Below are 72,089 nucleotides of genomic sequence, written 5' to 3' on the forward strand. Positions count from 1 at the left end.
TACTCTTGCTATTTAGAACTAGCAAGAAGACTTTTGCCAATCAATGAAATTCAGAATGCATGTAAAAATTCACTTGGATGGTCATTATCACTCCTTTTTTCATAATTTCAACTTATCACTCACTATGTTTAGCACTGGATTATTCAGCTATCCTGTGTGATATGATAACTCCTAGTCAGGTAAAAAAAGCTAAACCAGCCCAACTCAGCAAGCTCATGATGCACCTCTGATCAAAGACAGTTTGGTTCAGAATTAATGCAAAAGAAGACAAAAACATGTCTAGGGTAGAAGTATGTAATGAAATTTCATTCACATTTTTCTCTGATGGAACTATGGAGCAGTTTTTTATCAGAAGCATATATTTGTTGCAAATTTTGTTGTGAAAACTAAGCTCATCTTGTTATTTATTTAGCAGCTACATTTCTTAATCATGTAATAGACAAGCAAGGATAATAGCGTACACATAATCATAGGAATCATGGCAAACATCTTCTCAGAGATGATCCACAAATTGGAAAAGTAAATTGACTCATAGCCAGTAATGTAATTTTTATTTAAGTAGAAAGGAACAATAGAAAGACTAAATTCACAGCAGTCAATAATAAATCACAGTTTTTGAATGAGTACATTGATGAGTTAAGAAAGAAGTTATAATTAATAACCATCCAGTAGGCCTAAACTATTGCTTTATGATCTTATAATTGACAGTATTTTATCAGAGGAAAGAATTGTGTTGGTGAAATCATTTGTAAAAATATTTAGCAGAATTAATGATATTCTTTAAAAATTATATTTTTTCAACAGTGATTTCTTAATGCAGTATTTTCACAGACTGCTTCCTTCGTTTTCTTTTGGTTTTAATTAGTCCTTCTTTTGATATTCTTTTCAGAAAACCTACAGGAGGAATAGAAACAAATTTATGAATGAAATGAAAACATAATAAATATATAGTCTAAAAATTTCCTTAAATTACATTCTACTGTTATTCCTGAAAGATGTGATCATCCTGAAATCCTTTAGTAACAATATAATGGAATGGAAATGAAAGAGGGGTAATATCATGGGTGATCAGCAGCACGAGGGAGAGGGAATGGAAAAGAAAGGCATATGTATGCATATGTGTGCATGTATGTGCGTGTGTATGAATGTGTATATAGGTGTGTGAATATGTGATAGAGACAGTATAATGAAACCCATCAAGCATCAGAAAAGTGAGGTCCAGAGTAATGGGAATAGAATGGGGAACATGAACTATTCTAAAAGCTAGCATCTTACACACCAACTTTTTAAAAGTTAGCATATATTCATGGACATTTGCTTTTTCACCCAGAAATCCATCCTTACTTTATTTAAAATCAACACTTACTTTATATGATTGATGGAATTGCCTTACATTTTCATATTCATTCTACTCAATTGTACATGTTATTTTACTCAGAAGTAATCAATATATTCACATTTCTGAGCATTAAACAAAAGCATTTAGGCATATAAGAAATAAAAATCTTGAAATGTTTTAAATTACTTTTTTTTCTTTAATGGTACAGTAAGAGGAAATACTGTGGGAAAATTTAACAATATTATCCAATTCTAGTTGATAAGAACACATCTATTAACTGAAGCATCATATATACCATAGGCAAATAATTTTGTGATGATGAAAATGTATTCATAATTTCAGTGAATCTTATTCTAAATATTAGTTAAGGAAAATATCAATACCTTTCCTACATGACCTAACACATGCTTTTTTAGTAGTGAAATTGTTTTCATTTCCCCCACATCCGCTGTACTTAAAGAGACGGCATCTCCCAATGTCTGCATTGAAGTAGAACCTGTTTATACTGGCATGACACAATCCTTTGTCTGCTGGCGTGAGGCACCATGATGGACCATGATACTCTGAAAAGAATACCAAGAAAATATCAGAAGTTCTGTCTTATAGTGAGCTTTCAGGTCTCTTATTATATATTGTTTACAGATTAGAATTTCATGATATGTCTCTATAAAGCAATAATATTCATAACTAAAAGTAATATGTATTATTTACAGATTAGAGTTTCATGGTGTGTCTCTATAAAGCAATAATATTCATAAATAAAAGTAATACATTATAAAATTCATGGCAGGTTCCCATAAATCTAAATAGCCACAATAATAAGATCTTTCCTGAAGGCATTAAAAACCAGATTCATTTGCTAAAGGGAAGTGCTATGATTACTCTCTTTATGAACATACTTGGGCATGATCAAAACAACTTTAATCATTTAAATTGTTAGCTACATATTTATCAACATACAGGAACAAAACTATGAACATTCACATAAGGAAAAAGAACACATGCTTGGAAAAGCCAGGTTGGTCTGTCAATGCAACCAATAACTTTCAAGAATAGAACAGAAAGCAGAGCTATGATAATAACATATTGGAGAGTATTTAGTTCCAGTGTGGCAGATTTTTAAGTTCCTCTGGATGTGTCTCTCAGTAATGGGAAGCTGGTACTGCTAGCAGCCTGCTGTATGACTTGAGGCTAATAAACTGAGTCTGCAAGTAAGTTGGGTGATGCCTGACCCATGCAAAGAAACTTTAGGTGCTTTGACAGGTGGTGATATAAAATTATATAATTCCCAAGAATCTAGGAGTAAACAAAGGCAAATAAGTTGTGCAGAATGTAGGCAGTATTTCTGGAAAATGAACCTGGAGTAGTAAATTGTAAAAGACAGAAAATGAGGCAATTTTAATTTGATGCACATGTATAATATGCCCTGATGTCTAGGTAATTAAACACAAACTAGTGTTGTAATATAATAATTCATGTAATACAGAGAAAGTTAAAATTTTGAGAGGGAGTAAATGCTATTGGAAATATAGATGAGAGAAATGATTTAGCAGTTTTTGGTCAAAATTCAAGAACTGTAATCAGATAAAGAACATTGTTTTATTGAGGTCTTTAGATAGATATATAAACACTGCCTTTGAAGGAATCTCACAAAATATTTAAAATTAAAACATGACACAAATAATATTTTTATCCTACACGGATTCTTTTATATATATTTGAACAGAATTGCCTATCATCATATATTTAGAGAAAATATATCCTAAAAGTTTCTACAAAGTGTTGATATATTTTATCACTAAAAATGACTTCTGTGAGAGAATTTTACAGGTGATTCAGGTTATGTTATAAGTGTGCAAATCACTCTAGTGTGTCTCCTATGAGTTGTTATTATGCAGCTTAGATTTGAAATAATTAGTAACTATTACAATTTCATTATACAATTTTCCAATGCCATTGCCCTTGTCTAAGAACCCATTACTAAAGGTAACTGTCCTCATTTGAGAAATTTGGAAAATTTTTCATTTTTTGTTAAATGTTTTCTCAGCAAGTATTGATGGGTACTTAATGACGAATGTATATAAGATAATACATAAACTAGACCTCAATTTCAAGTCATAATTTTGGACACAATCCATTTCAGCCCACAGTAAATTGCAGATGATGCATCTCATCTTGTTACAGTATCTCACTTTGTTACCTGATCTATCGGATATATTTGTATTTGGTTATTTGAAATTGGATAGGGAACAGGGAAAACAAGATGAGGGGTGGGGGTGGGGGGGAGGGAAATGGGGACCAAGACATGTGAAAGGGTATCAATGAATGGGAATTAATGCACTATCTATCTGACAAATATCATGTAACCCTTCTATTAATTACAATAAAAATATAGAGAAAAATGTGTTCTTTACAAATGTGTCTTATTAGATCTTAGTAGCAGTACATTCTCTAACATTCAAGACAGAGGGAATTTTATTTTTATTTTACAGAGAACAAACACTCTCCCTCTATCCTGTAATATACACCCATGGTAAACCTTGCCTCAAAAACAAAACAAAAAAAAAAAAACCCACAAAACAAAAACAAAGAAACAATAGACCAATAGTTGTAAGCTTATGACCATATACAATGCTGCTAAGCAAAATGAACTACATGATATGGAAACAAGAGATTTATGTTTGTGGTTGTTTGATGCTGCTAAGAGAAATGAACTACATGATCTAGAAACCGGAAGTTTATCTTTCTGGTTGTTGTTTTTAATGTACTATATGAAGTTATTTCTTTTCTCCTTTTTTTTCTTATGGTTTATTCCCTGTTGCTACTGTATCTGAGTTTGGTGCCTGGCATATTGCAAATATGTTTGTTTATTTGAATTAGGGAAGGGGAGGGGAAAAACAAATGAGGAGACAAAGGACAAATGGTGAACCAATGTAACAACGATATTCACAAGGCAATGTGTTGGAAATAAACTTTACAACTTGGAAGGGGGTCAGGGGAGAGAATGTGGGAGAAAAACATGGAAGGGGTAACAATGTTTGAGAAGTAATGTACTCACTACCTAAGGAATGTAACTGTCAGCTCTTTATTACCCTGACAATACAACTTTTTTAAAAAGAAAGAAAAAAAAAAAAAAGACCAATGCTATCTGGTGCTGGAGGATCATGCCTGTAATTCTAGCCATTCGGAAAGCTGAGATCTGACGATCTTGATTCAAAGCTGGCCCATGACGGAAAGTCAATGAGATTTGTTATCTCCAATAAACTACCAGTAAAGACAAAAAATCACTTGAGTGAAAAAGCTAAGAAATAGAACTTAGACCCTGAGTTCATGCACCATGATGGGCAAGAATGCACATGTGAAATCATACACATACACACACACACACACACACACACACACACACACACACCCCAGTCCTGTTTCAAAGTGAGGGGATGCTAGCCTGGTACAATTGGGACAATTGACACTGATCTGCAAGTCAGAGAAGAAAAGCGAAAATGCAGGTGAGATCTAGGACCACATAAGGCCTTTCCAGTGGAGACAACTCCATGGGGCCATACCATAGAGGAAATGAATTCATAGTCTATACAATCTGTCTTCCTGTGACTTTCCACCAAGGCAACTATGTCTACTACCAATGTCTACTACTCGAAAGCCAGAGGAAAATGTTCTCTAGAATTCAGCACAGGACAGGGGGCAGGAGAAACACAGGGGTTTGCTTTGGAACCAAACAGAAACATAGCACAGATGCTATTTACACAAAGGCTCACTTCTGATTAAATTACTCATTGTTCTACTTTGATTTGATACTCTGAGACTGATAAATCTCAGAGCATCTGGTTCTTCCTCTCACAACCTGGGACATGTGTGCCCTGGTGTCTGATATGTCTTCCTGCATTATCTCACTTATCAGATCTGATGACTCTTCTTGCCTGCATAGATCAACACACACAGTGTCAACTCAACCAACAGTGATGTTCCCATAACTGGAAAGAATATTTTCATAATGATTTAAACTTTGAGATTATTCACAAAGGATATTGCATTATATCATAAATAATTTTAGAAACTTTTAAAAGTAATATATTAACATGAGTTTGGAGGTTTTATATGATATCACTGCAGAATGTGAATTGTATCTGACAAAGAGAAGTTTAACAATCATTACGTTTGAACAAGAAGATTATTGGATTACTATTGCATTAACCACAGTAGAATTAAAGTAAGGAGATAGTTTCTTGAGGACATTTTAGCCACAGTGTTTTTTTGAGTTCTTGATTATCAACTAGTGAAATATTTAGAGATAAGATGTTTTTCACTTCATGAGGTTATAAAGATAACTTGCAAATTAATTCTTTATTCTAACTAACTAACTAACTAACTATATATATATATATATAGTTTATATATACATATAAAATAACTCATGGGCCGGAAGCATAGCCCGTGGTAGATTGCTCGCCTAGAATGCAGGAAGCCCTAGGTTCCATTCTTCAGTACTATATACACAGAAAACAAAACAAAGCAAAACAAAACAAAACAAAAAAAAAACCAGAAGTGGCGCTGTAGCTCAGGTGGCAAAGTGCTAGCCTTAAGCAAAAAGTGCCTGAGGACAGTGCCCAGGCTTGAGTTCAAGCCCCAGGACTGGCAAAAAAAAAGAAAAAAAAAAAAAGAACTCACCTATTCAAATATCCAGATTTTGTTATCTATAATGAAAAAAATAATAAAGGTATTGAAGTAAATATTTGTAACTTTTCTGATCTAAATTACAGTTATTGAAAGAAATTTAGGATAGAATAAAAGGCACTAACCTGGCTTTTGTTTCTTTTCCCCAGGAAATGTAATAACAGATGAATTCATTTATTAAGAGCAAGTTCAGCAGCTTCTACTTGAAGGGGTTTTGATGGGTTTGACAATTCAGAATCCCTTGCCTTTGTTCTTTTTTTGTTTTGTTTTGTGAGTCATGGGGCTTGGACCTGGCCTGGGCACTGTCCCTGAGCTCTTCAGCTCAAGGCTACCGCCCTACCCCATGAGCCAAGCTCCACTTCCCATTTCCTAGAGGCTAATTGGAGATGAGTTTCAGGTTCTTTTGTGCCTGTGCTGGCTTCGAACCTTGATCCTTAGATTTCAGCATCCTGAGTAGGATTACAGGCATGAACCACCACACCCAGCTGTCTTTATTCTTTTTAAAAATTATTTCTGGCAGAAACCACCATGAATAAGTGTGAATGTTAATATGTGAGGTTGTGGTCCTGAGTCAGTTATGTAAATAAAGTGACTTCTCCAAATTGAGTTGAGTTTAAAATGTCCACAATCATCTTTGAACCTTATAGCCTCAGTTTCTATGGTATATTACCATTCTACTTGCTATTTAGACTTCACTTTGCTGAACACATTATGACTTATGAACCAACTCATAATTTTCTGAGTTATTTGTATTATCTTTTAAGATCGGGAATTGAATAGGGCATAGTCACTCCTTTTAGTTATTTTCTCCTGTAATTTTATAGTAAATGGAAATACCAATATAAAATTGTATTATAAATTTTCTTTGAAAAATAACATAAAAGCATATCGTCAGATAAAGGTTCTCCATAATTTGACTAGTGAACTTAACTACTTGATAATAAGAGCATATATTAATACATTCTTTTATATCTTTACATCTTTTGCTGTATTTCATAACATTTAGTGGATGTCTCTTTATTTTTAATGTCACTATACCTCTTTTATGATATATGCACAGTATTACATCCCTCATTCATTGACTGCAAATAATTGATTTATTACTCATGAATATATATATAATACATCAATCAAGTTTTGTTTTTTAGTTCCAGACAATAGCCTATGAACATTCTTGTATATTAGTATACTCCTAGATGAGTTAGTTTTTAAAATGAGAATTATATCAAAGTTACATTAATTTATAATTTGGTAGGTGTTGCTAAATCTTCCAGTAAAATTTTGTTGGATTTCAAATTTTATAAATAATATCTGAAAGTATTTAAATGGTATCTAACAAATCAAATGCTTCGCTGAATACTTATATTTATAATTCATCACTTTTTTCCCTTCCTCACCAACAAAATCAGAAGGATACTACAGATAAATAATTGCTTAGAGCATCTCAACTTTTCTGCAAAATATCACTTACATAGAACTAAGATTCATTACTTCATGTACTATTTACAAATTATAAAGATACACAATTAGTTATTAGCTCTGTGACAACATTATATACCTTACAACCAATACAATATTTTAACATATGTAAAATATGATAAAATATTTCTTCCAGCAGCTAAGTCTTATCTTTTACCTTATTTGCTTCATAGGGTCTTAAAAAGAAAACAAATTAAAAAATAGTAAAAGGAACATTGCTGATACTGATAATTTCTATGTAATATGAGAACTGGGCACATTTTTATGATTTTACACTTTTTGTGTGTTGTCTGAAATTAGATTATCAAGCCACATAATAAGAATAATTTCTTAGGGTGCATATAGAGTTCCTGAGATTATAAAGAAAATGCTGCAGAGAGAAATCAGCCTCTGGATGGGGAATGGACAGTGACCTGCCCTGGTCCCTGGACCACAGAAAAGCTTGTCTATATTTATTAGATGGGGTGATGGCAGCTGGTGGACAGTAACATGTCTGGCAGTGTGAGAGAAGGGCAAGGCCTGAAGAAACAAACATTTGGGGATATTTTTTCTTTTTCTGTATACTGGGCATTTAGATGAGGGTAAAGGGCAAGAAGGTTGAATTCCTGGGAATTTGAATGGGAAATCTATGGGGAATAAAGCAAAAGAAATCTAGGTAAGACAGCCTCAACAGAATAAGGAGATGCTTGAAGGATTGGAAACTTTTGTCTTGAAACTTCATAATGCATGGTCAGTCATTGAGGCAGAGAGACAGAGACAGAGGCAGAGAGAAAACAATAACAAGTTTGAAACTCTTACAAATAAAAATCTCTAATTACATCTTATAATAAAGTAGAATAAAAACATTTCCTGTTTTCATATGAATTTGAAAACCCTGTAAGATTTTAATAAAAGGTGAAAAAGTGTGCCTATGTTTTCAAAAGAGAACGAGAAGATAGAGTGGATTATGGGTAAAGAAAAGTAAGAATCAAATGTTTCTGATTGGTGTACATTGGAAACATATGATCATCTAAAGAGTAGAATGTACATAACAAATACGGCAAATGAAGAAAGAAGGCATCTTGAACTTGAGACCATCCTAAGACACCTAGTGAAGCCTTATTTTAAAACAAACGCATAAGCAAACAACTAAAAAGTAACAAACACATTTCTTGCATGCTAATACATTGGACTTTATTAAATTAATATTAATCAACCATTGGAAATATTAAAATGAATCAAAAGTTCTGATCATACTTCAGACATGGAACACACTTAAACAGATATGTGGAGGTTGAATCCAGTGAATCTCAAAAAAGAAAAACCATAAAATAAGACCACTAAAACTGTTTCTACAGCATTGAGTAAAATCAAACACCAGAATAAAATGAGACTTAGAATTGGAATGACCATATGTCAGGTGTTTCTATACCTGTGACTTAGAAGATTTTTTAAAAAATATTTTAGGAAATATCACTACTAAATATATTAGACTTAGAAAAAATATAACTTATAGCATTACTATGACTTTCATTGTGATTTCTATTTAGGAAAATCTTTTAATGAAAATGAGATCAAGTGCCAATGGATTAACTAGCAAACTAATGTTAGATGAGATAGAGAAGATAGATCACAGGTTTTGAGAAAACAGAGATTTTTTTGGTTGACATGATTTAGTGAATGTCCTATGTATCTACATGGCTCTTTCTTCCTGTAATATGTATTCAAGTCTCTGTCTTAGCATACACGATTAACATAAAAATCATTTTTGAAATCTAAATCCTTCCCATATTTTAAAGGCATACCTGTAAACACAGAAACATTTGTGTTTGTCATTCTTACACTTCAAGTTCTCATAATGTGAAGATACTCAAGACTTTAAAGAATTCAATTACAATCTGTATATATATGTACATATATGTGTATATATATGGCACATATGTATGTATCTGTCTATATATAGAGATTTAATTACAATCAGTATATATATGTGATTGTAGATGAATTCTAAAATACATATTATATATGTGTACACACACACACACACACACGCCAAAAACTTAGAAAGATGGGTTTGCAGATTCTTTGTTTAAAAATAAAATCCAAAGTATACTCATATTTTGTAATTGTATTTTACATGTGCCATTTCAGATACTTGCAATATATCCTATATTGAATTTGATATATTGAATTCAGTTCTATATATTCTGTATATTCTATATTGAATTGGTACATTCGCAAAGGTATATTTAATCATATGAAAACAGCAAAGGAAATTCACATAAATATGCTTGATTATATCATCTTTTTTCTGGTAAAAGCCTCAGGTGACAGGATTTCATTATCAGTCCTTTTGAAATGTTTTTCTTTTTGTGCTAGTACTTTTTGTGCTTGAACTCAGAGTCTGGGTTCTGTCTGTTATATTTACTTCACTTCCCATTTTTTGTGATTAATTGGAGATAACAGCCTCATAGGCTTTTTTTTTTTCTGGGCTGCCTTTGAATTGTGATCTTTTGATATCAGCCTTCTGAGTAGGTAGGATTAAAGGCATGAGCCAATAGCATTGCCATTTTTAAGTTCTTTTTGTATAATAAACATTGAATTAAGAGTTTGTGTGTTATTAAAATATTTGCAAATGTTTTATGATATCTTAGGCTCCACATATAACAAATGAGAGGACTCAAGGCTAAGAGAAGTCATAAGATTTCTTTTTAAGCCACATAAAGTTGCAAAATAGCAGAAATGAAGATTCTAGAAAATTGAAAGAATAACTGACCAGTAACATTTAATAACTTTTTCAGATAAAAAGCCAATTTTTACAAGATCCTCCAAATTCCCTTGCCAGTAAAGTTCTAATTAAAAAATGGGTAGATGTACATTATTCTCAATAACATACATCCATTTAATTTCATTGAATTTGAATGGGGTAAGACATCTAATTCAATAAGTCACCAGTTACAGAGGCTGAAAGAAAGTCTTAGGGGCTAATACTTCTGAGACAAATAAAATAATCAGATATTTGAAGCAAGAATTACTTTTTTGGTATGTTGAATCAAAATTGATTTTAGCAATGACCAACTGAAGTTCTAGGTTTTATGTACTCTATGATCATATCCACATCAGTCACTATGAACCATTTATAGTATTATACATGATTAAAGCTATTAAAAAGTAGTTACTATTTATCTGATCAACACTGAAGCATATCAATACATTCAAATGTATTGCTGGAAAGACTGTACAATATTAAAACTGAAAAGTAATTCAGAAAACAATGCACAGCAAAGTAGCATCATTTTTCTGGACTATGCCTGTATTGTTCCTAACCTGCATTTTCATTTTCCATATCAAGTTCATTGCAGTAAGGATTTTGCTCTTTTGTTAGAAAAGTCCTTTATCAAACTAGTCATAATAATATATTAATTAAAATGTTGGCTTGTATTCATCTATAAGTAATTTGATTTTATAATTGTATATGGTCATATACTTAATTATATTTTTAAATTATTTTTATTATTTTCATTTGAAAACGCTAAATTTTCATTTTTTATGTGTTAGAAAATTAACATCTTACACATTGAAAGTCGTGATATTTCTCTTTTAATATCTTATATATGTGTGTTGTAAAATATTTTTGGAAGGTTTTTCTGTCTAGGGCAAAACATATTTGAGTAGACTTCATATGATCCAGGAAGAAAGGGATTAGAGTGGCAAGCCATGTTCACCTGAGATCACTGCATTTGGATACTCATGATTTTGGCAAAGATGAGGTGTCATATTTTTGCCTCTCCTAGCTCTTCAGCCAGGAAGTAGAAGCCCCAATGAAGGCTCTCCAAGAGTTACCTATTTTGGGGAGCCAGCTTGTGAGAAAATGGGCACAAAGCAGATTCACTGAGCTGACATGTTTAGATTATGGAACATATTTCTTTGTCCCTTGATTCTGTGGGGGTTGTAGATGAAATGGGGGTTTGGGAATTTTCTAGTGGTCATGACTTACTGGGGTATGTAGCTGAATGGTTAGCTCCTTAATTGAGAAAATAATTTCCTCCAAGAAAGTTTTTAGGGGTGCAATATTCTTCTATGTGTAATTACATCTTCAGCAAAGGGCCAAATAGTTGACAATATATTCCACAATCTATAAATTGACAGTCAGTGATAGTGTTTGTTTTTATCAACATAAAATTTCTTTCTGAAGGCCACCAATAAATATGCTGTTTTATTTACCTATGTGTGCATGTATATGTTTTATTTCCTTTCAGTTTCCCCCATTTGTATTTATATGTGCACATATATATATATATATATATATATTTAGAGAGATGAAGAAAGGGAGACAGTGTGTGTGTGTGTGTGTGTGTGTGTGCACACGCGTGTGTGTTTTCTCAGTGTATTGAACCCAGTCAAGAAACAGAATTCATTGTAGTCAAATGGTCTTCAACATATAACCCTGGAGTGCTGGGGCTGAGCAATGTCATCTGGGTCAGCTACATATGTACTCCATTTCTTAGTCAAAGGGAAACTACCAGAGATTGGATTGGCAGTAGTTCCTTATCTACCCAAAAGGACATATTCTTTATAACAAAAAGTTGATGTAGTTCCAAGGCAGATATTAAAAAATTGATATACACAAGCAAGGTATATGAGAATTAGGAAAAAAATTTCACTTATTTTTATGGACAAATACTCAAAAGTCCTAGACCAATATGAATACTTTGAGAAAAACAGTTTAAAAATCTAAAACTAAGTAAAAGCAATAGTTCAAATCTACCAGTAAGATACAGTAAAAGGACCATATTAACTATGCATGCAAATATTAAAGCTTTATTAAGCTATATCAAATGTAATATATAGATCATCTTAATAGAAAGGAGTACTCAACACACATCTTATAATATGTATAAAATACTCTCAAATCCTAAAATCAACATGGATACATGAATGTAGAAGACGTTCAGAAAGACTTGATAAGGGTAAGTCTGAGCAGCATTCTTCCAACCATCACTTGTTTCTTTTGTAACTGTGGATTACAAAATTAATAAATGAACAATGTAAGTCATCTGTTCTATACACAACACTAAGACAACAGTGGAAGATGGTACGAGCTATAAAATGTATGAGACCATCATTTTCTCCTTCAGAATTTGTATGAGATAGCCAATAAGGCAAAGAAAATAACAACAAAAAGCCATATACACGTCAACAACCAGATGTAAGCAATGACTAATATTAGGTATCCAAATGGAATAGAGAATAAACCACTTTTGTTATGCCAATGAAAGGGCATCTTGGATGAGAATAATATGAGGTGGGAGAAACCACATAAAACACATGTGGAACAAGCATTACATTTAGTAATAATGAATTAAAAGACCAATTTTAATGAAAAGGAACAATTTATGATTAAGGCATAAGAATATCTGACAGGAGAAAATCATGGATTTGTGGTCAGGTTGGACAAAATTGGTGAGATACTATCTCAAAACAAGAATTGTGAACAAAAATTGTTATGAGCAGAGCTCAAGTAGTAAAGCACTTGCAACGCAAGGCCTTTGATTTAATCTTTATCACTCAAAATAAGAACTGGTCAAGGTGAAGTGATAAAAGATAGTATAGACATGTTTAATCTGTGTGGATGAAAGTAAATTAGCACAGAAAAACAAATATCCAGTAAAGTTTACTTGGGAAAGAAAATTTTTGATTAATGATAGAATCCACAAAATTTAATGGATATCTAAACCTAGGACAACAATGTGAACAAAGTCAAATATAATTTATTTTATGTACAGTTTTCTGTCCATGAAAATATTACATATAATATACCACATACAGTTGATACAAATCAATGTCTATAACACATACACGTATAATATATATTGTTTATTATATATTACATGTTAATTTATGTTAGTTATCTGACTGGATTATATGTAAGAAATACTTCTAGTATCTCAATTATAACTAAATATTCTGATTATCTTTGTCAGTCTTAACACTTCCACAGCCTGATTTGTCCAAGTCAGTATTGGCTCATATCCAATGAATCAATGAAATGACAGCTCTAATGTCCTGTCATCTACCTATCTATCACTCCTTTTGAAAAAGTAACCATTTTTAGCATCCACTATTGGGTGATTATCATTATTGTCATGATTTGGTTTAGATGTGTTGTTTCAGTAACCTAAAAAAAAGTTCAAGTTCTAAATAAAGCAGATAGGACTAAAAATGGAAAAGATAAATGGAAATTTTGCTTCAAACTCAATAACATTTAATAATATCTGAAAGAAGAAAAGCAATAAAAAAATTCAAGTGAAATAATTGTGAAAGATAGTAGAACTCTAAATGATTGGAAATTGGAGATACTAAAAAGATGAAAATTTATACAAATATTTTGTCTTTCAAGCTTCAAGATACATTTGCATGCTAATATCAACATGTTTTAATAAACATTTGAACTATTTGAGTATATGTAGATATATGTATTTTTAATATGAATTATTTTTTTAAAGATGACACACATGAATTATTATTTAACAATGACTCATAATGTTGATACTGGTTATTTACTAGTATATTCATTTGAGTAGTTATAAATTTTGTAAGTACCTGTAATATTAATTTCTTTTATAAGCAGGCCATTGAAGAGTTATTGTATAGATTAGCATCAAAGGCCTGTTAAGTCAACATTGCTCTGGGGCGGGCGGGGAAGGCATAGAGATCACTAGATACGTTTCAAAAACAAGGTGTCAGATGGTGTACTGAAGACTGCTATACTACACTGACTTTTAGTTTTCACAAAGCCCATCATTCATTTTAGAATGGAATGATAAAACTCAGAGCGGTTATGACTGTATGACTATTAAATTCAAGAGATGGGGAAGTGGTGCTGTGGCTCCAGTGGTTATAGCACTGAATCTCCTGTCTTTGAGATCAATGACCTTTTGTCCAGTCTGTGGCACTGTTAGTTATAAGGAGAGAGCCAAAAGTTACCAGTTGTGCAGATTTCTATTTTCAAGCTATAGAACATGTACTTATTGTAACTAATGAATATCCTCTTAATTAAATTGAACGAACTTACATGATATTGCTAGTTGTGTTCAGATATATTTTAGAAATCATTTCAAAAATCTCTGAGGGATGAGAAAGAAACAGTCTTCAAAGCTGCCCATAATAGCATGTGAATATTGAAATACAGAACAGAGAAGGAACAATACTTCCAATATGCCTAATAAATATTCAAGGATATTGAATCAAGAGAGATCACTGGAAAAATATAAAATCCATTTACAATTATCTAGTATCATAATATAAAACAATTAAGAAACAAATTTGCCAAACTATCTTCTAATAACTAGTAAACATTAAAAATTCTAAAATTCTTTTCTATGTGAAAATATTCCAAATAACAATATAGTATTAATAGGTTTATTAAAGTTTCAAGTTTTAAATGTTTAAGGATTATTACTAATCAAATAATTTAACAAAGGAGTTTTTGCTCATTTGTTATTTTTCCTGTACATTGAATTGGAACTTTAAGGGATCAATATGCTTTCAACAAAACTAATAAGCACAGAGAGCTTTACACATTTGACAAAACACTTGTAAGGAATTTACCTTAATAAAATTCTGTGACAAGTTTTTTAAGAATCAGGAACTAAATGATCTTAGAATATCAATAAAATTGCAAGCATGTTAGATACCTTTCCCCCCAAACTGGGTAATCTAGAGTTCTTTATATATTGCTGCAAAGCCATAGAAGAATTTCTTCATTTTAGATCTTGTAGAGGGACATCTCATTCCTCCTCTCAGAGGTCAAACTGTCTTAACAAGGGAGTCATTATTTCATTGCCAGACTCTACACTTTAAGCCACCCTTCCCATGTCAAACTTCTCAGAATTGTTATTTTTATTTTTTGACACATAGAATTTATTGCACTATCTTTTATGTTTTAGATGAGAAAGGTAATAAGACAAAACAAAAAAGGATGTGCAATGTTACCACAAAAAGGTTCAAATTGACTAAAAGACTGTATTTTAGGCAAATATATATGATAAAAAATAGAGATATATCTTTTAATTCTATATGGAGTTACTGTGAAAAAAATGATCTTTTAAATGTGTATTATTACTGCCCGGTGCCAGTGGCTCACACAAAATTCCTAGCTACTCAGGAGACTAAGACTTAGTTCAAAGCCAGCCTGGACAGGAAAAGTCCATGACACTCTTTTTTTTTTTTTTTTTGCTTGTCCTGGGCTTGAGCTCAGGGCCTGAGCACTGTCCTTTCTCAAGGCTAGGGCTCTACCACTTGAGCCTCAGCACCACTTCCGGCCTTTTTCTATGTATGTGGTACCGAGGAATCGAACCCGGGTCTTCATGCATGCTAGGCAAGCACTTTAACCACTAGGCCAAACTCCCGGCCCCTCCATGACACTCTTATGTCCAATTGACCACCAGAAAACTAGAAGTGGACCTATAGTTCATAGTGGTAGAGCACTAGCCTTGAGCAAAATGAACTCAGAGACAACACCTAACTCAAGTACCAAAGACTGACAAAAAATAAAATAAATTTAAAATCCACTATTACAAATAAAAATTCCTATTAATACTTTCTTTTAAATTCATTTATCAATATTTCTTGCTTTCCTTAATTAATCATTTTTTATCACCATTTGTCATTTTTTCCCAATACATGACTTCAGAGAAGCCTAGAAAATTCAGAAAGTATCTAAAAGTCACTTCCACGTTTTTCCTCAAAATTCTTTATCTTCCCCTTTTCTTTATAGTATTTCCGTGGGGAAAATATGAATTTTTTACTTTATAGAACCTCAGGATAGAGCTATCACCTAAGCTACTAGTTTTAATAATAAATGACAGAATCTTTGCACTTAAGTTAGTATTGAATTACATTAGTAGCTACTCTGGAGGCTGAGATCTGAGGATCAATGATTCAAAGCCAGCCCTGGCAAGAAAGTCCCTGAGACTCTTATTCCAATTAACCACCAAAAACCAGGAAGTGGTGCTGTGGCTCAAGGGGTAACCATGAGCTGAAGAGCTCAGGGAAAGCACCAGGCCCAGAGTCCCTCCCCCACCAAAAAAAGAGCCATTAGAACACTTAAAGCTAATTTTCTACTTGGAAAATTACATTGCACATGTCATTTGTATCATCATACATACAGATAAACTTTTCACATCTTTAACAAAAATAATATTTAGCATGTTTTTGAATATATGATATTTATGTAAGTATAAAATAAAATTGTATTTGAAATGTAGAGATCTGGAGAAAAGAATGAAACTGTATACTTTTATACACAAATAGGATTTAAACACATCTGAATTTAAATTTACTTCTCTAATTATGGCATCTAAAGACATGAAGGCATTTTGAATGAACTGTATGACCCAAATCCACCTGAAAGTTTTCATTCCCTTATAAAATCTTACAGAAATAGATATTTTAGAGTTCACATATTAACCCTTATTTCAGTTGGGTTGAAGGCTATTCAGAAGGGCAAGGAAGAGAAAGAAATGGAGTGTCAGAAGTAGAAAGGACAGAGGGGGAGGTGGAGACTGAACTTAAATCTCCTTTCACAGGTTATTTCAAGTACAGTGCTACCTCTTAAATTTTTCTTACACTCTCTCCTTCTTCTGTAAGCATCTTTCCAATTATCTGTTGACATTAAGGTGCACAAACAAAGCTATAAGCAAGTTTTGTGGGTGGTTGAGTCAGTTTAAGAATAAATTAAAACCAAATGCCAGTAAAATCATACTTGTAATCCTACCTACTCAAAAGGCTGAGGTCTGAGAATTGGAGTTTGAAGCCAACCCAGGCAGACAAATTGGAGTAACTCTCCAATCGGCAAATAAGTGAAAGAGAAGGTATAACTCCATTTATAGAACACCAGCTTTGAACAGAAACCCAGCTGAGAGTGTGTGATCCTATGTTCAAGCCCCAATACTGATATATGTATATGTATATATGTGTGTGTGTTATATACATATTTAAACATATACACATATATATGATATACATATATATGTATATATTATATAGATATATATGTTCTCAGATTTCATTCTAGATAAGTACTACTCAACCCTTGTACTGTTTGAATCCATCTGCATAAATTTTATTTGTGTCCTGATGTTTTGATTAACTTTTGAGCCCAATACTATGTTTTTCATAATGAGAAAATATTTGTTCTTAATGAGATATAGCTTTAATACCTGCTCTCTGGCTGACATGGGAGGACTTTCCCAGTGTCAAGACTATTTAAAAGCAGATTGAAAGGCCTTTGACATGCTACTTTAAGACTGATAATTCCTCGTGCTATTTTGTAAGGTAAATTTGGCAGAGTTAACCATCATGTGAAAGTTTTTCATATGACACATAAGTAAAAGCCCACTTCAAAGCCTACTTTAAAAGAGATTAGGGAAATCATTATCACTTTAATGACATCAAATGTCTTAAAGACTTAAATCTCAGGGTTTTAACACACCTATTACTAAATAACAACAGATATTTTGAAAGGAATAGTTTGAATATATTATCAGCTGTTACTGTTACCTTGCTTATGTTTTTCCAGAAGCAGTAAAAACAAATGGATTTCTTACCCCACAGCTTGGGAACTTTGGTAGTTTGAAGAGACAAGGAGATATTTTTTACAGATTCAAGCTCGGTTTTGTAAACTTTCACTTGGACATCATTGGCTAAAAAATATATATATACATATATATAAGCAATTAACATATATGACCATCATCATACTTTCCTAATTGTACATGCAAAATAATGTACAATAGCTGTGTTAGCAAAAGCAGAATTATTGCAATTTTCATCACATTAATATGTTAAATTAGCAAATAGTAAATTTTTTGTACATATAAAATATTTAATATTATAGGTCTTGGGCACAAAATGTATCTAACAGATAATGGTTAAGTGACCTGTTTCATAATTGTTACTAGCAAATAACATGAATTGATTTTGAGTATTTGTTTCCATCTAGCGATTTACCCTCAAATTCCTATAAAGTATTGGAATGAAACTTATAGTAATAATTTTATTCTTATCTGCTGGGTTTTTTTAGTAAAAAAAAAATTACCTGGGCAAATGAAAACCTGAGTCAATTAGAAATAGCCCTGAAATGACTATTTTAAAAGGATAACTAAAATGGACTACAGTGAGATGAGAAATGAACTTACGTTTATCTTCACAGGTGCTTTTGCATTCTTCCAATGTTTCAAAGTTGTTTCGATTTCCTAGGCATCCACCATACTTGAAACGTTCACATTGCTCTGATTGATTGTTATAAAAATACCTGGTAATATAGCCTCGGCAGATACCCGGATCTTCTTCCAAAAAGCAGAAAAATGGTTTTCCTAGACAAGAGGAAAAATATATCAAAAGGCAATGCCCGTTTTTTATAAAAAATATAGGTATTTAAATCAAATATATAAATAACTGGTTGCACATAAAACAACAGTTTGCAAAGTTTGCAGAATGAACATGAAGACATTTATTATATTAAAGATAAGTAAAATCATAGCTTCATTAAAAGTTATACCATTTTAAAGTATCTATTAGTTCATGTTCATTATCTGGAATGAGGAAGATTGTGATTATACATTTTTCTTGTTTTTTTAATGTTCTTGTCAGGGTGATGTATAGAAGAGTTAGAGTTATATTCATAAGGTAGTGAGTATATTAGTTCTTGAATATTGTTACTCCTTCCCATGCTTTTCTCCCACCTCCCCTCTCTGCACCCCCTCCCGAGCTGTAAAGTTCATTCCCAACAAATTGTCTTGTGAATATCGCTGTTACATTGGTTCACCTTTTGTCTCATCATCTTGTTGTAGTTGCCATTTTAATTTCTAAACTTCTTGTTCATAAATAAATGAATGAAATGAACTGTGAGAATAAACATATTATGTCATTTTATCACTTGCCATTCTTGTTTAGGAAGTCCAAAATTGCTACAGCAAATTTTGGTTTAATCATTTCCCTTTAATGTGCCACAGTGTTAAGGGAAAGGCTCTGAATAGAGCAGGTTGTTGAAGCTTGGGCATCACTGGGGAGAGACGTGCAGTATGTTCCTTCATTAAAACATGAAAGCTTGAAAGCTTAGGAAGGAAGATTGGTGCAGCTGAAAAAGCTGGTGCGGTTATTCTGGGAACTTCCTGAATTCTTACACTGAAATTAATATCTTTACTAGAGATGATCTCCATGACTGTGTTGACACTTTCTTTTTCTCCTCCTGTTTCCAAGCATTGGAATGAACCAACAATGCAGAGGCAGAAAGGAAATACATTTTCCAGGATTAGCCAGGCTTTTGCAAAAGTTTAATATCTATCCTTTGAAAGTGCTCCAGACCAGGCTAAACACAGCTGTCATCAAAGGTGTAATAGTGTGCGCTGCATGGCAAATTCTGTCTGCATGCATACTCCGGGAGGAAGATTGAGCTGATTTATCAAATGTATTGCAGTTATAAGATCATTTGTTCCATTTTTTTTGGACAAAAGTTACTATCTCCCATATTCCTTGAGGCTGTATTACCATAGTAGCCCAAATAAACTGTGGTATCCTTTTATACTTAAGGCAACTTGATCCTCTGTTTCAGAGAAGGAATGTCCACAAGGGATTTACTATAAAAAGAGCCTGGGCTCACTGTTGATCATATCTGCTACATTTTCAGATCTGCAGAAGTAATCCTTCCTGAAAGAGTGATTTTATTAACTAAAACTTTTTATTTTGATATAGTATATAATATATTTTCTACAAGTTATCAAAGTATTATTTGCTTGGTTTTTTTTTTTTTTTTGTCTACTGACTCATGTGTTTTTGTTTGTTTGGAAAACAATACTGAGATTGAATTTAGGAAGTCCTTGGCTGGCTGGCTGGCAATCTACCACCTTAGCCATGACTCCAGTAAAGTTTTGGGGTTTGTTCCCTGGTTATTTTGATCATGGAGTCTTACAGACACCAGTAAGCCAGCCTGGGCTGGCTTAAGTAGCCAGGTGCCCTGCATGACTCTTACATTTTAAAGTGAATGTTATTTCCCCATGTTGCCTCCTTTTTCAAATATATTTACTACAACTGACATAATTGTATGTATTTATTATGTGCAACTAATGCCTTAGAATACCTTACCTATATATTGTGGAATAGTTAAATCTAGCGAATAATGTAGCCATCCCTTGGTTTACTTTAGTGTTGAGAACACTTCCTATCCACTCCAACAGCACACCTCAAGGATACAATACAGTCACTAATTGCAGTCACCTTGATATAAGCTAAACTATTTGAATATTTCCTCCTATCCAATTATAAATTGGGTAATAATTGATTGGGGACCAATAAAGCTCCAGAATCCTGACTCCAATCAACTCAGTTTCAGACAACCACCATTCTACAATCTAGTTTCGGTTCACTCTGGTCAGATTTCCTATATAAATGAGAATGTGCTGTGTCTATCTAATTTCACTCAATGTAATGTTCAAGTATACCCATATGTGACTAATTACAGGAATTCTTTTATATGGTTGCATATTATTCCATTATGTACAATGTGCCATGTTTTCTTTATCCATATGCCTTTGGGTTCATTCTATGTCTTGGCTATTCTAGAATAATTCTGCAGTAAATATCAGCATTTTTTTTGGTCCATCGTGTGGCTTGAACTGTGGGCCTGGATGCTGTCCCTGAGCTTTTCAGCTCAACGCTATTGCCCTACACCTTGAGCCACAGCGCCACTTCTTATTTTCTGGTGGTTAAATAGAGATAAGAATCTCATGGGCTTTACTCCCCTGGCTGGATTTGAAATGCAATCCCCAGATCTCAGCCTCCTGAGTAGCTAGGATTACAGGCGTGAACCACCACTAACCACAACTAACACTGGCCATTAAAAAAGACAAATTGATTCTGGGGGTGGGCACTCACACTGGCTACATATTGAGTTTAAGGCTAGCTTGAACTATATAGCACAATCCTTTCTTATAAATCAAAATAAATACTAAACCAACACCAAAGGAAATCTTTATTATTATGATGAGACCATTTTTCTTGTTCTAATATATTCACCACAGAGTTATTGCTTCCATTCAAAAAATAATTTGTCCTGAAATTTAAAAAAAAAGTGTGCATACTCACACTAAATAATATTGCCAGAATCAACTGCTGTTAACTATGTTCATGAGCTTTTGCACACAAAAGTTTCAGTAACTCAGAAATGTACATCTGTTTAGAGACATATTAGATGAATTTTCCGAAGCCACACAGATCTGACATTCATGAGGTATTAGAAATCAGAGAAGAAGTAAATGATTTAGCAACATCTAAATCATTATCTGCAAATCATTTAGTAAAATAGCCAGTGTGACCCTAGATTATGAGTGAACTAAACCAAAATTTTGTGCTGCACTAGTCTGATGGCAGAGCTGGTATTTAAGCCCACCATACAACATGGCAGACCCAGCATTTCTCATTCTTTTTTTGTAACAACTGAAATGAATGCAATCTGATTTATGAATTTTTAACAAATAACAGAGAAATGCTACTCACCCATACGTAAGTAAACACTCACCTTCCTGCAAATTCTTTGCAGTGTTCTTTGCATAATCTGCAAATAAGAAAAAACCTTTTTTGTCAGAATTCATAGTATAATATAACCTTGGAATAACAAACTATATAAGACAGTGGATTCATCATCAATAAATCATTCTTTTTTTTTTGCCTATTCAGGTGCAGAACCTGGGGCCAGGGTGTTGTTCCTGAGCCTCTTTTTGCTAAGGCTAGCACTCTACCACTTCCAGCCATATGCCACTCCTAGAGCTTTCAAGTAATTTATTGAAGATAAACGTCTCATGGGGACTTATCTGCCCAGGCTAGCTTCTAACTGTGATCCTCAGATCTCAGCTTCCTGAGTAGCTAGGATAACAGACATGAGCCAATGGTACCATACTCAATAAATTATTCTTATATGACACCTTATAAATCATATTCCTTTTTATTTACCTTAATATTTTTGAATTATTTGATAATTATGCTACATTATATATTTAATTTGTATGTCTACAGGAGTTTGCGGGGACTAAACTTGGAGTCTTTTGCATGTTTAACAAATGATCTTCCACTTATGTTTTAGCAAGAAAGCTAATTATAATGAAAAAAGATATATATGAGAAGACAGAATAAGCTGCACAGTGTTATATGATGCTTGACATATGTGCATATTGTATGATGTTTACATCAAGGGAAACATACCTATTGTTCAAAATGTATTATTCCTGTTGGTAAAACCTACAAAATACTTTTTTTAGCTTTTAAAATTTGTGGCGTATTTTGGTTGCCTATACTCGCCCCACTGTGCAGTCAGAACTGGAGAACCTCTTGTTCTCTGTGATTACAATTTAGTACCACCGATTGGCCTTTACTCTCCCATCCTTCTTCTCTATATCCAGGGCCTCCAGTAATGGCTTTTTAAGCTCCCATTTGAGGAATGAGATCAGATCAGGCAGTTCTCTTTCTGTGCTTAGTTTAATTTCATTTCACTTGATGATCTTCTTTTCACAAGTGACAAAATTACAGCTGTGTGTGTGTGTATGGTGAACTGATACTCTTCATTTTGAGCCACTTGTCTTATTGTCTTATATGTTTACTGATCTTTTTATAGTGTCTAATCTACCTTTATGATGAATTTTCAATTTTATATATTATGTTTCCAGAGTTAGAATTAATATTTAGAGCTCATATTTTTATTTCCTTTCTCTTTTATGTATCCATTTTCTTTAATTTTTTAGTATTTTGATAACTTTTTAAAGCTCTTGTATGCTGTTACCATTATTTACTATTTTGGTTGAGTACTAGTTATGAATCATAATTGTTGTCTTATTTAAGTGGTTAGCATCAGAGAAGAGGAGAGCTTGTGGACATTTTTTTCATATCATATTTGTAAATGATGTACTCAATTTTTAGCCTTGAATCAAAGTTGAAGTTTATTTTGCCAAGTAGTTAATTTTCTTAGGGATCAGCTAGATCATTTAAGATTGGTCTCTAAGCTGTTGTTTTTGTGTTGTTTTGTGCTATGACTAATTTAGCACTATTATGAAATTAAATGCTAAATATCTCTTAGTCATGTGGAACTTCTGGGAATTGCTCCACTTAGAAATCCCTAATAATTTAATTTTGCTAAACTTTTGAGATAGTAATATCTTCCTTGCATATTTGCCAGTATTTGTTATTGGCAATACTGATTGAAATGAGACAGAATGTTAGTATTGTTTTGATTTTTATTTCATCTGTGGTCAGGGATGCTGAGCATTTGTTCATCTGTTGGACACTTGAACTTTTGAGAAATGACTGTTTCATTACTTTCCCATTTCTTGACTGAGTCTTTGGAGCTTTAGTCTTTTAAATTCCTCATATACTCTCACTAGACCTTTCTGAGACATACATCTGGCAAAGATCTCTTACTCTTTAGAATTCCTTTTTAGTTTGGTGACAATGTCCTTACTGTGAAGCAGCTTTTAGCCTAATACAATCTAATTCATACTCTCTCCTATTTGCTGAGCCCCTGGAATTATATTAGTAAATTCTTGCCTATTTCAATAAATTCTAGTGACTTCCCCTACCCTGCAGTAGTTCCAAGGTTTAAAGTCTTCGTTTAATGTCTTTGATCCATTTTGAACTAGAATTAGTACAAGATGCAAGACACAAGACATGATATTGTGATGCTGATAAAGCTAAAACCAAGTCAATGTGATCAACAATGCCTAATGTGCCAGCTCACAGCTACCCAGGGAGGCCAAATTATACTTTCTTTATTGCAATTACAAAACTTCTGAGAATCTGATTTCTCCCTTTCTTTATTACAGAGAAGACAGCAGGACAATAAATAAATCTTAATTTTAAAATAATAAATATTTAACATTAATATTTGTGTTGAATAGTACATTCTTAATTAAATTATAAGGATTTAATATTTAACATTAATATATTCATAATCAGAATTGATTTTGCATAAATATTGCTTTTATAATACAATAGTTGAAGCTGAAATTAGAAAATATGAATAAAAAAGATTTCTTTGGAATTTCAAAGTATTATTACATTCCTTTTTTCACAATTATCAAATCATATTTTCTACAAATGGACCAAATAGCACATGAATCACAGTTTTCAGAAAACCTACCTGCTATACAATTTTCTTTGCACTCTTCCAGACTATCAAATCGATTCTGATTTCCTTCACATCCCCCATATATAAATTCCTCACACTGCTGAGTGAAAATATTGAAGAAAAATTTCCTCATTAAGGCTTTACAGGGCCCGTCATCTACCTTTAATGCACAGAAGGAATTTAGCAGCTTGAGTGGTGGCAAGGCGGTACCTACAGGGAGATGCAGAAAGTGAGATGCAGTCCTTGGTGATCTCTATAATGATATTCTTCTCCATTTTCAACATATTTGATATGTCCTTGTTTTAAGAAAAAGTACAACCCAGTAAAACAGACTCACAGGAAATCATGGAAGTTACTTTTTCTTCCAACAAAAGATGAAGTCAATAAATTTACCAAATGGGATACAGGTTATCCATTAAAGTGCAATACTATTCAATTATCAAGGAAAACTACTAAAATACTTTTCCTAGATTTTTTTTTTGGTTGTGGGACTTGGACTCTTGGGTGTTGTCCTTGAGCTCTTCAGCTCAAGGCTACTACCCTATCCCTTGAGCCACAGTGTCACTTCCATTTTTCTAGTGGTTAATTGGAGATAAGAGTCTCAAGGTGTTTAGTGTCTAGGCTGGCTTTGAACCTCAGTCCTTAGATCTCAGCCTCCTGAGTAGCTAGGATTACAGGTATGAGCCACTGTACCTGGCTTCCTTTTCCTAGATTCTGTTAATAATTGTTACCTAAATGTCTATTAGGCAATTGGGATAGAATTGAATAATAGCTTAATAATAGTTTGGTTCACACACATGTATACACAAATTTGAGGTCTATTACATGATGCATCATTTGACTTACCAGAAATTGTATTTAATTTTGTAAAAATACTTTATTTCAAAAAGAAGAAGGAAATTTATTGGACTTTGAATTAGGAAATGTATAACTAATTCACTGACTTATTTTCACCACAGAACAATTTCCTGGGAAGAATTATTCTAATCATGGAAACACAAGTTATTTACTTAACATATTTAAGTTATTAATACATTTAAATTTTGAAAATGTTAGGAGAGTTCAAGTATGATGGCTACTCATCACAAAACATACACTGTGAATACATCAATGTAAACTTTGGGTTTTGTTTTCAGGATAAATAGCATGTGCAAAATAATGCTCTTAAACATATGTATAATCTTGATGAGAGTATTTAAAAAACATGGTAAAAGAAAATTATGACAGGTAAATCCAAGAAATGAAGACCAAAGAATGACTGATATATGTTATTTCTGATCACTCTGTATTTACCATGTCTGGTAATTTGTTACCCATCCCTTAAAGCATGTTTCCTCTAGAGGACAGTGGTACTCTTATACTAAAGCCCAATTAATATAAACAGCTTAAAACATCACTTTAATGCACTATAAAATAATTTATGAAGAAATATGAATTATGTTACTTTAATATTTTTATGTAAAATATTTTAAAATAAATCAGAATTCATGGATGTATGATCAGCAGGAATGAAACCTTTAAAATATCCTATGATTTTAAAACTAGATTATTATTTTTTTTGCCAGTGCTGGGATTGAGTTCAGGGACTGAGAACTAGCCTAGAACTTTCTCAAGGCTAGAGGTCTACCACTTGCGCCTCAGCACCACTTCTGGATTTTTTTCTATGTATGTGGTACCGAGGAATCAAATCCGGGTCTTCTTGTATGCTAGGCAAGAACTCTACCACTAGGCCAAACTCCCAGCCCCAAAACTAGATATGTTTCATATATGTCATAAAAATTGGATTAAATAGCATTTTTTTATTTTTTACCATTTTAATTATCTTATTAAGTATGAATCAATAAACATATTTCAGTACTAACAATTAACAAATAATTGAAAACTTTTATAGAGTTATAAAATAATCATTAGCATTATAATCTCAGAAGGATTAAAATATAGCTTCTGTAAATACATTGACATTTTGATGCTGTAATTGCTTTTGAACATATGAATTTTATTTCAGCTAAAAAGACAAATTTTAAGTTTTAAGAATTCAAGTTTAATTTACACCATACCATATCAGTGCTTTGGTCTGTTTAATATTAATGTTTAATATTAATATTTTTACCATAGTACATCTATAATAGCTACTTGGGAGTTCAACATGGGTTTGATCTTGTTTGAGGGCAGCCTGGAACCAAAAAACAAAAAATAGGGGGACTCCTCCATGTTTCTCACCAAGTCAGATAAGGTGGAACATATTTATAATCCCACTTACATTCATAGAAGGCATAGACAGAAGGAGTGTGGCGTGAGGCTGTCCTTATGCTAAAAACACAAGACTGCTTTTCAGACTCCCAATGTGATGAGATAGAATTCACCTATGATAAGAATTATTAATGTATGGGGAAGGCTTCAGCACCAAAAAAACAGTTGTCATGAACTGGTAAGTTGGGAAGCTATAAGATTCATAGGCTTCATCTCGGAAACCTTGGGCTCTCCTAGCAGAGATTTACAACAGAACAAAACCTAGATACATGAGGCCATATAGGATGAAGCTAAATGAAAGGACCTCCAGGATATAGAAACAAAAGCCATATAACCAGTGATTATTGTCCTTAATGTACTATGTTATCTCTCATCTCTTTTGCTGTCCCTTGGTTATCTCATGTTGTTACAGTATTTTCCCTAGTTAACTGATATATTCAATCTATGCGTATTGGGTTATTTGAAGTCGGATAGGGAAAGGAGGAAAACAAGATGAGGGGTGGGGGTAGGAGGAGGGAAATGGGGACCAAGACATGAGAAAGAGTATCAATGTATGTGAAGTAATGCACCTTCTATCTGGTGAATATAATGTAACCCTTCTATTAATTACAATTAAAATATATGAAAAAATAAAAAATTCATAGACATATTAGTTGAAGCTGAATTATATACATCTATATATTTGCATATTTTCAACTTTCCCTTGGGTATATTTAGCTGAGGAAAGATGACATTCATGCTTGTGTTACAGCTTTTCATTCTTTTCTTTGTTATTTTTACCAATAGTATAGCTTTACTGAATTCCATCAATATAATATAATATACATGTAATTGATTTTGTCAGTATGTGCTAATTTGTAGTAATATGGACATGTTTAAATGTCATTTCTTTTTTTCTAATTTTTCTAGGCAATAAACACATAAAATAATTGAGTTGGTTTATAAATAGGTAGGTAGGTTTTGAAAACATCTCAAGTGTTTTTGGTGCAAATTAAGCTGTTATCTTAAATATCATCATAAATGCTTTAAGATTTCCTTATAAGTTTTTAATTTTCTTAAATTACATGCAGAAATATTTGAAAGCTTCTCCCAAATGGCATGTTTGCAACCAATTGTAAATGCTCACATTCTTTATATTAAAATTGTAGGAGGGGGTGGGCATTTGGCCTAGTGGTTAAGAGTCCTTGCCTAGCATACACAAATACCTGGGTTTGATTCCATAGTACCACAAACATAGAAAAAAAGCAAAAAGTGGTTCTGTGGCTCAAGTGGTAGAGCACTAGCCTTGAGAAAGTACAAGGACAGTGCTCATGCCCTTAGTTCAAGCCCCATGATAGGCAAAAATAAATAAATAAATAAAATTTTGGAATGCCATAACTAATACCTTGAGCTGTGAGAACACAGAGTTTTGCTGAAAGTACCTAAATGGTATATCTCACTCTGAGGCAGAGACTATAAGAATTTTACACCATGAGTTTCTAAGATCTGGAAAATGGTAACTGTTTGATATATTCACAAAGGTCTGATCTCAGAATTAGGCTGCAGTATTTGCTCAAATAATTTCAAGAAATGTTCCAGTGATTCCAAAGTTGTGACATTTAGATGTTTCCAGCTATAAGCCATTAGCTCAGTGATTCCTGTTACCTTTACAGGACATCATAATAAATAATTTTATATAATATAATTTCAGAGGAAAAAAAGTTCATCAGAGAAGAATAAATTAGGACTTCATTTTAATAAAGAGGGAACTCCTTCAAAAATTGATCTTAATTAGTAAATTAATATCATTAGAGATAGTAAATATTTATCATTTCAATTGGATGCCTTTTTTGGCAAGATCTACATCCATAGATCATAAACTATTCCTGGATTATACAGATTTTAAACAAAGCCACAATTTATTAACCAATGATTTATAAAAGTGTCTTTGCCAGTGATGATTCCTCTATAGTTTTAATTTTGATTTAGTTTTAATAGTCAAACTGTTCAGCTTCCATTTTCTCAGTTGGGCAAGTATAGCCTGTCATTTAACAATTTTGCCACGAGGGGGTGAGAACACACAAGAAAGCAAAAGTAGTTTGTGTAGTTCCAGCATAATAGTAATAATAGATAATTTTATTCAGTAATTATTGTATTTAAGACTGTTTGTAATTATATTGTATAATGATCACAGTGTCTTTGTGATAAAAGTCTCATCTCAACAATTTGTACAGATATTAACTTTCAAATTTGCACACTTAGATAGACTTGATAGCTGTTACCTAAATGATTAAAGAACAAGTTTACTATAAATTGTATAAGAGAGTTTGTCAAAGCCCATGGAATTAAAGACTTTTAAAATGTCATTTTGGTCAAGGCATATAGATTTAATTTATATAATTTTCACTCAAGATATTTTTTGAAAATTAATTCAGAATGCTAAATATAGTTGAAATGATGAAAAGCAAGGAAATTTCATGTCAACATTATTTTGTGTGTGTGGGTCATGGGGCTTGAACTCGACCTGTGTCTTGTCCCTGAGCTCTTCAGCTCAAGGCTACCGCCTTACCCCTGAGCCAAGCCCCACTTCCCTTTTTCTAGAGGTTAATTGGAGATATGAGTCTTCAGGTCTTTTTGTGCCAGGTGGCTTAGTAGCCACCATGCCCGGCTTCATGTCAACATTTTTTTAATTAAAAAAAAGTGATGTAAATAAAAGTGTCTATAAAATTACTAAGAAAATTAAAAAAATATTTTAAGTCATTCACATTTTAAGTCATTTCTCCCTCTCTTGCCTCCTTCCCTTTCCCCCCTCCTTCTCCTCTTTCCGTTCCCCTCCCTCCTCTCCTCTCCTTTCTTCCTTCCTTCCTTCCTTCCTTCCTTCCTTCCTTCCTTCCTTCCTTCCTTCCTTCCTTCCTTCCCTCCCTCCCTCCCTTCCTCCCTCCCTCCCTCCCTCCCTCCCTCCCTGCTCCCCTCACTCCCTGCTCCCCTCATTGTTACAAAAATCCTGTTTCATCCAGGCTTATACACCTTGACACCCTTCCACATTATGGAAGGCAAAGCACTGATTTAGAATCAGACATGAATGAATAGGTAAACTTGTTTATGTCTGATTCTAAATCTCATAAAACTGATATACCTTTCTATAAATGCTCCCTGCTAATTTTCTCTCAAACCACCTAAGGTTTTTAAAGCATTGCTGTTGCAATGTTCAAGAAGTAATGTACCTAATACCTGACAAATGTAACTGTAACCCCTCTATAGGTTACCCCAACAATAAAATACAATAAAAAATAAGAAAGTAGGGGATTAGGAGCATGGCCTAGTGATAAAGTGCTTGCCTAGCATGCACAAAGTCCTGGGTTTGATTCCTCCATTACACACACACACAGAAAAGGCTGGAAATGGTGCTGTGGCTCAAGTGTTAGAGCCCTAGCATTGAGAAAGCAGAAGGATAGTGCCCAGGCCCTGAGTTCAAGCCCCAGGACTGGCAAAAAAAATAATATAAAATAACATAAAATAAAAATAGGTAAGGCTGTGCATGGAAATCAGTCCAGAGATCTTCAAGGACACATGCGTACTGAACTTCTAGATGAATGTGGTGGTAGTGTATACCTGTAACCTCCATCATTCTAGGGTGGAGGTAGGAGAATCGCAATCAGCCTGGGACCAAGTTTAATGGAGACCTGAAGAAATTCTTTTTTTATATCTTGATTATGGATGGAGACTAAGCATGAATATATTTCTATAAGACATTTCAAAAGGGGAAAATATGCTATTTTAATAAAAAAAATAATTTTCTGACACAATTAAAATAAATAACTGTTTTTATATTAAAATTGACAGCCCTATCTCCCTAAAAATGCAACAGCTTCTGACTCCTACCTGTGGCATTAGTATATTCTTCATCCTCCTCAGGATTTGCATTCAGAGTTCCAGGTGCAAGGCTGAGTATTAGACATACAGAAGCCCAAAAAATGTGTTCTTTCTTCATTTTGTAAGTCATTTCTGAAATGTAGAACCAAAACACCTCCAATAAGCAATGTTACTGTGAACCTATTTCTAAACTTGGTAGAACTCACAAATACTTCCCAAAATTAATTCCTAAGACATTTTAATCTTTTTTTTTTTGCCAGTCCTGGGCTTGGGCTCAGGGCCTGAGCACTGTCCTTGGACTTTCTCAAGGCTAGAGCTCTACCACTTGAGCCTCAGCACCACTTCCGGCTTTTTTCTATGTATGTGGTACCGAGGAATCGAACCCGGGTCTTCATGCATGCTAGGCAAGCACTTTAACCACTAGGCCAAACTCCCAGCCCGACATTTTAATCTTAACCCCACATACATCTCTCTCTACATCATGTACCATTTCTGATTATAACATGTATAAGCATTCAAAATAATGGGCAAGCAAACCTTTAGTGCATGCATTTTTAACGATATTCAAATGCAGGTTTTAACGTTGAGAATACAAACTAACAGTTCTTATTGAAATATGGGGGTAAATACAGACCCAGATGCACAAGTGTGTACTGAGATCTAATTTCCTGTGCAATTGTACTCACATATCATCATTCTCATCCAGTCAGAACTAATACTTTAAATTTTTTATTGCGCTTTTATTGCATTCTAAAAAAATTTAATTTCAGATTTCCTTTGTTCTTCACTTTGATCGCTCTTCCAATAGGGAAACAGATTTGCAGAAATTCCAACTTAGATTTTCCTTTGATCATGTTTTACAATTTCCTAACCAGGTTTTCAATGAGATTGGAGACTGAAGAACCAGCAGACAAAAGAAATGTCAGTCACTCCAGGCATTCCCTTCCCCAGGTCATTCTGCCACAGCCTCCAGAGTGACTGTGAGTGATGACCCACCATTTTTCCCTCTCCAAGGGAAACAGATTTCAGGAGGAGATAGAGCTGTTTCCTGTTTCAAAATGGTTTAAAGGGCCATTGCTAAAGGGCAAGGGGTGGAAAAGAAAAAAAAACAATGAATTATTTACAAAAAGATGATCTCTCCTTCCAAAGGTGAGAGGAAAGGACTAATGCTTAGACAGCTTCTGCCCAGCCATTAGTTGTCAGGAGGAAGGAAGAAAGCAAAGGTCATTCAACAAAATACAGCTGCAAAACATTGCAGACACCCTTCCCTAGATACAATGCACACAAATTAAGATGAATTGGGATTGAAAATGCAGGGCAGACTAATAAATTCCACTTTACTTTAAATTTTATGAAAACGACTAGGGAGATACATGTTTTCTCAGGACACATTGAGAGTGGTTACATGATTTTGAAGACTTTCTATAAAACTTCTAAGTTTTATCTTATTTGCCTTTTGCTTCCATTGGATTCTGTAATAACACATTGTATGCCACACATGGTATGTCACATGTAGCTAGGTACAGGTTATGCCACCCAAAAGTGGATTGCAATTAAGTCATACAAATCTTTTTTGGGGGGTGTTTGAATCTAAATTTATCTCAGACAAATTTAATACAAACAGGTATTAACCAGTTTCTGGACTGGAAGGTCAGATTTTTGTTGATCTCAAAAGCAAGTGTCCTGGAAACTGAACACTTGTACAGTTGCTGCACAGATTACACCTCTCTCTCTCCCTCTCTCTCCCTCTGTCTCTGTCTCTCCCTCTCTCTCCCTCTGTCTCTGTCTCTCCCTCTGTCTCTGTCTGTCTCTGTCTCTGCCCCTCTCTTTCTCTCTCTCTCTCTCTCTCTCTCTCTCTCTCTCTCTCTCTCTCTCTCTCTCTCTCTCCTCACTTTCATTACCCCTCTCTAATCTCTCCTCTCTCCTACTGTCCCTCTCTTCTGTCTCCTCTCTCTCCCCCTTTTCAAGAAGGATTTCAGTCAGGGTTTATGGATGTTTATTTTATCCTATATATTATAATCTGATACTATTTTAATTATTATACTTCTCAAACTGTCTCTTCTGTTGGCCAATTTCAGGGGAGCTCTTGCTCCTTTTTGACATAGCTCTATTGATACTGATTATCAATGTTTTGAATGTCTCTTTATTCACTGTTGCTAAAATACTTTGCGCTTATATTGACTATTTTCTACCTCAATCTTAAAATTATCTATATCTCCAATGAGTCCTGATTTCCTCTATTACTTATTGGTTTAAAAATCAAGATCTTGTATATACTAGTTGTACTGATCACGGCTTTGCTATCATTTCTCTGAGGCCTTCTCTTTAATAGATTAAAGAAATATATGACTATAATGTACTGTTTATAATGGTACATTATCTTTTATATGAATATCTTTCTATGATTGGATTATTTCATGCAGAAAAAACATCCTCATGTTTCATGCTTGTATAATAGGATTTCTTTTATCAGGCTTTATAATTTTCTATTACAGGAATGTAGCACAATTCTTTATCAATTCATATAATGATACTTGGGTTATTTTTATATCTTGAACTGTTGGGAATAATGATGCTATGAAAATGGGAATGCAGAGATCCTTTCAAGGATTTGATTTCAATTGTTTATGGTATATACACAGAAAAGGGAATCTCCATTTTGTTTTACATAGCTGCTCATCCTATTATATTCCTTCCAACAATTGTCAGCGACATAATGATGTCACATCACTGCTTTTTTGGATAGTAGCAGCCTAACAAGTGTGAGGTACTATCGTTTCATTCTTTGAATTTTATTTTTTGAAATAATATCTTTGAGCATGTTTTTACATCTTCGCCATCTATCTCAAATTTCTTTTCAGAGAAATGGGTTCGATTTTGCCCCTTTTAATTGTCTTCAGTTTCGAGCGCTTGAGTGGAAGATTGTTCCCTCTCATTCAAATACTTTGTTCTTGCTCATTCACTATATAACCATGAAGTTTATGGGATCTGTTGTGCAACCTTGTCATGATGTGCTGCCTCAAGCAAAGCAATGTGGCCAAGTGTTCATGAATGAGACTCCAAACATCTTTGCTTAGGATAATGTCAACAGAGTTTGAGTGGCTACCAAAACGGTTAGTCTTTGATCACTAGGGTTAGTATCAGTGAACCTAGAAGGAAATCATCTTACTGTACTGCAGAAATGAGAACATGACTAGATATTATCTCCATGCCTGTCATCAAACCAATGAAAGATTATCTATATAATATATATAATATAAAATGTATAATGAAGGACTACAGAGAATGTCTATTACACATTCTTGAAGACATAAGAACTCAGCTGTGACCATATTTGCTACCCAAAAGTATTAACTGTACAATTAACATCTGTGAGTCACCTGATTTTTGACAAGTTGTCAGGAGCTCTCAGTAGGAAAAGAACAACCTTTTCAATGAATGATTGTGGATTTCCATGTGCAAAAAATGAAATTGGACCTGTCCCTGTATACAGACCTTTAACTTAAATGTAAGATCTAGAGTTGGTCATATGAGTAAAGCATAGGAGCCTAGGGATAGATTTTTCTGATATTTTGTTAGGCAGAATCTCTTAGACATAATATCGAAAGTCAGCAATAGTCAGATTCAATTCGATTCAATCAAGATTAGAAACATCCAAAGGTAATCTGTCAAGAAAGTAAAAATAATCTCCAGAATGAGAGACAATATCTTAAGTGGTCTATATTTGATAAAGGATTTAAGATTAGAATGTATTCAAACCCCTGTATCTGCAAATCCAACTATGAATATAAAGTATTCTGAATAAAAGTACATGAAGTATATGTATTGAACATGTATAGAATTTCAGTTAATACTATCCTACTTGTATGAAATGTGCCAAAGTAGCCAATATATAGAGATAGAGAGATTTTTAATATTGAGGTAGAGACGGGAAGAGAATGTTAATTCATCCTAAGTTTCTTTGTAAAATTCTAAAAATTATTGTCAGATTTGATAATTCTTTAACTGTGGTTATACTATCACATAATTGATTTACATATTTTAAGTTTGTGAATACTATGAAATATAAATTATAATCCATTCAGTCATTTAAAAAATCAATAAAAAGACAAAAAGCATCATTTCTTCCATTACAAAGCTTGTCTTCTCCTTTGCTGATTATTTTTATTTTGTTGTTGACTTATAATGATTTCTTGAAGATGGGAACAGAAGCCTATGTAGTAAAAACAATCGAGAAACTTTTCATTTAGTTTTTCCACCAAAATTTTCACAGACTCACGTACTATGTGTAATAGAAAAACTCATAGAAGCAGAGTACACTAACGCTTGCTTAGTCCTGAGAACTGGAATAGTAGAAATGTCCAGAGAGTTTTCTTATCCTAGCAGAGTAACTTTTAGAGGTCTGTTGGAAAATCTAGTGTTTATTGTTCATAACACATTGCTTCAAGCTTTAAGAGAGTAGATTTCATGACAACAAAGCATAATTTAACAACCTGCAATGCAGCAATGTGCATCTAAATTTTCTACATGTGTGTTCATGGATTTATAGCTTATTCTTTGTATTACAGAAAAATTATTTTATGTGGATTAACCACTAGGAGAATAATTAATATATTGATATTTCAGATATTAATACTAGTTCACTTTCATAAGAAATTAACCCACTTTCTAGGTATTTGTGTGTGTATGTGCACATGCCAGTACTGAGGCTAGAACTCAGAGCATTGGCAATCTCTTTTAGCTTTCTTCCTCACTGTTAGTGCCCTTATCACAAGAACCACAGTTTCCCTTCTGGCTTTCTGGTGGTTAATTGGATATAAAAGTTCGTTAGGCTTTCCTGCCTGAGTTGGCTTTGAACCACAATACTCAGATCTCAGCCTCCTAAAGTGCTAGGAACACAGCTACTGGCACTCTGTGGATGCACTGACATTTATAGCCAGTTTTTGCAATTTATGCAGTGTTTTGCAGTTCCATCTATCTTTCAAAGAATTCTTTTTTTTTTTTGGTGGTCATGGGGTTTGAACTTGGCCTGGGTGCTTTCTCTGAGTTCTTTAGCTTAAGGCTAATGCCCGATCCTTGAGCCAAGCCCCACTTTCTGTTTTTTACTAGCATTTTGACATTCATTTAATTGGATTTCATATTCTAATTAGTATCATCTTGTATTTCATTATTGTTTCAATTCTCAGATCTCCAATGATAATGATAAACTTTGTATATTGCCTTTGGTTAAGTGTCTGTTCAGATAGTTTCTCCATTCTTAAACTCTTTGTTTCATGTTGAATGTCAGGACTTTCTTGTATAATTTTAATAGCTCCCCTTTATTAGAAAAGGATAGCTTTCATCCTTCTGTACTTTGACTGCATGCTGGCTGTCAGTTTCACTGTTGTATTCTCAGTGAACTTTGGTTTTTTGTCTTTCATCATTGTTGTACCAATGTGCTTAGAAATACATGACTTGGAGAATCACTGTCTTAGGTTTACAAAATGTTCAGTGTCTCTGAGATACTGAATATTGAATAGTTTTTTTATATTTCTGGAAATTAGAATATTTTTTCGGGATGTTTCAACTAACTTACTGCCTTAATATTATTTACATTTTCCCTATCAATTCCTATTTTTCATTTTCTTTCTATTTGCTTGATATTATATTTTATAGCTTTTTGTAATATCATTTTAGTGTTTAATGCACTTTCTCAAATTTTAAATAGTAAATAACAATCACTATTATATATTCAAGTTGTCCAAGTGTTGAATTCCATATAGTAAAATGTCAATTTCTCTGTGGGTGGGTATATGCAGTTTTGTAAATAATTAAGCCTGTCATGGATGCACTCTTCTATCTGGGTTGTTTGAGACATCTTCAAATGTTACTTGTTATAGTTTCACAATAAATTGTGACAGTTTAGTATATTGATTTGGGCATTTTTAAAGTTTATTAACTGTAGATATCCAGTCTCTTTCAAAAAAAGCCAGGCAGCTCCTAATTTTAAAAGTTGAAACATACATAAAAGTATTTTTTCTCCATGTATAATGTTGTTCAAGTATAATGTGTATGCCAACATCACTCATCTGTCACCTTGATTCTTCAGATACTTCTTCCTGAAGTATTGGTTTAGGATTGTCTGGTTAATTCCACTTTAATTGTTATTTGAATACTTTTTTGCCCAACAAGGATAGATTATATAGCTGTGTTAATAATTAGTTGGATGTGATAAGCACCCCAGAGTTGGGCATATACATAACACTGGGATCCTTACCAAACTGAAACCAAGAACATTTTAAGAAATAATGCTTCAAATGGTGAGACTTTTTCTTTGAAGGTATAAAAAACTGTAGAGAAATTGTACTAGTCTGGAAAGAATCCAGTGCAAAATACAAAGCCAATTTTATTTGTTATGTATGAGAACCAAGAGTAGGAGAAACAAGGTAGGAGGTAAGGCAATATTCAGGAAAAAAAATGTTCTTCTGCTGACATACATCTACTGGCACTAAGATATGTGGTCAATTTGGGTTTTGTAGCTGGAAGAGGAAAACTTAGAAGTAAATGTAGTGATATTGATCACAATAAGAATCTATAGGTGACAAACTAGCAAGAAGCTCACATGGAACGGAAAAGATCAATTAGAACTATAAAGTTAAATTTCTAGTACATTAGTTTGAGAAAGGCAGGACATATCTACTAGGCAGTTACTGGTTAATCTTTCTTTAATTCCAGGGTATGGATATTATTTTGTTATCTTGAGGTGGTCTAGAAAATTTTCATATCTGGTTACTTACGTTACAATCATGGTGGCAATAAAATTATGCTTCTTAGTTTATGTTTTTACCGTGTATTAGTAAGCTTTTAAAACAATCTATGATTGAACTCTAAACTCAAGCGATACTTAGTTATGTCCAAAATAATTGTGTTTTGCCTGATTTTGTAAATTTATGGTCTAAAACTTAACAGATAGGAAAGGAAGCAAAAGTAATTGAAAAAGTTCTTGGAGCATCATTCCACCTTGTAAATGATGTTTATCTTTTGTATGTAGTATTGCCAACTACTCAATTTGGCTGAGTGTAGCTAGACTGGAAATTCCAAAAGTTCACAATAAACTAGGTCTGAAAATGAAGTGTTGTTAAAAAAATATTTCTTCTCAGACTTCCAAGTCATGTTCCTTACATGGAATTTGCATAATCTCAGGCAGAGGTCTGAGGACCAGTTTATTTGTCTTTGCCCTCTCAGAAAAGAATATTTTCTGGGAAAAAAAAACAACATTATGGGAAAATAAATGTTTGGAAATTTCTCAGGACAGCTTGAAGGCTGTGTAACTGCACATTGAGCACATACCAAAATTTAACAAGTTCACACTGAGTCTTACTTATCTCATTATTAACTTTTGGCCTGGAGTACACATTCTTCAAACACCCAGCCATTACTTTCAGCATAACATTTTTTTAACTTCTTTTTTTATTAAAGAATTTTATTAACACTGATTTTTACATCATATTTCAAATGACATGTTTAACAAACAAGTGTTCAAGAAAGGAATCTCTATATACAGTCACTGGCACTTTGTTTTTAGAACATAATCAAAATTAGGCTAAGGGTTTGTATATCATAGATACACATTAGTTTATGAAGTAAAACATTATGTCTGTAGAGTCATAAATTTTTATGTCTATATAGTTGTCCATACCATGACCATAGTGTTGGGTATGCAAATATTGAGTCCTCGCTCTTGTACTGTTTGGATCTAATAGCCACATATTAAGGATACCATGCACCTTTTGTTCCTTTGGTCTTGACTTGTCTCACAACATGATTTGCTCTAGATTTATCCACTTACTTTCAGCATAACTTTGACATCAAACTTGTTATCTGTGCCACAAAATTAAAACTAAAATTAAATACAAATTTCTCTTTGCATAGCATATAAACCTCATGTATGTCTAATGACAATAGAAGTGCAACCATCTATCATTACAAAAATTACACATTATTTTTCAAAATGACTTGATACTTTTCAAGTAGTTTTTTGTACCTTATCTGTTAGACAAATATTCTGAATTTGTTAGAGTCTCATATTTTGTTTTCCAATGTCATATATCTGCCTGGCCACTAAGTATCATCAGAAGCAGAATCAGAGCCTGGGCTATATTTATCTAGAGTATAACTAAATAATAACTTTAAAAGATTTATGGATAGGGCTGGGAAAGTGGCTTAGTGGTAGCATCTATGAAGTTCTGGGTTTTATTCCTCAGTACCACATACAAAGAATAGACTAGAAGTGATGCTCTGGCTCAAGTGGTAAAGTGCCTGAGCAAAAGAAGGTTGGGGATAGTGCCCAGGCCCTGAGTTCAAGCCCTAGGACCGAAAAAAGCATTTATGGGATAGAGATTATAGTACAATTCAAGGAAATGTCAAACTCGTAAATACATTACTTATTTGTGTTTTTACTTTCCTTGAAGTGTTGCCAAAATGAAAGCTTTAAGAGTATGGTTAGACAATACCAACCGAGAAAGTGCAGAATAAAAGTTAGTATCTCTGATCCTCTAGTTTTACAAGTAAAATTCATGAACTCATATGACCAGAAAAATAAATACATTAATAAAACAAAGAAAGAACATAGTCTTTTATGTTACATTTTATCATTCACTCAGATCAAGAAATAAAGAAGTAAAATAGTCTGGATATGAGATCAAACTCTTACAACAATTGCAGACTGTATTGGTCCTACTCTTTTTTTTTTAGAAGATTGGTTGATCCAATAGGGAAATTTAATATGGATTTGTCTCATTATAGGAAGTCATAATTTTCTGGAGAATTACCTAATGCAAAATTCCCTAGTGTCAGTAAATGAATCAAGAACACATGTTGACTATATTTTAAATTGAGAACATTTCTCTGGTTTAAATATCTTGTTATTCTCTCTTTTAGGAATGAAAGCAGTTGTCATGTTCAGAAAAGGGGAGTTTTCTCTAGGAAAAAATGTTAAATCTTTTGGCTCTGTAGATCTGTTATTAGTCATAGTTTAAAAATTGAAAGCAAAAATAATCTCATGGGAAGGAAATAGCAGTATCAGAAAGAGAGACTATCTTATTACCACCAGATAGCAACCTAGGGTAAAGAAATTATTTTAAAAATTTAACACAAACCTGGAATGGAAACAAGTTCATGCCATTTTATTTTTCTACAGATGCAATAAAGCATAATGATAATGCAAAGATGAGCACATGAAATCTCTGAACTTTCTTTTCAAAGTCTTACATTTGTACATTGACAGATATTTAATTTGACCCCAGAAATTGTGACCATTCATGAAAAGGCAATTGTAAGCTTTAGAAAGATCTAGTCTATAAATTATTTTCCTTTTTGTCTGTTAAATAAATTTCAGATTATTAACAATGACTAGACATTGGCATTTAATTAGGATTGTGTATGTGTGTGTGGTGTGTGTGTGTTTTAAGCCAAAGATCTGTATGTAATTGAGAAAGTTATTGAATAAAATAAATATATTTTCTTATTTTTGTTATACATTTGGAGAAGAAAAATGCTTTTCCTTAAGAAATAACAAGGAATATTAATTTTTATTGGCAGTTAAGATAATTAAGAGCATTTGATAGTGGAGGACAACTGAGAAACAATAGGAGCTTGGAGCATAGGGATAAGAAGATATTGAAAAACTGAAGAAGAGGAATGCAAAGAGGTATACATGTAACTTAAGATTTATAGTTGAGATTGAAAGAGAATGTTATCCAATATCAATGTTGACTTTTTAAAATCTAAACATACAATAATCAAATGAAATAAAATAGTAAAATAAATATCAATCAACAAAAATCAACCCTTGCATTATGACATTCCACATTCAGTAGTTCAAAATTGATCAAAACTCTATTGGAAAAAAATGAACTCAACTGTATGGATTTTATAGTTTAATTTATGTTTTCTTTTTTTCCTCCAAAATGAAGGTAGCATTCATTTTGAATGAATTCACCTGTCTACTTCAGGATGGCTTTGATTGTGATTCAAAACAGTTTCCTTAACAGAAAATTGATTTGTAGCATGCTCTTTATATACATGTATAGAGGAGATACAAAAGTTGATATTTCAAACTGGGCACCAGTGGCTTATGCTTATAATTCCAGCTCCTTAAGAGACTGAGATCTGACAGTCACAGTTCTAAGTCAGCCTATACAAGAAAGTCCATGAGGGGCCGGGAGTTTGGCCTAGTGGTAGAGTGCTTGCCTAGCATGCACAAAGACCCTGGTTCGATTCCTCGGTACCCCACATACATAGCAAAAAGCCAGAAATGGTGCTGAGGCTCAAGTGGTAGAGCTCTAGCCTTGAGAAAGTCCAAGGACAGTGCTTAAGCCCTGAGCTCAAGCTCAGGACTGGCAAAAAAAAAAAAAGAAAGTCCATGAGACTCTTCCCCCCCCCCCCCACGAGACTCTTATCTCCAATAAACTACTCAGAAAACATGAGAAGTGGAGCTATAGCTCAAGTGATAGAGCACTAGCTTGGATAACAAAGAGACTTGAGTGCAGAATGGAAAATATCCAGGCGCTGGGTTCAAGGACCAGGAAAAATTATAACATAGAAATTTCACAGCTAAATCAAAATATAGCCTTATGAAAACATAATGCTTTTCTATTTCTAATGAGCAGAGGAAAATTTAAAAAACCCTCAAATGTATGAAAGTAATTTTGGTTAAAAGATAAAAGGATTGAATACATTACAGATGAATTTCTGCTGTGGCTCTTAGGAATGAGAATATGAGAGACCAGTGGTTGCCTTATGTGTCCCTCTTTTTGTATTTGTTCTACTTCTCTGTTTTTTCAGCAAGAAAAGTAGAAAATGAACTAACTTATGTATCTATTGCTTTGCTAATTAATTAAGATAATCCAAATGAATCTTCTATTTCATGTTGAGTTTGTTAATTTTGTGCATGGGTATTTGTATTTGCTAAGAAATAGAAAACTGAGATCTTTCTAATAAGGTTTAATTTAGAACCTTGATTCACAATTAGTGTTGTTAGGACAAGGGCTTCATTTTCCTTCAAAAGCCACTCATTTCCACAGTACATTTTGTCTAGTGAAATTTACTTAAGTTCAACAGAAATCTCTCAACTTTTTACTTCTGATTGTCTTCAATTATGAGAAAAAGAGAACTAAATACTAGGCTGCATATAGAAATTTACTACAAAATGTTACCACCTTATTTCCTTCAGAACAAGAGAAGAAAACTGATGCGCATATGCATGTGTTTATGTTTTTTTAAGTTTTTTTTAATTTCAGATATGTTATAAATCAGGCAATTTTTACCTTTAGAGAAACATTTTGGTTCCAAATTTTGAAGTGTTTATCCTTATGGAGAATAAATCTAACTCAATATCAAATAAATTTCCAATTCTGTGAGAATGTTTCTTGTAATAAATATTAACATGGAAAATCCCCAGAATTCTAATTGTGCTCTAAGGAAAATTTTTTAGGAGAGAGCTGAGCTTGGTTCAATGTGGGGACTTCAGCTGCTGGCAACTGTACTCCTCTGTTCAGATGACAACTTGAGTTAGGCCTCTCTGAATCACTATTCTTTAGAGTACAAGGAGTTCCAAGCAACTGAGTCATGGGTCAGGAGGTAAAAGCTGAAGTTAAGCCAGTTCCATTTATGGAGTAAAGTATCAGACCATGAAAAAATGAGAACCATAGGTCACTGACAGAATGATGGATAATTGATGCTATTTCCTTTTTAATTCACAATGTATGATGAATAGATTGCTTTCTCATTATGAATGTTGTATATTTTACATTTTAATAAAGAGTAGTAAAATAGTCTTTGTTCCTAACCAATTCCAACTTATACCTAAACATATAAGGTGGAATCAGAAAATGGTTAAATATCTTTCTTAACGCCTTTGAGAATAATTTTCAAGGAATATGGGATAAAAATTTGAATTTTATTAGCACATATTAATTGTATGAAAGGTTAATTTTCACTTATCAAGATTGAATTCATCCCTCCATCATTGCTCCTCTATTCTTTTTTTTTTTTCCTTGCCAGTTCTGGGCTTGAGCTCAGGGCCTGAGCACTGTCCTTGGACTTTCTCAGGGCTACAGCTCTACCATTTAAGTCTCAGCAGCACTTCCAGCTTTTTCTATGTATGTGGTACTGAGGAATTAAACCCCGGTCTTTGTGCATGCTAGGCAAGCACTCTACCACTAGGCCCAACTCCCGTGCTTCACATTTCTCCTCACCTGTCTCAAACTAATCTTAACAAACTCCATTTTTTTTATCATATATAAGCCTAAAATGTTTTGACCACAGTCACTCTTTCAATCTCCCTGCTCTCCCCTCCTCCCTCTCTCATGTTAGTACTTTCCTTTTCTAAAAGCCTATGTGAATAGATGAGCACCAGCGGCTCATGTCCATGATCTCAGCTATTCAGGAGGATGAGACCTGGCAGTAAAAGGCCACTGGAGTTATGCCTAGAAAGAATGAGACTTTGAGTTCATATCTCTTTATATTGCTTTTTTAAGATTCTCTATGACCTTAAAACCAACATAGAAGATATAACACTGGTATGTCTCAGCATAGAGGGAAAAGTAGAGTCAAGCAATTATATAATTAGTCTGAGGAAAGATAGATCAATATTTCAAGGGAATAAATACTTGACATGAAATGGTTTGAGGGGTAGGTTCCCTCTGATTAAGAAATCTTCAAGGCAAACTTCTTGACACTTTTTTGAAAATCAAAGAACAAATTAAGTCATGACATTTTAATAAGCAAATTCAATTCTTAATATCTTTAGGGCTAATCCTTAATAGCATATTTTCACTGGATTCATGCTCATATTCACTCTTTTGAAGGATACAATAACATACAATATTATTAATTTTAATTTTTTTGGTGGGTCATGGGGCTTGAACTCTGCCTGGGTGTTCAGCTCAAGGCTATCACCCTACCCTTGAGCCAAGCCCCACTTCCCCTTTTCTAGAAGTTAATTGGAGATAAGAGTCTCAGGTCCTTTTGTGCCCGGGCTGGCTTTGAACCTTGATCCTCAGATCTCAGCCTCCTGAGTAGCTAGGATTACAGGCATGAGCCACCATTCCCGGTTTAATTTTAATTATTTATAAATTTGACTCACTTTTTAGAATTTGAGACAGCGTGTAGAAAAATAATGATGTAAAGGGGTTAGGGAAAGGAGAGTGAAGGGGTCAATCTAAATAAAGAAATGTACATTCATATTTGAGATATCATGGTGAAACTTCCTTGAACAATTGTCATACACTGTGCGTGTGTGTGTGTGTGTGTGTGTGTGTGTGTAGGCTGATAGGAAATGTTAACTCATGTTGTCACTCAGCTTTTTCACTCATGGATGATGATCTATTAGGACTTTATTCTATTTTACTAAAAGACAAACAAACAAACAAACAGTATAAAGCCCAGGTAGCCTGGAACTTGCTCTATAGTGTAGACTGGCCTCAAATTTTCCCTTCTCCTGTCAAGTGCTGGGACTAAATAAGTCTGAAAAATCACAGAATGTAAATAAGACACATAAGAACTTGAATAAAGTATATATGTGTATATACTCATAAACCAAAATTCTCATACTAATATAAAATATTTCTAATACTAATTTAACTTTTCATTCATATTTTTGTAGTTGACTCATTTGGCATAAATAATTGATCTGATGACGTCTGAAACCATATTTGTTTTCACCAAAGGAAAAAAGTTTTGATTTGTATTAACTTTACTAGGGGTTCTATATGTGGAAATGCCTGCAAAGAATAGAGGAAAGATTCAGAAACAAAATCAGGAACAATAATAGAAGTGTTCAGTGAACTAATGACAACTTGATTGGTTTTAGGCATTTGGAACTCATTTGCATCTGAAATAGACGAATGAAATATTAGGTTTCTAAACAACTATTATAAGGAAACAAAAAGAGCAAATTAATTGTTTATCTGGGATGAAGTAACTATTTTGACTGGCAGAGAGCTAGGGAAAGTTAACACTGTCCATAAAGAAATATACTCATTACCTGGCTTATGTAACTCTAACCCCTCTGTGTACTATCTTTATAATAAAAATAATTTTTTTTACCAGTCTTGGGCTTGACCTTAAGTCCTGAGGGCTATCCTTGGGTTTTTCTCAAGGCTAGAGCTCTATCGCTTGAGACACAGCACCACTTCCGGCTTTTTGCTATGTATGTGGTACCAAGGAATTGAACCTGGTTCTTTGTGCATGTTAGGCAAACACTCTACCACTAGGCCAAACTCCCAGACCCAATAAAATTATTTTCACTAAAAGAAATATATATTTTGCAGAAACTGAATTTCAGTGCTTCTTTGTATAAGCATATGTATAAACATTTCCTGAATAATTTCTGAGATATTACAAGCCATAATTATGTTGATCTCAGGCAGACATTTGAATTCATTACAATCTGTACTCTCAAAAATTCACTTTCATTTTATATCTATTTTAATATCTTGATAAAATATAAGTAATAACCTATTTCCAGTCAAAATTAATCAATAGACTTGATTTACTTTGCCACCTGGAAGGGAAAAAATCCATGAAAAATTATTGATCATACAGTTAGGGAAGAAGAGTACAGTTCTGTGTCCTACATTTGCTCTGAATTGTGTCTGGAGAGAATTTTCTCTCTAATGTGCAAATCAGATCCCAAGTGACTCCCTGAGTTTAGAAGACTAACCAAGAGTATTGGAAGGCAGCATATTGGAGGTTTGAGAGAGATATACAGAGATACATTAAAGGAGACAACAGAGAAAACACATAAAGCTGAGATTATTTCTTGACCCCAGGTTGCAAAACATTGCAATTAATAGGGTGTGAAGTAGGGTACTCAAAAAATTGTTTGTCTCAACAATGAGGGAAAAATTAACCACAGACTAAACACTGGCTTATTTGTGCCCAGTAAAGCTCAACAGCAAAACTAGAAAATAACAAACTTTCTAAGCAATGGAGCCACAATCTAGAGCAGAGATTTAACAAATATTTACATAAATACAATTTATCCAGCATCAAACAAGATAAAACACACAGCATCAGGTATCAACATACAAATTGCTAAGCATTTAAAGAGCAATATAACCTACAATGAAGAAAGACAAAAAGACATTGAAAATGTAGATGACAGAGGATATAAAAGCTACAATTTTGACTAAATTCTATATGTGCAAGAATCTAGAGAAAAATCTTGAAGATTCAAAACATAAGGAATCAACCAGGTATCTAGAGATGGAGACTATAGTAGGCATAATGAAAAATATATTAGATGGTATTTTAAACCAATTATGCACAGGAAAAGAAAAGATCAGTAAACATGGAGAATGATAGAAACTGTGCAAATTGAAACAGAGGGAAAGACAGACTACCAGTTATGAATGAAGCATGTGAAGGTTGTGAAATAACGTTAGCATCCTAATTAGTTTTTATTGTAATAGAATATTGGAAGTGCTCCTTTCCTTTTGTATTTAGATATATTCAAAATTACTGCCGTAATAGATACACATATTTAAATTACTGTTTTTTTTTCTTCTTTTTGCCAGTCCTGGGCTTGAGCCAAGGCCTGAGCACTGTCCTTGGACTTTCTCAAGGCTAGAGCTCTGCCACTTGAACCTCAGCTTCACTTCCGGCTCTTTTCTATGTATGTGCTACCAAGGAATCGAACCTGGGTCTTCCTGCATGCTAGGCAAGCACTCTACTGCTAGGCCAAACTCCCGGCCTAAAATAAGTGCTTTGATTCATTTTCAAAGGTTGAAATAATCTGTGACTTTAGCCTTCTAAACAACTTGGAAAGATTAACATATTCACAATCAGCTCATGCCATTACTGTCATTTCTTTGTTTAAATCTTGAGAAATGAGTTAGCTGACATGAAGTAAGCTACTATGCAATGCAAGGTTCCCACAGAGATAGTTGGTCAAGTATAGAAGGAAAACTTGAGTGAAGCCAACCCCATTGTGGGGTGCTCGGGGTGTATTATTGTTCATGGGTACCAGTGGTACATAATACTAATAAAAGCATTACTTCCTGGCACTGTAGCTCAAGGAGTAGAACACTAGCCTTGAGCTGAGGAGTTCAAAGACAGTGCTCAGGCCCAGAGTTTAAGCCCCATGAACAACCTCACCCCCACAAAAAAGCATTACTTCCATATTATCCATGTCCTACTGACAGACATATGCACTTTCCTGATGATGAAGTAGACTATTTTCTATTTCCTAATCAAAAACATACACCATGGGCCAGGCCCTGTGGCTCAAGCCTGTAATCCTAGCTACTCAGGAGGATCTGAGGATCAAGATTCAAAACCAGCCCGAGCACAAAAGGATCTGAGACTCTTATCTCTAATTACCTTCTAGACAAGGAGAACTGGGGCTTGGCTCAAGGGTAGGGTGGTAGCCTTGAGTTGAAGAGCTCAGGGATAAGGCCCATGTCCAGGGGTAGGGCAGTAATCTTGATCTGAAGAGCTCAGGGATGGTGTCTAGGTCAAATTCAAGCCCCATGACCCACAAAAAAGAAAAAAAAATTCACCATTTAATCATCATAGAATTGCAGTTTTGTTTTTTTTTTTCCCCCCACAATCCCACATCTCCCCAGAGATTCATGATACACCAGATAGAAACAACTGGGGTAGTGTTACTTCTGTGCTGGGATGTCTACTGTGGAACATGGTATCTTGTTTTGTTTATGTGTAAAAAAGTGATTTTAACTCAAAAATATATTTGTTCTAACTAAGAACTCTGAGTCTCAAAAAGACAGAACTAAAGAGATCAGAAAACTCAATTTGCCATAAGCCCAGTTCTTTTGTCTTTGTTGGTTTGGGAAAGAAGAAAAATCTATTCATCCATATGAATATATTATCCTCAGTCCTCAGTACAATTGCTCAAATGAGATAAAAGCTAAAAATGGCAAAGACATGGTAGCTGACTAGAGAAGAACTTTATTGAGATTAGATGGATTGGCTATTTTAGAATTCTTGATTCATGTCTACAGAGTAGAAACAAATTGCAGATAAAGTCAAGTCATTTTAATTTATATTAACAATCAATTTGTGTAATTTGTAATAAACATTTTTGCTATGAAACATATTCAGATTACTTCAATTTTCATCTTGACTCTCCTCTATGTATCTGTCAAGGATATTTATTTTGCTTTTACTTCCCCTTCTTTTGGGTAGGAATATAGAATGGAATCAGTGTACAAAGTTTGCAAAATGGAATTTAATCAACCTAAAGTTCCTAAAGAATCTTTAGTACATTTACTGCTAACTTAAATTGCTAGGCTTTCTGAGAACAGATTCAGACTTCTGAGAGTGAACATTTTCCTCCAGTAATTCATTATTCTCAGCACTTACTTTTTGAATTTGAATATTGTAGATTGCTAAGGTTAAAGACAAGATTCAATAAAATAAAACACCAGAAAGTTAAAACTGAAGAGATGGAGTGGGGCCAAGATAGAAGGGGCAGATGAATGATAAGGAGGAAGGAGAGAATGCAGTCAAGAATAGTGTATTTCCTGACAATTCAGGGTTGTGTGGGAAGGGTGGGTAGAAGAGGAGTGGATGAAATTGTTGAAAGGGATAACATTCATCAAGTGCATTGTATTCATAAAGTGCTTTGTTAAATCACAACTCCTTTGTACATCTATGGAAATATAATAATAAATTAAATGAATAAATACAAGTTAAAAAGGAATTAATTTTTAGGGAAGAAATAACTTTCTGTAGCAAAGTAAAACATGTGAATGTCCAGTTTGGTCCTTGTAATGAAAAGAACTAAATAGGAGCATACACGCCACTTCACATTTCTCATTCTCCATGATTATCTCAATAAAGCAATCCTGGCTTCCAATATAATTATTCACAATATTCTTTTAAGTTTCACTTTTAAAAAGTTTTATGCTTTGGTGGAAGCCATCAGCACACTGAACTTATTAATACTTTAAATCATTTTTATTAACCCAGGGTCTCCAAATTAACAGGATTCAAATCAGTTTCCAAAAAGACAATACATTCTTACTATAAGGATCAGGTCAGATATGAAAAATGTGCCTTGAAATAATCATAAGAAAAGAGAATCATGTAAAAGAATTATGTTGGATGAAATGATTTGGCCAGGCTTAAACGTTTTAGAACATCTCTACATGGCCACAACTTTTCCCCTCTGACATAAATTCTATGTTTTTACACGTAACATGTGACTCATTGGCTGTGAGCTTCCTGCTTGCCTTCTGCCCTGTGTGTTTATGTTATCTCATATTACACAGTCATTTTGTGACTAATTTCCAGAGCTCTGAGTCACAGTGTGGCTGTTATCTTTACTTTTTCTTTTTTTTTTTTTGGCCATATGGAACAGCTTTTGGTTCTTATTTCTTAATACTAATTCTTTTATACAGATGAATTCTCTTCATAATTAGATAACTGCATATTACTCTATTATCACTCTTATATCACATACTTTCCTATACCACCAGAAGCAATGCTTCATATTATTTCATAATCAACAAGATGATACCATTTCATGATACTGATATATAATCAACTGCTTTTATTCTTAAAATTCCAAAACATTCAAATTTTTGATCCTAAGGTTTCACATTTAAAAGTATTTTTCAATCTATTTTTAGGCAATTGATCAATACTGACATTAAGATATAATATTTAAAATTATCTTTAAGTAGTTTTACCCAGTAGTTGTTATTTGACAAAAAGCTTATAAGTGCAATGTCTTGATATCGATGGTTACCCCTTTCATTGTTCCTACCCATCCCTTCCTTAGAAGAATTCGCACATTTTTCTTGCATTTTTAACATCATCATCTAACATAAAAAAATAAGAATTGTCTTTAAACAGAAGACTGATACTCTATTATTTTTTTAACATATTACTACATAAACTTAAAGGTAATCCAAACTTTACAATGAATTAGAAACTGGCATTAAACTCTACTACAGTTTTAAAAGAAAAAAAAAGCTACATCTTGCCCACTGTATAAAACTATTTTTATGGTCTCCAAAGCAACAATTCTTCTCAGACATTTGCTTAAGAACTAAATGCAAAATGCTGAAAGCTTAATATTGCATGATAACAAGAGCCTACTTTGTTTATAAGGAAGTGCTAATTTTCATTTTAGGAGAAGGGACAGTGAGTCTTCTATCTGTGTGTAGCAGCTTTGTCAAAAATAAGAAAAAATTAAAGTTATTTCTCATGGGCTAAACAGTATATTCCCAAATACTCACGAGTCAAATCTCTGAAGAACGTTCTTGCATGGAAAGATTTTTTTTTTCCAGAGTAGGCGTGAAGTTATTTTGTTTTCTCTTCCAGGTGTTGAAACAGGACTTCTTTACTCCACCTCTTCTTTTAAACACATCAAGAGAATGAGGAGTGAAGAAAACTGAAAGAAATGCAACCTGATCCCCCTCCCAATGGGAAGGGTGAGGTAAGGATTTTACAGTTTGCAGCTGAGAGTCTCTCTGTATCATGGGAAAGAGAGAGCCCAGAGCAGCTTGTTTCAGAGATCACAGCACTTGGAAAAACCCTGGCTTCCTGTGAGGTCACGCCAACTCTGTCTCTATTTAGTCTAAATTTACCAAACTCTTCAAAAGCACTTTTTCTTTTCCCATTTGAGGAAACAGATGAAGGGAACTGCTTACACTAAGATTTTTCAGACAGTATTATTTTTAATGTGTGTGGGTATACATACATGTATATTTATTTATAATATATTTATATATGTATGCTTACACAGAAGATTTTTAGAAGGTATTATTTTTGGATGTGTGTATATATTACAAGAATCCTAGTTATATGTTATATATACATAGTTGATATATAATAATCAAACTAGAATTCTTCTTTTGTCATAAGTGTAAAGAACATTCTCCCCCCCCCCAGGATTTTATTTTATTTCTTTTACTTAAAAAAAGTTTATTTTAATGCTCAGTCGTTTAAAGAGATTCTCTACATTTGTGCTTTTTTTTTTTTTCTCTTCAGCCCACTCAGCCTGGGCTTTTTCCTTTCTGCCACAAATAACCAATTGCTGAAGTTACAAATGGTGTTTATATTCTATGCCAATAGACCTTCCAGAAACACTCTGGTGAGCCCTCTCTCCTGAGTTCTAGAGACATGATTTCTCTGGGTTTCCTAGTCTAACTTGGGCTATCCTTTTGGGTGCTAGTATCTCCTGCCTGTTACCCTAGCTACTCAGAGAGGTGGCCCTCAAGTTTCAGCCTCTTAGCTACTCAGGAAGCTCAAATCTGCGAATCACTGTTCAAAGCCCGACCATATGACTCTTTTTATTTTAATATTTTTATTGTAATTTATAGAGGTGTTGCAGTTACATTCACCAGAAAATAAGTGTATTACTTCTCACATATTGATACCCTTTCTCATGTTTTGTCCTCATTTCCCTTCCTCCACCCCCTCCCAATCATCTTGTTTTCCCTCCTTCCCTTTGCTATTTCAAATGAACAAATAAATGTATATACAATATGCCAGGTAACCAAGTCAGATACAGTAACAATATGAGGTTAACCAAGGGCAACAAAAGAGAAATAACAATACAATAAGAACAACAACAACCACACAGAATCAAGTTCTTGTTTCCTATGTATTTAGGTTTTGTGCTATTGTACTCCTCTGCTAGGAGAGTCCTAGGCATGTACTAATTATCACAACTGAGGAAAATCATTGAGGCTATGTTCCTTTGGCAGACCATATGATTCTTAACTTCAATTAACTATGAGAAGAAGCTCCAAGCGAAGTTATGGTTCAAGTGGTATACTGATAATCTTGAGCAAAAACCATTGTGGCAGCATCCAGGCTCTTCATTCAAGCCCCAGGACTTACATCCACATCAACAAAAGCATTGATTTATTATTTCATTATAAATAGCACATCTCCTACTACATGTTGTTTCTTGTCTTCTGATTATTTCTTTCACATTTTCAGCATGTTAAAGAGGAGAACCAAAGTCATAATTACCAGATATCTCTTTTACTTAAGGTGACCGCATAATGATGGGATAGTTTCTACTATCAAATGACCACCCTACCTCTCCTGCTGACTAATTTCCCAACATTTGAAAGTTACTGAAATGTTCTCTGCCTTGTTTCCTCTAAATGAGTGATAACAAAATTTCATAAGCTTACTATAAATTGCTAGTGGATTGATACATATATAAAGGACTCCTGTTAGGACTCAGTATGGAGGAAGATTAGATAAATACTACTATTGTTGCTTTCATTTTGTTACTTAATATTATTAGTATTTTTGAGATTTAGAAATATTTAGAGATGTCACTCAGCCTGGCTCTGTTGTAGATCCAAATTACCAAAGATAACACAGTTTCTCTTTAATTGAATGTAGTCAGAATAGGCTGATATCACTGGATGTTTGATAAAAAATAAATGGTAAATTCTATTTCCCTTTGAAGGCTGAGATCATTGCATCAGAAAATCCAAGTTTCCTGTCTGTGCCCCTCTCCTCTTCTCTGTATCCTCTACTTTTTTGCGTCTTCCCTTTGAACTCTGGATAAGAAGCAATCTTTCTTTCTGTGTGTGTTTAACATTGAATGGTCTTATTTCTTTCTCATAACTCAGAGGTCCTTTCTATATATTGACTGTATCACACAAGGCTGATCAGTGTAGAATAGTGAATGATATCACACAGTGTTTTCAAAGCACAAGTTCTCCTCTGTGCTTCTTCTTCCTCTGTGTGCTGGCTTTCAAACAATGTTAATAAGGAATCCTCTTGTTGCTTCCTTCCCATACACTTGCGACCATGATTGATACTCTGTGTTTACTCAGATTGCTAAAAAAAAATTTTGTGACTGATACTTTGAAAGATATAAATTATATTTTTGACCAGTGTGGAGGCTCCACTAAGGTTGAGATAAACTCAGTCAATCAAACTTACTTTCTTAACAATTTGAACCAAGATGGAAGAAAAGTATACAATACAGGGAGGATTCTGAGTTACCATATTTCATTAGCAGCCATTATGATTGTGTGGAAGACAGCTATGTGGAGAAAGCAGTTGCATGTGACTGCTGAAAACACAGAAGAAGGGCAACCTCTCACATATAGAGAGAACTAGGGAGAGAATGAGCACAAAAATGGAATCAAAAGGAAAAGATGTCCTCAGTGATGGTGCTTTCCCAGGCCTTGTTCAATTATCCTATTCAAGAATCTGTGTCCTAGAACCATTTTGTCCTGTAGTCATTTAGGAAATCATCTTTTCTTACTATATGAAGAGCCCTATGTCAAAGAGCTTCAGGTGAGCTGAAATTATTTTCCCAAAGATCATTTTTTTCCTAAATTTAGAATCAGTGAAAACTACTCAACTCTTCTCTCCTGGATTCTTGTGTGAAATTACTTACTAGCTTACTTCACTTAATATGATTTTTTTTCTCCAAGTCTTTCCATTTCCTTTCAAACAAGGCAGTGCCATCCTTTCTGATGGAAGCATAGAACTCCATTGTGTATATGTACCACATTTTCTTGATCCATTCATCTACAGAGGGGAATCTAGGTTAGTTCTATATCTTAGCTATGGTAAATAATGCTCAGTGACCATGGTTGTGCCAGTAGCTTTATTGTGGCCTTGTTTGTAATCTTTTGGGTAAATGCCCAGAAGTGGGATCCCTTAGTCATAGGGGAGTTCTAAGTTTAGTCTTTTGAGAAACCTCCATAATGCTTTCCAGAGTGGTTGAACAAGTTTACATTCCCACTAACAGTATAGTAGCATTCCCTTTGGCCATATCCCTGCCAGCATGTTATTATTTGTTTTCTTGATAAGGACCATTTCAACTTGGGTGAGGTAGAATCCGAATTTTTTTTTTATTTGAATTACTTTTAAACCAGAGATGCTGTACATTTCTGCATGTGTTTATTGGCCATTATTATTTCCTCTTCTGAGAAGTTACTTTTTACATCTCTTCACCCCAGTCTTCATTCTTACATCTGGAATCCATTTGTATCATCCTTTTTGTGATTATGAAGTTAACTTAGTCTTGCCTTAGCCCTAATTTTATTGCTGAGTATAAGGTAACCATCTTATTCTAGGTAATCTACTAGTGATTAAGTTATCTGTTTGAATTGGAACATTTTTGAGTAAATCTAGGCAATTAAATATCTCCTATGTTTACTTCTCTTCTTTCAGGGGCATATGGAATTTTCAAGCCTTTAGGGTGGACCCTTGGACCATCAGTCATTAATGACCATTGGTTATTAGCTTGATCATACTGTAATGAGAAACAGATCATTTAGTCTGCATTTATCTCTTATGACTTGAAGATTTGGAATTAAAAATGAGTTTTTACTTCAGATCTTCTTCTTGCAAATTACAGACTTGCCGTTTATGAATACCTTCACTCTTTTATTTTTTTAATTTTATTTTATTGTCGGGGTGATGTATAGAGTGGTTACAGTTACATTTGCCAGGTAGTAGTGTGTTACTTATTGCAAATTGATACTCCTCATGTTTTTCTCCTTGTTTTCCTCCCCATCCCTCCCAATCATCTTGTTTATCCCCTTCCCTTCCCTATTTCAAATAAACAGATAGATGTATATACCATATACCAGGTAACAAAGTCAGATATAGTAACAACATGAGATCAAACTTAAGGGCAAAAAAAAGAGAAGAGAAAATAATGTACATTAAGAACAACAATCACATAAGATAAACCCCTTGTTTCCATATCCTAGAGTTCATTTTATTTAGTCTCATCCTATATGACCTTATATACAAGGTTTTGAGCTATTTTAAGCCTCTGCTAGGAGAGTACTAGAGGTGTACTAATTGTTGCAAATGAGGGAAACCATTGAGCCTATTGTTCCTATGGGTCTGGCTTACAACAGACATGGGCCTCATATTTAAAATTTATATACAGCTCAAAGGATTGCAGCTCTCAAAAACAAATGCTCAAAGAAACAGTCATCTGATTAAAAGGTGGGCTAAAGACTCAAAGAAAGACTTCTCTGAAGAGGAAATAAGAATGACCTATTAAGACACATGAAGAAATGCTCAATATCTCTGGCCATAAAATAAATGCAAATCTAATAACAACAGATGTTGATGGGGATGTGGCCAGGTGGAATCACTACTACACTGTTGGTGTAATTCCACTCCTTAGAATTTACCCAAATGTCCACAAACAAGGGTATACTAATACAATGATCTTCATTGCAGCATTATTTACCACAACTAAGATATGGAACCAACCCAGATGCCCCTCAGTAGCTGATTAGATCAAGAAGATGTGGTACTTATACACAATGGAATTCTATGCTGCCATCAGAAAGAATGATATCATCCCATTTGTAAGGAAATGGAAAGACTTGGAAAAAATCATGTTAACCAAATACCTTCATTTTTAGATGGTTGAAGCAACTACTCAGCAGATCTCACAAAGCCTCTGCTCTTTCCTCTTTGCTTGTCTTCTTAGGCTAAATGGCTTAAGAAAAGGAAACAAATGGAAAAGCTATGATTTAATTGTAAATCAAAGTACTATCAGATATAGCACAGCTGCTTCATGTTTTAGCCAAAATGTAAGACTAAGCTCATTTTAACAGTAAATAAGTAATGTGATAGCTAATATTGACTTTAAGTTAGAGAGTTTCGTGAATGTTTCATTTTTTCTAACTTGCATTTCTACTTTATTATTTTTAAATTATCATTAAGTAGTTATGCAAAGGAGTTGCCATTTAACAAAGCGGTTTGCTAATATAATGCATGTTGATCAATGTCATCCCTTTCAACATTCTCACTTATCCTTCCCAATCCATATTTTCTCTTACTTTTCTTAATTTTGTGATATATCTATGTCTATCTATCTATCTATCTATCATATATATATATATATATATATATACAGAGAGAGAGAGAGAGAGAGAGAGAGAGAACTTTCTCTTTTTATTTTGTTATTATCAGAGTGCTGTATAGAGGGGTTACCTTTACATTCTTAAGGTAGTGAGTGCATTACTTCTTGAACATTGTTATTCCTTCCCATATTTATCTCCCACTTTTCCTGCCCCAACCCTTCCCAAGATGTAAAATACATTTCTCTGTTACAGTGGTTCATCCTTTGTCCTTTGTTTCATCATCTTGTTTTCCCCCTTCTCTTCCCTGTTTCAAATAAATAATATACCAGGTACCAAAGTCAGATACAGCAATAACAGTGGATAGACCTTAAGGAAAAGAAAAAAAGAGAAAAAGAAAGAGAAAATAGAATTAAAAAATAACTTCACATAGTACATTAGAAACAACAACCACAAGGATAAAACTCTTGTTTCCCTATCCTGGAGTTCATTTCCCTTAGGGAGCGAGAGAATTCTTCACTGCATTTTCTTCTTAGTTCATCTATTGCTCTCCCCTTGACCCCACCCAGCTATGTTCAAGTTTCCTGGGATTATTTTGTAGGATTTTGACTATACTCTCTTAGGGATTACACTATGAATTCTCCCTTGAATCTATTGTGTTTGTTAATACACTTGTAATCATTTGCATGCCACCTAACATAATTATAAGCTAATTCTAGTTCATGAGTGAAAACATATAACCTTTGTCTCTCTGGGTCTGACGTATTTCACTTTATGTAAAATTTCTCAAGTCTTTCCAAATGGTATAGTATCATTCTTTCTATTTAATGAATAAAATCCCATTGTCTATATATGCCACATTTTCTCTTTTTTATTGTAATGTATAGAGGGGTACATTTGCCAGATAGTAGGTGCATTGCTTCTTACACATTGATAGCACTTCTCATGTTTTTGTTCCCATTTCTCTCCCCCATCCTCTCCCAATCATCTTGTTTTCCCCCTTCCCTTTCCAATTAAATCTTTTTTTATTTAAATGAAGAACTTTGAAAATATAACAACTTCAATTCCTAGGGAAGCAAGAACAAATAGATATGTATCAGGAGGATAGGTATGCTTAACTTCTTTTCTAATTCCTTTCTGTGATAGGTTTCATTATTCACACACATTGCTGTCCCCATCCCTGCCCTTCACTCTGGCACTTCTTTTTTTATAATATTTTTTATTGTAATTAATAAAAGGGTTACATGATATTTGCCAGATAGAAGGTGCATTAATTCACATATATTGATACCCTTTCACATGTCTTGGTCCCCATTACTCTCCCCCCACCCCCCATCTTGGTTTTCCCCCCTTCCCTATCCAATTTCAAATAACCAAATACAAATATATCAAATATATCAGATAACAAAGTGAGATACTACTCTGGCACTTCTTAAGTAACCTGCTAAAAGAGTATTTCCCTTTGGTTTAACAACGTGTTTTACTACATGACTAACCTGGGCAAAGTGTTAGCAGAAACACATAAAGAAGTGATGGGTAAGTAGATGGCTAAGTAGGTTTCTGGAGAGTTTATTCTGTTCATGTTCTTTCATTTTTGTTCATTTTCTGTGCCAGATGAGTTTCATGTTTGAGGTAAGAACTATTCTGGCAAACAGAACCACGATAAAGAAGAAATGGAGTGCAAACACAGATGAGCCATAAAAGTAAGAGAAAATATGTTCATCATTATCAAAGGCTCTGTAGTTGTTGGGTTGTTTGCTCTATTATGTTTAACTTGGGCAGAAGGGAATAATAGACTTCTTACATATTTTTGCTTTTCCTTCGTGGACACAGTGTTGACTGCACTCATGTGACATGGAAACATTGGATGACTGACACCCCCAGGAGCATGCAACTCATACCTCTGTGTCTCCCTGGGGCTCCATTTCTTCCCTCTTCCTTCACACTTCACAACAGGATATGAAGTAACTTGCAAAGAATTCTTTCTGGGAATTTATTTTTGTCAATCTTTAGATTTAAGCAGCAGTTTATTAAAGCAACAGCATTTAAATACTATCGAGTCAAAATATTTATAATAGTAAATTATTGTTACACAATGTAGTAATGGCAAAAAGGTATCCAAGGATTTTAGGATCACAAGCAGACAAACCATCAGCAGAAAAATTCCATATTTTCAAAAATCATTGAAATTCTATATGCATAGTTAATATATTCGAACTACTTGAATACTAGAGTCACTATGTGATATTTTGTTTTATCTAGTTGGTATTTCTTATTAAGAAGACATTGCTAATTTTGAAGCAGGAATGGTTACTAAGAGGTTGTGAGATCATGAGATGTCTCTCTCTCTCTTGGTCTGAGAGATATCAGTTCTTATAGAGGGACTCAGGATGACTTGTCATAACCTGTAGCATCAACAGTCAGCACTTGAGCAATGATGTTCCTTTAGCACACAAAACCTAGTAGATAAGAAGACAGAGAAGGGCAACTTTGATAACCTCTATATCTACTACTACATTTTACAAGGAAATCTTAATTTTACCGAATTTAAAATATGCCACAAAGAAAGTAGGCAGGTTAGTTTTTTTTCATTTGCTAAAATCAGCTATCCTGATGATCTATTTATTATCCGTAAGTGGTTGTACAAGAGGTTTCAATTCACCATGTGAGGTAATGAGAATGATCCATGGTGATCACGCCCATCCTTTCCATCATTCTTGCCTGTCAGTCCCAGCCTCATGCATCTCCTCTCTAATTACCTGGTTCCATTTTCCCAAATGTGAATTGAAATTTATGTGAAGATATTTTATTTGAAGAAATAGGTATTCATTGACTCTGATAAACTAATCTTGTTAGTTTGTACGATGTTGTTTTTCAAAGTTACTGTATAAAAGGCAAATATTATCTTCCCTAGAAAGTCTGCATGTAGAAGAGTTTGGTAGCAAACTGGTAGAATATTGAATATGTCCACCTAACAGTACACCTAAATATACTGATTTTTCCTTTTCAATAGCTTTCCCACAAAGAAAATTGGAAAGACGTGTGAATTTTAATATTGCTTTTTTTTGGCTGCCTAGATTAAGAACATATGTCAATAAATGCCTTCAGAATCTGTCCCTCAGAGAAGGTTTATTTTTAGATCTACATTTTCCCCCTCTCGAAGAGAGAAAAAGATGAGGAGTTTGAAAGATTACACTCTCCATAGACAGAAACGTTGGCTCTATTGAATGTGAACTCTCTAACAAAGTGAGTTGAAAGCTGTGACGTCAATATACCATCTCTTGCTATATTAGTTGAAGTCTAGAAATATTAAGAATAAGTCTTGTAGTAAGCATTCTTTGGCACAGTTAAAACACAGGCTCAATAGTTTATTTCCCTTTTGTGTGTGCCTTTTCCTGTTCTGTGAGAAATTGATGTGGATTAGTGATGTATAGGGAAAATCTCTGTTTTTTCTTGTCTTACCTCATTTGTGTGGAAGAGTAATCTATCTATCTATCTATCTATCTATGATATAGTTTTTGACACCTTGTCAAGCGTTATTTTTATCTTTTGTAGAACTTTTCCAGAAGAAAAATGTCCAGAGAGAAAAGGAAATTTTCCATGGGACTGGAAAAACAATGGTAAAAGTGTGTAAATTCTCACTCGGATTTAGCCATTGGGCTGTTCACCACAGTCTCTTCCTACTCAAAGCCCACTACTAAACATAGTGTTTTACTTATGAAGGGGTTAAGTACACACACACACACACACACACACACACACACACACGCACACACACACACACACACTACCATAGCTAGCAAGCAGATAGGGAAAATAATATATAGAAAGAAAAACCAAAAATGTGTTAAACTGATTCAGCACTCTGTCCCTGAAGATTCATTACAAAATATCACAAAATTCATTATCTTCTGTGTGTATCTGCCTCACAATTGTGCCAAAGAAAGCCAAATCTCAGTGGACAATGGAAAAAGTAATTTGATGGTTTTCAGATACTTCCGAGCTCTATTTTCTTCTTCCTTGGAATAATAAACATTGGAGTTCATGTTTTTTAAAAATTTTGCATCTTATACTTTATATATATTATCTTCTAGTCTTTGTATAATGAAGTTACCTTTCAACAAAGTCGGTTTTGCATACAATATGTCTTGATAAATGTTTACCCTTTTCAACAATCTGTCTCATCCCTTTCAACCCACTTTTCCCCTCACTTTTCTCAGTTTTGAGGCTATGCATTGAGTTTTTTTTACTGTAATCTCCCCTTTTTTCATTCATCTGCCCCTTCCTGTTGATCCCACAACACCCTTCAAGTACACTAATCCTGGTGTTTGTTTTGTTGAATTTTGATTTAACTGTTTAAAGGAATTACACTGAGTTCTCCGTGAATCTGTCTTTCACCTACCATATCTGTGTACCCTTTAAAGAATACAATCTAAAGCATTTTGTGTGTATATATGTGTGTGTGTGCGTGTGTGTGTGTGTGTGTGTGTGTGTATACAAATTCTAGCTTCTGCATATGAAGAAAAAGGTGCATTCTGTGTCTCTGGGCCTGATTTACTTCATTTAACATAATTTTTATTCAATCTTCTAGAGTTTGTTTAACTTCTAATTAGTTTCAGTCTTTTAAACTAGTCTCTGATTTCTTATTTTCTAGTACTCTTAATTACTTTATAACAATTAGCCTTAATCTTCTAAATAATATCATTTCATATTTAAATGAAATAATATTTTATTTAAACATTATACCCTTCCTAACATTTTAGCTATTTTTATCCCTTTCAGTTTTATTTAGCTCCCATTTTTTCAACATCTCTCTCAAGCATTGTTCCTGGCATTCTGTTGGAATATGTATAATTTATGGTTTTCCTGCATGTGAACATAGCAAGGTATAAAGCAAGAATGTTAGTTTACATTCCCTTCTAGTTCAAAGAACAGCAAGCTCTCTTTTCTGGGAGATTTAACTCTCCATTATCTGACATAGCAGTGACTGTCAGATCCCGTCATTCAGTAATGCTTGATAAGTTTACGATTACTTCCAAACCTGTCCTGCCAGGGTCAACACTGGCTAGTTGTATAAAATATTTATATTCTCATACCACAGGAAATTATTTTGTATCTCCCACAAAATTTACTTGTACCAACATGCACATTTTCCAGAAGTTTCCACCAATACCATACATTTACTCCAATTTGCATTTCCTTAAGGATTAGGCTTGAAGGCAAATTATTTGTACTAAGGGGTTTCTATGTTATTGGTTAGGAATGTATGGTAAAACCGGACCACAGAGAGGTTTATACTTCCAACACAAAATCCTGGTGTTGAGGACTAAAGACCAGGCTTGAATCCCTCAATGACTACTAGTCTCTCAGAATCCTCCTGATTAGATAGAATGGTCCTATCTATAATCTCAGAGCTCACTACATCAGCAAACCCTTCTCTTGTCTTCGATTGACTGAATTCTAACCAAAAGGTCAATGAAACTGGCATTCCATTTCTAGACTCTCAGCTCATAAAAAAACAAAAAACAAAAAAACAACTTGGAACAGAATTTCATTTAGGAAGATTTCAGTTTGTTCAAGGAAGGACAACAGTGTAGCAGATAGATTCATTAGAACTTTTTCCAAATCATTTATCTTCTCAGGAGATATATTTTCTATCTGATTGAGCAATATAGTCGTATTTGACATTTGAAGGAACTTAATTTTTGTGTAATGGACTTTGTGCATGGAAGATTTTCAGCTGTGTCACTGGACTCTACATTTCATGCTAGTAACAACTGCCCCTCACAATTGAAAAGCAAAACATGGATCTAGACATTGCCTTTGGTTCTCTGAAGGACAATCGCCTGCCAGATTGAGCCCTATAGCTTTACCCTGAGATAACGTGTAGCAAACCTTATTGCATTGGGATTCTGCCTAATTGTCTGTGCTTCATTTTTCTGACCATTCCCATGCCCCAGTGACTTCTTAGTAATGCTCATGTGGGTATAGAATGTAGTTAGTCTCTTAACTGGTAACATAAATGCCTGTTTAACCCAAGTCTGTTAATTATATAAAATAAGGAAAGTATGAAAAGCTCAGGTACTCAAACAGATTTTGTTTCTGTTTCTATCAGGTTTGGACCTTGAACTTGGCACCTGGGTTCCGTTCTTGTGCTAGTGTTTTACCACTTTGAGCCACCTCACACTTCCGGTTTTTGTTTGTTTTGTTTTGTTGATTAATGGGAGATAAGAGTCTCAGGGATCTTCCTGTCTGGGCTGGCTTCAAATCACAGGCTCCTAAGTAGCTAGTATTACAGGCATGAACCACATCTTTGACACTCAGATAATATATATTACTCTCATACGTTTCCAAAATACAGATATTATAAAAATTGTCCTGTATGTTCTATAATGAAGAAACAAAAAATAGGTATATCTTGTTTGCAAAAATAGTCTATTTTGGTCATTTAACCTTGGTATATACTCTTCTACCATTACTTTAATAGTTAACAATGAATAAGAAGAAAATCTGCTATTAATATCCAGATTTATTAAAAAATGAGACAGTCATTGTACAAATTTAGCTAAATGAAGGTAATGTGTAGTGGGTTAAGTGGTATTATAACAAGTATCTGAATTGTATTGGAATCAGAAGATTGTATTGATTGTATCAAATGCTTCAGAAATTAAGTTTACTGATTTATTCTGATCAGGCCACAAATTTGCAAATTAATTTGGTCTCTCTCTCTGTCTTTCTATCTCCCTCTGCTCTCTCTGTCTCTAGCTCTGTCTCTGTATATCTGAGTCAGTGTCTGTGTCTGTCTCCGCCTCTGTGTCTGTCTCTTGTCTGTCTGTCTGTCTGTCTCTTTCTCTTTCTCTGTCTCTGTTTCTCTTTCCCTCTGTCTCAGTTTGTCTCTCTTTTATGAGTTGTGGGGCTTGAACTCAGGGCCTGATCACTGTCCAAGAGCCATAGTTCCACTTCAGATTTTTGAGTGCTTAATTGGAGATAAGTGTTTCATGGAACTTTTTACCACATAGGCCTGAATAGCTAGGTGTGAACTCCCTGTGTCCAGAGTTGTTGGTATCTCTTGTGAAAGTTCTGCTTTGGAAATTTATTTTGTCAATTTTTCTCTTTTACTGTGTACAGTTTGAAATGATTTGAGTTCTCCATATCCCATTTTGTTCCCTTTTGAAAAGTTTTAAATTGGGATTACAGCTAAACTCTATGTTTTCAATGAATTAAAAATTATACTGTGGAGGCCGGGAGTTTGGCCTAGTGGTTGAGTGCTTGCCTAGCATGCACGAAGACCCGGGTTCAATTCTTCTGTACCACATACATAGAAAAAAAAGCAAGAAGTGGTGCTGAGGCTCAAGTGGTAGAGCTCTAGCCTTGAGAAAGTCCAAGGACAGTGCTCAGGCCCTGAGCTCAAGCCCAGGACTGGCAAAAAAAAAAAGTTGGAAAAAAAATTATACTGTGATTCCATAGTTTGGTTCAAGTTCTTATTTTTTAAAAATTAGTCATTATATATTATAGGATTAGATATATGATGTTTATATAATGCATATTTGTAGTTGCATATGTGAGTTTGGAGGTTAGATAAAGTATTACTCCTTTTATTTAATGTGATTATCACAAAGCAAATAAATCTGTCGGATAATATTAAAAGTGCAACAGTACATATTATTTATCTCCCACTACATATCTAGAACTCTGTTATACATTTTACAAATAATTTCCTTCTCTCTTAATACCCAGGGGTAACTATTGCCATTGTTTTAAATAAAAAGAATTAGAGTTGGAAAGCTTAACAAAATTTTGCAGAATGTTGGCAGCTGTAAAAAGAACATAATCCAAGCAGTTCAAACTCAAATCTGTTCCATTCTTTTTTTCCCCAGTGGGCAATATCACATAAACAGCCACCACAGAAGTCATTAGAAGGCAGCGAACAAATGACATTCTGATTGCCACTGATAGTGTCTCTTGTGACTATGAAGTATTTTTAAAAAAATAGTCTTCCTTCCTTTAGTGTTTTTCTCTTCCTAATTCTGTATACTAAAAGTCTGGGAAAAGAATTCTTTGATTAATATTTTTATTTGGATGGAAAATAAATTCTAATGTGAACAATCTTTGGAAGAATGGAGAGGAAAAACAATGATGCGTTGAGTAATTTCCTTCAAGCTCTATGAAAATTATTATCTTTGGCTGTTTCAGAACATGAGACTATTTGTGGTTAATTACTGCCCTCTGTTGACAACATGTTATACAAATTTTCTTGACAGCACTTTTCTGTCTTATGAGACTCAAACACAGAAATTATTATTTTCACCCAATTGCTCAGTGTCCTACCTTCACTGTAATAGTTTTATTTTTAGGTTTTACAGAGAACCATATAGATGCTGAGGTATTTAAAACAGTTACACATAGAAAGTGAGGGAGACTTTGCTATAACAATAACTTATCACTCTGAAAGTGATTGACTTAATACACGTGTAGGATGACTTATGATGTGAAAATGGAATACTTTCACATCAGATAGAAAGTGAGTACCCGTATTACTGATGATTTTGTTGTCCTCAAGCATTTTATAAGACTTGATTTATTGGGATTTTATTTTAGTTTGGTTTGTTCTTTAAAAATTTAATATCACTAAATATTTATACCGTGCATTTATCTTTTGTTAAATGATTTTTGATAAGCAGAAACATTTGAGAAAAGAACTTCTAAATTTTTGAATTAATTTAGACTTTTGATGAAATAATTCAAGTAGCATATACTCAAATACAATAGAAAGCAGAACAAAAGAAAATATGTTGTCAGTATTAAAAAAATCATTGTAAAGATTATCCACAGTATTTGATGGCCAGACTAAAAGATGAAACTAAACAAGAAAAAAATAGAATTGTGGGGCCCAGGAGTTTGGCCTAGTGGTAGAGTACTTGCTTAGCATACATGAAGACCCGAGATGAGATTCCTCAGTACCACATACCTAGAAAAAGCCAGAAATGGTGCTGTGGTTCAAGTGGTAAAGCTCTTGCCTTGAGAAAGCCCAAGGACAGTGCTCAAACCCTGAGTTTGAGCCCTAGGACTGACAAGAAAGAAAGAGAGAGAGAGAGAGAGAGAGAGAGAGAGAGAGAGAGAGAGAGAGAGAGGAACAAATAAAAAAGTAAAGTTGACTTTTTAATTAAAAAAAAAAGAATTCAATAGCTATTTTCTACTGGTATTCCAGGTTAACTTACAATCTTCCCCATTCCTCATTGAAGCCACACACCTGAGATTGTGTTTCTGGTTCTCAGAGATAAGGGAAATATCTGCTGGTAATCCACCATGTTAATTCTGTAAAAACAGACTTTTCTTTCTTCACATGCATATAAAATGTTTCAAATTCATTATCCCTCCTATCCCTCTTTTTCTTTTTGCCTATACTGGGGTTTGAACCCAAGGACTCATGTTTGCCTAGTCCTGTGATGCATCACCATCTGGAGACACACCTCTCATCTGGCTTTGTGTTGGCTATTCTTCAGGATGGAGGTCTCACTGGCTTTGACGTTTGGAATGGCAGTGAGCCACCCAGCTCATGATCTCCATCTCATGAGTACAATAGGTAGAATTGCAAGTGTGAACCACTGGTGCCACTTGGTTCTTCCTTACTATCCTTTTTTTTTTTCTTTAATATGATTTTAGTGGGTTTATTATTCTGTTTTATATACAGATTTAAGTCCTACTGATCTATTCCTTGATTTCTAACACCAAGAATGATTGTATTAAACTGCCTAGCTGAAGTCTAAGCTTCTAATTGGCTTTCCAAATTGCTATCGATGGTGACTCTTCAAAAACATGACTCATGCCATTTCTAAAGTGAATATTTGATTAGTCTACTTGATATGTAGCACCTACTATTGTCCAGAAAGTGTAAATATATTATATATAGGATTGATATTTGAATATAATTAATTAATTCTTATTCACGGAATTTGCTATTATCTGTGAATGTGATTAATCTATTATTCATTCAATTTGCTATTATCTAGGTCTTCAACTGAAAATGAATCTAAGAAAAATTACATTGACTGGAATTAGGAAGGCAAACTATTCAAGAATATTCCAATATGGAGAAAATTTGAACTCAATCAAAATGAGATATACTTGTGAAAAAATGTTTGAGGATATTGGGGAGAGATTTCTAAGTTTGAACAAACCATCTGTGTTTATGCATTTGCAATTTTCCAAGTAATTTCCTCCCTCCTTTTCTAGTCAGGGAGATGGTATATGATTAACTGATGATTGGGTTTGAAAGGGTAGCTCTGAGTCTCAGAGAAAGACTACACCAGGTTGTAAGACTGGCAAAGAGATGGGGTTTTAAAGTCAATGTCCTATGAAGGTGAAAATTAATGGTATGTAGTTAGGTTGAAACAGGCATAACATTTTGTCAAGTTGAGGGATACATTATACCATTTTATTAGAAGGAACATGTACTTGCTATCTCTATATGTGCTATGTGCCTAGTTTTCTTATAGTACAGATAAATAGATTCTGAAAAGAAGTTATGATAAGAAAAAACTTCATTATCCAAAGCTAAATATGAAATTTATCATCACCTCTGTAACAAAAGCCCATCTAGCTCAAGGAGAGGAAAAATCTCTGCCTCTGTTGATGTGCAGGTATAAAACTCCAGAAGAGCATATGGAACTAGAAATATCTTTGCAGCTGTTTTTCAAATATGTAATTTGGCACACTGGTGCATATATTATGAAGATCCAATAGCTATAGTTTAATATTAGAAGACAAAAATATTTTTCCAGGAAGAATATTTTAGTATCACATTGTTTAGGATTGCCAGTGCATAACAAAATAATGACTGGCTATGTTTATATAGTTGTTTTTGAGTTCTGTAGAGACAATGTACTCAATTTACCTAGTGTACTTGAGAAATACACTTGAAATATCTTGGTTTTGTTAAAATTTTATCCTCATTTTCATCATAATAATGCACTAATTGCATAGCTTAAAATGTGTTTTACAAGCTATAATTAGCCTTTCTTTTTTCCCCCAACTGCTCTTCATATTGTAGTCAATCTTATAGTTCCTAACAAACTCTAAAAGGAAAGTAAATAGACTTTCATATCTTACATATATTTTGCCTAATTCAGGTATCACAAATGACATGTCTTGGATGACTCAGTCCTGTTGAACTTTCCAGTATTGGTACAAATGTCTCCCGTTTACTAGGGTTTTACATTTTCTCTCTTCTATCCTAACACCACATTCCTATGTTCTATAAAGTCTTTTCATACTTCTACACTTTATAAAATTTCAAGATAAAAATTAGATTCATTCCCTCTAAAATTTTTATTGAAATAACAAAAGTTCTCTTCAATAGTTTGTTGCCATGTTTCATACCATCCAACATGACTTTAGTTGGGCATTGCACCACTTTTTAGCATAGTGCCCATATAATAATTTATTTGTGTTATAGTGAAAACTTGGTTTGTTAGAATGATCAGTTAACTGGAGTCGGGTTTCTTCCAGTATATGTTCTTAATTTGTTAGTTTTGCCAGAAAGATAATCCTTATTCAGGTTCTACACATGTTTGCCTTTATTCCTTATCCCTTTTAAAAGTCAACCAATCATCATTGTACTTAGAGAAAATTTTATATACTTCAAATTATTGTGCAATGTGTTATAGGATCTATTATCCAGAGAATGAATTAAATCAATCCTTTGTCACTAGCCCAGTTTGCTACTGCTTGTAATCTACTTAATGGGTTTTATGAAAGTTTCAACTATCTTTTATTGTGTAAATGTACAAAGAACATGCACTTAATAGAATGATTACTTCATACTGTATAGCCTTGATGGTCTGGTTATACTTGGAAGGGATTTGCATTTAACTTCTTGTCCAATGTGGGAGGTCTGAAAAACTGAGTTCCAAGAAAGATGTAATTATTGTAATTATTGTAAGAAAGATCAGGAGCCATGATGTCTTTGAGGGCAGGAGATAGATATCCCAGGTAAAACAGAGAAAGACAGACAGACAGACATAGAAAAACAGAGAAACACACAAAGACAAGGAAGGAGAGAAAAAGAGAAGGATGTGGAGCAGAGAAGAAGAAAGAGCAGAAGTAGAGAAAGGAGGCAGACAGAGAATATTCAGTCTTTCTTTTCAGTAAAAGGGTAGCTTGGCTTTATTAACCACTTCAAATGATAGCCTAGTCAATTTGATTTATAAAATTGAGATTGAATATCAGTATGTGAACATCATTTGGGATTATTAAAAGAGGCAAAACACAAATGATAAGCAGGCTTCCTGGGGGAAATCTCAGTAAAGAATCAGTACAAGGGAGCAGCAAAACACAAAGGAATGGTTGTTACTTTGAGGATTAGTTTTGGATTGATTCAATTTTTTGAGCTGTTGATATATTTTAGATATGAGGCCTTTGTCCGTTGTTTGGTTGGTGAAGATCTTCTCCCACTCTGTAGGCTTCAAGTAACAACCATCCCATTAAAAAATGGGCCAAATACTTAAAGAGAGTTTTCTCTGAAGAAGAAACAAAAACGGCCTATAGACACATGAAGAAATGCTCAACATCTCTGGTCATAAAAGAAATGCAAATCAAAACAACTCTAAGATTCCACCTCACTCCAGTTAGAATGGCCAGGATCAGGAAAACTAATAACAACAGATGCTGGAGGGGATGTGGCCAGGAGGAATCACTACTACACTGTTGGTGGGAGTGCAAACTCATTCAACCAATATGGAAAGCAGTATGGCAGTGCATCAAAAGGATAAACACAGAGCTCTCCTATGACCCAGCAATTCCACTACTTGGCATTTACCCAACCATCCAGAAACTAGGGCATACTAAAGCCAATAGCACAACAATGTTCATTGCAGCATTATTCACCATAGCAAAAATGTGGAGCCAACCTAGATGTCCCTCAGTTGATGAATGAATCAACAAGATGTGGTATTTGTACACAGTGGAATTCTATGCTGCTGTCAGAAAAAACAACATCGCCCCATTTGTTAGGAAATGGAAAGTCTTAGAAAAAATCATATTAAGTGAAGTAAGCCAGACTCAAAGGAAATTAGGTTCAGTGGTTCCCCTCATTTGTCATAATCAGTAGAAACCTTGGGCTCTACTAGCAGAGATCTGCAACAGAGCAAAACCTTGATACATAAGGCCATATAGTATGAAGCTAATTGAAAAGACCTCCAGGATATTGAAACAAAAGCCATACAATGAATGATTGTTGTCCTTAATGTACTATGCTATCTCTCATCTCTTTTGCTGTCCCTTGGTTATCTCATATTGTTATAGTATCTCACTTTGTTATCTGATATATTGGATTTATTTGTATTTGGTTATTTGAAATTGGGTAGGGAAGGGGGGAAAACCAAGATGGGGGGGGGGTTGAGGGGAGGGTAATGGGGACCAAGACATGTGAAAGGGTATCAATATATGTGAATTAATGCACCTTCTATCTGGCATATATCGTGTAACCCTTTTATTAATTACAATAAAAATGTAAATAAAATAAATAAATAAATAAAACAGATTAAGTCAATGTTCTAAAAAAAAAAGACAAAGGAAGCTTTCCAGTCTTGAGGCAGATCAGAGGTCTATGCAAGAGACCCAATAAGAAGGAGTGGGTAGGCAGAGGTCTTGACTATGAAATGTTCGGGGAAACTTGCACCAGTGGTATTTACAACATCTATCTATTTGAAGAACCTTGCACTAAGGCAATGTATTTCTTGTCCAGAATGTTAGCCCACACTGTGTTCTCTGAGAGCCATCTATTCCGTGATTCTTATGATAAGAATTGAAGATTTTGTTCCATTTGCTCCCTTATCTTATGAAATTTTAAAAATTCTTCCATGTTTGTCAAGAGACTGAAGCTATGTATCAATTTCTTCCTTTGTAAAGGCAACATTTATACAATCAACTGTAAATGATTTCAGAATGGACATGCTAAAATTATCCCAATCATAAAAGTCCTATTCAGAAGCATATTTGGTGATTTTTATTTTCTTTTTTCCATATATTTTTATTGTAATTAATAGAAGGGTTACATTATATTCACTAGATAGAGGGTGCATTAATTCCAAACATTGATACCCTTTCTCATGTCTTGGTCCCCATTTCCCTCCCCTCACCCCCGCTCCTCATCTTGTTTTCCCCCCTTCCCTATCCACATATATCCAATATATGAGATAACCAGGTGAAATACTGTAACAATATGAGATAACCAAGGGACAGCAAAAGAGATGAGAGATAGCATAGTACATTAAGGACAACAGTGATTGTCATAGTCTAAAATTAAAAATAAATAAACATGCCTATACAACAGATTTAATATCAAACATTAAGAAATGAAGTGTTAAGATCAACAAGAAAAGCTGGGTGCTGGTGTTTCATTGCCTGTACTCCTAGCTCCTCAGGAAGTTACTCTGAGGCTCAAGGTTCAAAGCCATCCATGGAGGAAAGCCCATGAGACTCTTATTACTAACTAACCAACAGAAAACTGAAAGTGAATTTAAAGTGGTAGAGCACTAGCAGAGAGAGAGAGAGAGAGAGAGAGAGAGAGAGAGAGAGAGAGAGAGAGAGAGAGAGAGAGAGAGAGAGAGAGAGAGAGGGAGAGAGATGGAGACAGAGAGAAAGGGAGAGAGATGGAGACAGAGACAGAGACAGAGAGAGACAGAGAGAGACAGAGAGGGGGGAGGGAGAGGGAAGGGAGAGATAAATAGGTGGTGGGGGAGAGAATAATACTATAAAATATACTTTAGAATGAATTTAAAACACAATTACAAAATTGTATCTCAATATTCTAGAAAACAACAAATATAAAATTAAAGGGGAAAATAAATTAGACTAATTAAGCTAGATTAAGCCAGTTTCTTGGGGTGTATGTGTGTGTGTGTGTGTGTGTGTGTGTGTGTGTGTGTGTGTGTGTGTATGTATGGATACGCATGTGCAGGCTGACACTTGCTAATAATTGATATTTTTATTTTTAGAGTTTATCCATTCTTATATCCATGTAATAATATTTAGTGGCTATTTTGATTTCCAGACCTGTGAAAGGGTATCAATATATGTGAATTAATGCACCTTCTATATGGCAAATATCATGTAACCCTTTTATTAATTACAATAAAAAATATATATAAAACAAATTGACAAACGTGCATTTTATTAATCTTTAACTCACCTATCATGCCTTGAATTACAAATATTATAAACCGTATTCCATGAAATACCAAAAGTAGGCACGAGGTGGCAGTGCTGCTTCACTACAGAGGATTATTTTGTGGGAAGCAGAATATTTTCTATTTGTATTTATTTTTTTTACCAGGGTGATGTATAAAGGGGTTAGAGTTACATTTGTAAGGTAATGAGTACATAACTTTTTGGATTTTATTAAAAGATTTAAATCCAAACTTACGTAAGTGTTAATAAAATTCAAGTGACAGCTATATTAAATATCAAGAATTACAAAAATTTGTTCTAATTTATAAATGTCTTATATATAAACATGTCTATATCTATACCTATATGTATCTATCTAACTCTAGAGAGAGAGAGAGAGAGAGAGAGAGAGAGAGAGAGAGAGAGAGAGAGAGAGAGATAATTCAAAGACAAAACTTCGATAAAAATTACAACTGAAAAAGTATAACTTTTGTCAATGATCTTTTCTCCACAAATGAGGGGTAAAGCTATAGGTTATACATAGTTCATAACTATCGTTTAAAATATTTTTCAAAGCTATTTTATTTTAACCACAAAATGTTTTAAACCGTATACCCATGGAAAACTTATATACTTGCTTATGAAAATTTTATAAGCCTAATATAAAATTAGAATATGTTCATTATGTATAAACTTGAAATACAGTCTAATGTCTCTTCCAAAAATTTTATATTTGAAATTTTTTCTCAACAAAATTCATTTGAAGAACAACAGAATAACACAACAACAAAACACCCCCTTAACCAAACTAAAATTCATGTACAGATCATTTTACAAAGGGCTCTGTGCCACGATTGTTTCTGCACTTATTCCTACACTTTCAGCATGCCTAAACCACACCACCATTGCCTGAATAAATTCTTCTCACCTACAACTTCCTTTTCTGATTGCCAAGTAAATTGAGATAGAACCTAATACTTTATATCCACTGACTTAAAACATTACATGTTTTCTAATGTAAAAAATTACCAGGCACTGAGTTCAATCCCCACAACTGACAAAACAAAGCAAAACAGATCTAAGTTGCTATTGGTTGAGTATCTTTGCCCTACTGGACTATAACCTTCCTAAAAGTGGCCTGTGTCTGCATGTTTGATGAATAATCATCAGTAGTACATAGAAGATGATTCATAGAAATGATTAAATACTAAACATTTTGTTTTAATAACCATAGCAACACTAGAAATTATATTTTCAAAAATTAAAATGTTACTTTTTTGGTGGAAGTACTTACAAAAAGCTATTAAAACTTACAAATCACTTTCAATTC

At 33.9% G+C, this 72,089-nt stretch overlaps 1 protein-coding gene across 1 annotated transcript; it reads right to left on the reverse strand.

Moving 5' to 3' along the window:
* Window positions 1-681: 681 nt before the first annotated feature.
* Window positions 682-50,290, reverse strand: Tfpi (tissue factor pathway inhibitor). Its single transcript, XM_090354451.1, is given in 8 exon segments — window positions 682-894; window positions 1,723-1,902; window positions 18,097-18,192; window positions 18,688-18,864; window positions 22,065-22,100; window positions 24,672-24,869; window positions 30,771-30,893; window positions 50,012-50,290. Coding segments are annotated over 7 exon segments (915 nt in total). The 5' UTR covers window positions 30,892-30,893; window positions 50,012-50,290; the 3' UTR covers window positions 682-787.
* Window positions 50,291-72,089: the final 21,799 nt, after the last annotated feature.

The sequence above is a fragment of the Megascapheus bottae genome, chromosome 21, assembly GCF_031878675.1.
Source record: "Megascapheus bottae isolate mThoBot1 chromosome 21, mThoBot2.hap1, whole genome shotgun sequence".
NCBI classification, from domain to species: domain Eukaryota; kingdom Metazoa; phylum Chordata; class Mammalia; order Rodentia; family Geomyidae; genus Megascapheus; species Megascapheus bottae.